The sequence below is a fragment of the Quercus lobata genome, chromosome 4, assembly GCF_001633185.2.
Source record: "Quercus lobata isolate SW786 chromosome 4, ValleyOak3.0 Primary Assembly, whole genome shotgun sequence".
Lineage (NCBI taxonomy): Eukaryota > Viridiplantae > Streptophyta > Magnoliopsida > Fagales > Fagaceae > Quercus > Quercus lobata.
Window position 1 is genome coordinate 88,356,772 of NC_044907.1, and position 72,089 is coordinate 88,428,860.

The 72,089-nt window shown below is 35.2% G+C and overlaps 2 protein-coding genes and 1 long non-coding RNA gene across 4 annotated transcripts in view; all 3 read left to right on the forward strand.

Moving 5' to 3' along the window:
* The window catches only part of LOC115983981, an 8,019-nt gene extending 7,540 nt beyond the window's left edge, over window positions 1–479 (forward strand). For both annotated transcript variants that reach the window (XR_004090326.1, XR_004090327.1), the window contains one exon: window positions 1–479. This exon is cut by the window's left edge and continues 1,729 nt beyond it. This is a non-coding gene — a long non-coding RNA (uncharacterized LOC115983981).
* Window positions 480–27,410: 26,931 nt separating this feature from the next.
* LOC115987874 (beta-amyrin 28-monooxygenase-like) lies at window positions 27,411–29,246 on the forward strand. Its single transcript, XM_031111481.1, has 3 exons — window positions 27,411–28,405; window positions 28,559–28,746; window positions 28,839–29,246. Exons 1-3 carry the CDS (start codon window positions 27,418–27,420, stop codon window positions 29,142–29,144), a joined length of 1,482 nt encoding a protein of 493 aa, XP_030967341.1. The 5' UTR covers window positions 27,411–27,417; the 3' UTR covers window positions 29,145–29,246.
* A 21,809-nt stretch (window positions 29,247–51,055) lies between these two features.
* On the forward strand, window positions 51,056–55,020 carry LOC115986083 (beta-amyrin 28-monooxygenase-like). The gene is made up of 4 exons (XM_031108946.1): window positions 51,056–51,347; window positions 52,377–53,449; window positions 54,407–54,594; window positions 54,700–55,020. Exons 2-4 carry the CDS (start codon window positions 52,504–52,506, stop codon window positions 55,018–55,020), a joined length of 1,455 nt encoding a protein of 484 aa, XP_030964806.1. The 5' UTR covers window positions 51,056–51,347; window positions 52,377–52,503.
* Window positions 55,021–72,089: the final 17,069 nt, after the last annotated feature.

Consider the following 72,089-nt stretch of genomic DNA (forward strand, 5'->3'; position numbering starts at 1 on the left):
AAATAGGTTTTCATTATGCTATTGCCTCTGGTTGGACAACAATCATCCATTTAGCACAACAAAGAATCCATTTTGTTCTTATTGTGTATACCTTTGTAGTTGGCATGTTCAAGATAGACAAAATAAAAATAATGCATGTGAGAAGATATGTATTTGTCATCATTTTTTTTCCAAGTGCTATTGTGCTATAGTTTTTGCAGGTGAATGATGATGGCCCAATTCATCCATGTGAAACAAAGCTGGCACTTACAGTTCATCAGGGCTAGAATATGGCTTAGCTCACTACGGGGAATTTTGGACTTTTGACAATGCTATTGAACCTAACTCTATATCCCACAATTGTCATTTTTGTTTTTGGCATTATTAAAACAAAGGTTTTAATAAACATATTAACTGTTGTATTTATTATACTGTTATGTCAAATTATGGTATTTTAAATGTGCAAAATGTTCCCCGCGCATTGCACGGGTTAAAAGCTAGTATATATAAAAGCAGAGATCTCATGTGATAGTGCATGAGTTTCTGCCATGTGGCACTCTATATGAGTTCTTTGCAATCCTCTTTATTATGAGACGATGTTTTCCAACCTCAAAAATTAAAACAATGCAGCTGTTATGTTTAGCACTTATTGCTTCATCAAAAATCAATTCACTTCTTTCTCTCTCCTAACTCTTCACTTCTTTCCATAAAAAAATTAAAAAAAAAAAAAAAAAAAGGACTCTTCATTTCTTCGTGACAAAAAAAAAAAAAAAAAAAACTTTCACTTCCCCTTTCAAATTTAAATGCACACTTTGGATAAACCCATGGCAAAGTGAGACCAAGCTTTGCACTATTACACCTTTACAATAATATTATACTTTCCAAGTAATTTCCGTTAAGATCAAACCCATTTTTAAATTTTTAAATTTCATTCATTCTCTTTCTTAACTCTTCACTTTTTTTAGCAAAAACAAAAACAAAAAACTCTTTCACTTCCCCTTTCAATTAAATGCACACTATTGTACTTGTTTCTTTTAAAAATTATATATTGATGGATAAACGATTCCTCTTTGAGTTCATGGACAAAAGCTCATTTCTTAGTGTCTGTAAATAAATATTGCCAACTCTCTCGCTTTGTTTCTTTCTTTCAATTTTTTTTTTTTCTAAATTTTATTTGGGATACTAAGTTTGCAGTTTGCAATGTTTGAGGGAAGACAGACTCGGGTAGATTGAAGCTTCAACTTTACCTATTTTGACCGGGGACTAAAGTCACTAAACCCAAGGAGAAAAAGCCACCGGCCCCTAATTTATCAAACCCTTCTTCAGTATCTAAGAGGTACAAAATACTAATACTCAATTTGTTCATTCTTTACTATTTTTTGGTAATGGGTTTTTGATAACCGAACTAGATGGTGGTTTGTTTCTTTTCATTTGAACCGTTTACTGGTTGAGACTTTTACTGAGCCACATTGTTTTTGTAATTTATGATTTGGCTTTTGGTGAGTGATTTAAATATGTTATATGAGGATGTGATTAAGAAAATGAGTTGAATTGGGTAATATTTAGACCCTAAGGCAAAGACAGGTTGAATAAATAATCTGGTTTTGTTGGGCAGGTAGAAAGATCAATGTGGAAGAAGCTTAATCAATAAATCAAGCTCCTCCATGCCACATGTAGTCGGAGCACAAACTCATGTATCTCTATGGATTGGGTCACATTCAAAGCGCCAATGGATGCAAAAATTTTGTGGGATTCAAAGTGCAAAATGCCCAAGAGTAATTATATATTTTATTTTGAATCCATAGAGTTTGATAAAATGCTTGACAGAAAATTTATAATTTTTATTTGGTTGTATGATGTAGCAGCCTATATAATTGACATGAGTGACACAAATTAAATTAGCTACGGGTAGGAAAGTTGTTATTATTTTTAGGTGAATAATTTTCTTTTACCTATTGAGGGGTTAAGTATTATTTGGTAGAAAAGTTTAAAATAATCACCACAATCTACACATATTCTATGTCCTACTAAATGATAGAGACTCAATTGTTAAAAATAAGAACAAAGAAAGAAACAATAGAACTGTAAAGGTACAAATTAAGAACTAAGTGAGGCAGAAAAAATTATGTGGTGTCTCCATTATTTGAAGGTTAGCCTAGAATCTATATAAACTCAAAATGGTATTAGAAAATTGTTAAATATATTATACTGGTACACCTTTGTTAAAAATTGTTAAGCGTAAGTTTGGATAACAACATGTTTGCGTTTTTTTTGTGGGTCCCATGCACTGTTCACAGGACCCGCAAGTACAAAATTAAGCAAAAACAACTTTAAAACTAGGTCCTACGGTACTATTCACACATTTAAAAATTATTTTGCTATAATGTTTTTAGTTTTCAGTTTTCAGCAATAAGCGGCATCCAAACAGACCCTAAATATGTTGAATCATGTCTACCTCAACCATCATTGAAACTACTTGCTTTATTTATTTATTGGTCAAGTATCATGTACGGCTGTTCGCAAGAGCCTTGACAATATCAAAGTGTATTTGTTGCTTTGCCTAGACATGAATCACTATGCAACCTTAGCACTACTATAGTTAAAATATTATTGAAGATGCTTCATAGGATCAACGCCTTAGTTAGACATTTCATATGACAAGGGATAGGTTCAAGGAGTTTGAAATGCATAATGTATGCTTGCAATTAATTTGTTTACAATCAACTGATGGTAGGCAACAAAATATGCCTACATGCTTTGAAGTTTCTACTATAATTGTAGTTGATTTTAGAAATGAAAATATCCACCATTTATGCTATAATATATGTACAAAAATTTCAAAAACCATTTTACATAAAAGCTTACAGCATTATCCGCGCAAAGCGAGGGCAACCTTCTAGTATTTAGTAAATGCAGCATCTTTAGGCTCAAGAATTGAAAGGATAATGAAGGAGTATCAATTAGGGAAGTCAATAAGTACCGACTGGAAAAATATATCGTACCGGCTAATAAAAAAAAATTAAAATTTTAAATTTTTTCAAAAAAAAAAAAGCTTAAGCTTATATATTAGTTAATGTATTTTTTTTTTTTATGGGAATTAGTTAATGTATTTAAGCTAATCTTTAGGCTTATGAAATATGTAGATTTAAAATGTTATGTTGATAAACATAAAAATTAATAAATTCATACTTACATAAATAAATAAATATATATATATATATATATATATATAGAGAGAGAGAGAGAGAGAGAGAGAGAGAGAGAGGGGTAATCCCGTAACGATACACTAGTATTAACCAATATTGAAATATTTTGTTTCTCTGACCAAGTTGAAACGGCCTTTGGTATGAAATTGATTCATTTGGTATCAATATCAATATTGTCGTTTAATTTCAGAACCACTAAGGTCTAGATAGAGAAACAAAAAAAAAAAAAAAAAATTGATAAAGGTCATTAAAAAAATGAATTTTTACAAAGATTGGAAAAATATTAATTTGTTTTAAAAGAGTAAAAACTAAAAAAGTGGTGATTTGTACGGGGAAGAACCAGGTAGCATGCAAGGAAAGGTTGTATTGATTTCTAAGGAAATCTCAATCTATGTGAAACAATGTTAGATGGCTACCAAACCGTGGTGGTTGGCAGTGTCCTATAATCCAAGGGACAAGTGGCACCCTAATGATCTCTACAAAATGTGGACAAACCAACAATTAACCTCTTATTCCACCATAGCAATTAGGCTGTACATTCAACCACTTTAATTCCCTTAGTAGGTTACAAGCGTTTTTACCAAACTCGGCACCTTAAAAGTCTATTGCAACCCAATTTATAAATAAATAAATAAAGGGAAAAAAGCATATCTCCCATTCATATTTGGAGTAGTTCACAATTTTTCCCTTTATCTTTAAAACCAGCCAATTTCCTCCTCTATGTTTGGAAAATTAACAAATACCCCCAATTTGTTACTTTCTCAGTTAAATTTAATGAAATTTTATGAAGAAATTATTAGTTGTACACCATAAGGAAATGAAAAAGTTGAGGATTGCACTGGTGTTTTCTTAGATTGCATTTGTAATCATTGTACTTTAATTGGATTTAACAAAAAAAGTAACCAATTTGAGGTATTTGCTAATTTCTCAAACATAGGGGGGAAATTGGTTGGTTTTTCCGCATAAAAAAATTTACATTAATTTTGTCGGTGTGTGGGATAATGAGGGATATATTGTTATTTCAAGTTTTAAGAACTTTGATTTGAGCTTTGAAGTGGATCTTATGTCGGCATTAAATTAAATTGAAACCAATCCCTCTTAGAACCTAATGATAATCACTATATCCTGCCCATCAGACAACCAAAACTCTCACAACCCAAAACAGAGATTAATTGAATCTATAACTCTGTTTTTTTTCCAAGAAAATAAAAAGAGAAATAAAAAAAAGAAATTAAATCTTTTTTTTCCTCACTGCTCATCGTACCGCACTCCATCTTTATTATTATTATTATTATTATTCTTATTATTATTATTATTATTTTTAAGCAATCTTTGTTGTAGATGTATGCAAGGGAGCCAATACTGCTTTGATCTTCACATTAGCTTTTATATACTCCCCCTTTCTCTTTTTTCTTCATCTTATAATCTTGTTGCTATGCTTCCTTTAGTTGCAGAGTATAGACTCACTCTTTTGTTATTGTTGTTTCTCTCATTTTATTTAGTTTTTTTAAGGGTAAATTGCAAAATACACCCCTAACGTTTGGGGTTGCTTGGATTTTACACCCAGAAATTTACTTTCGTTAGCAAAATCAGACTCTCCATTAATGGTTTGTTGATGTGTCTATTAAGTGCCACATCATATTGTGACATTTGCTAATTGGACCAATTAAATAGTGACATCCAAATGAATCCAGCCATAAACAAACAGGAAAAAAAAAATCCCCGTATTTTCTTGGTAACCAAACAGAGAATTTTCCCAAGAAACCCAACACAATAATTAATGAGCAAAACCAACAACCAAAATACTTAAAATACAATATTTTGGGCATTTAAAAATTTTCTCAAGAAATCAAGATTTTCTATCCAAACAAATACTAAAAAAAATTAAAAACCCATTCTAAAACACACAAACAATTTCAACAGGGCACATATCAAAACCCACGGAACTATGAGCCCTCATTTCCCAAACCCAAATGAAATTCTCAAGCTTTCATAACCTAATCACCAAATCAACCAAAGGATAAAACAAAAAGAGAGAGAGAGATCAGCAGCCATCAGCGATGGAGACCCCGTTGACCCGAGCTGTCGTACTCGTGAGGTTCCGGCATGGCTGAGCTTGAGAGAGAACCGGGCTTAGGAGAGAGAGAGAACCATCCTTCTGTGGCTCGCAGTGGTCGTTGGCCGCGGCTGAGGTTTGTCTGCATGAAGCTTGGCCACCACCACTCGATCTACTCTGCCGCTAGCTTAATCTCCTCTTCATTCTCTCTCCCTCTGTCTTTGATGAACTGAACAATTTGTGGTTTATTGATATTTTGTTGGTTTAATTGTTGCTGTGTGAGAACTAAGAAGTACTTGATGTTCATAAAATTTGAATGAACATTTTCTAATATTTTCTCTAGCTACCAGCAAAGGATTAAGTTTAATGGAAGGGAAGAAGACATTAAGATCCAAGCAACCCTAAATGTTAGGGGTTTACTTTACAATTTACCCCTTTTTTTTTAGTTTATTAATTTTCTCTCAAAGACTCAAACTTATTTACACTACTGCACCTCTTTTTCTTTTTGGGTGAAAAGGATTCTTCAATTAACAACTAACCAGCCTCTAAAACAAAGGGGACAAAACGATCATACAGAGCTCTTGCTGAATCAAGGCTAAGGAGAAAAGCTACATCCGGAGGGGGGTCAATTAAAATAGAAAAATCTTGGCTAAGCAGTGAACCCCTTCTAGCGACGGCATCTACACATTTATTAGCCTCCCTATAACAATGTTGAATTCTAACACAAGGAATGGCTTTCAGACTTTCCCTACAATCAGTTACCAAGACATCTATTCCATTAGGATTATCCAACTCCTTATTCAACAAATCAACAACCAATTTTGAATCTAGCTCCACAATTACTGCTGGAAGTTTGAGGGCTAATTGCAAGCCATAAAATAGGTTGCATTGGAAAAGCAAGGAGAGGGAATTCCATAAGGATTGTGCCTTGGGGCAGTCCCTTAAAGCATGGAGAATTGTTTCTGGCTCATTATTACACACAGGGCAAAGGAAAGGAATATCCATACCTTTTTGAGCAAGTAAGGCTCGAACCGGGATGCTTTGGTGACAACACTACTGCACCCTACACATTATCCTTAATTTCTTCATTATATGCTTTGATCAACCCGTTTAGAGTTATACCTTATCACTAGATTTCCTTTGCCTTTTCTTATTCTCCACATTTCCAATGCTTCTCCTTCGTTAATAAAATCATATCTATGTAATAAGAAAGATTAAGTAGATTAACCATTTTATAAATGTTAGTTGAACTTACAGACCTAAACTTAATTAGTAATTTATGTATCTAAAAATGTAAGAAAAATATATTTTAAATAGATAAATATACCAATAATTAACTATAAATACTATTTAATTAATATTTAAATATATAAAAAGACTCCGTTTTAAAGTTTTCATCTTAGGCCCCAAATTTGGTTGAGCTACTGCTAACTTCCAAATCATGGTATTATTTTCATGTCTGTGGTGATATTGCAAGCTAGAAGGGAGGAAACTGGGATATGTTGAAAACCTCGGAATTGTTTGGTGAATTCAATAAAAATGCCGTCCCAATAGCAAGTCTTAATTCAGGAAAACCTTTAGGAATTCGGAATTGAAGGATGTATAGAACAAAAATTTCAAGAAATGTCGAAAAATTTGGGGATTCAAGAAAACCTTTAGGAATTCTAGTTTAGAGGAAGTATATATGGGCGAAAATTTTAACGCAAGTTGACTCATGGTTTGGTGTGTACGACTAAATTCTTCAATCTCAATATATATGGGCGTTGGTTGTATCATTAACTATGGGATCTGAGCTAATCTTGGTACCGTTGTCATTCACTCGAAAGATGGTGAATCAAAAGTTATCCAAACTATGCTACAAAAGTAGTATATGATAAGTGGTGAGATCAGTGTGAGGTGATGAAAATGTGTACATTTTTTTTTCTTTTGAGAATGTGAAAATGTGTACATGAATTGCCCAAGTTCACGCCAATGTCAATCTATTGGTATCATAAAACAAAGTTGGCATGGGTCAAAACCAATGGGTGGCAATTCGTGTTTTCGGGTTGGGTTCGTGTCATGTCAACCCATGAGTATTCATCTATATAGGTTGACCTAAACCTGACCTATTTAGTAAATGTGTCAAGAATCCTCAACCCTAACATGACCTGTTTATTAAACAAGTCGACCCAGCCTGACACGTTTAACCCGTTTAATTAATAAGTCATGTAAAGTTCAATACCAATAACCCGTTTAATAACATGCTTGATTAATAATAGGTTATATCTAACCTGAATAACACGTTATCAATTCTTATATATTTAAAATTGAAATATAGTTACAACCATAAATATAGTAATAAACATATAATTACAAAAAATATTAAGCAATAATAACAACCTTAATGCATGTAGATTGGAGCCATAACATTAGTTATGGTGCGATCAAGTGGGAGATGTTAGTGCATGTAATTGTGATAGCTGACCATACCATAATATAGAGCATGCTCACATATGTAATAGCCCCACTTGATCAATGTATTACTAGTGGCAGCTCTAGGATTATTTTTCAAGGTGGTTGTTAAGAAACATAATTTACATAAAATTTAATTAAAAGAGAACTTCATATATAGATCCCAAAAAAAAAAAAAAAAAAACCGCACACACACAAATAGATAAAGTCTTACAATTTTTATTTTGAATTTTTTGCTTCATAGTCTCATTACCAATGTTGCAAGTTACATCTTATCAAAATTTTAGTTAGATAAAAATTTTCTTGGGATTTTTATTTTTGTTTGTAAGGACCTAATATATTGTTAAGGGGACTAAAGTTTAAGGACAAAGTTTGGCTACAAATTTAATTGTACCCTAAGGCTACAACCCTCATTAAATAAGAAGAAAATGTAATCTATTTGTGGATTTGTCAAAATTCATGTATAATAATAAATAAAAAAACATTATTGAGTAGAGTTATAATCTTAATTTACAACCAAGTTTGTTACCATATTTTATCCAAAATTTAATTATGTTAGGCCTAAAAAAATTTAAGGTGGTCATAAATACTTTTTAAGAACTAAGAAATCATAATTTTTTAAAATTTATATATAATAATTTTTTTTTTTTCAGGTCAGGGTGGTCTAAACTGAACATGGAGCCGCCGAAGGGTATAAATAGGTGCAACATTGTCTTCGTTAGAGAGGAGGCGATTTTGGGTTAAGTTGTAACTTTTGGATTAATTATGTCTACTCCCATGGGTGCATGTTTGCCTATAAGTTCCAGGTCCTTATATTCATTCAAACACATTTTAATTCTCTAAAGATGCAAGGTTGTAAATTTGTTGTCACCACTTAAACAAGATTGTCATCAACGAAGGGAACAAAAATATTTTTTTATAGGAAAATGCTAATTAATGCCCTTAGAACATTGGTTAATAATCCATTTAAAGAAAGATTTTATGGGAAAAGGAAAAAAAAAAAAAAAAGCAATAATGTTTTGACAGTTTTTTTTTTTTTCATTTTCCATAAAAGTTGTGTTAAAACTTTTCTAAAATAGATTGTTAACCAATGCCCTAAAGACACTCGTTAGCATGACCTTTCTTTATATTCATTCAAACACATTTTGAAAATTTAATTATGTTGAATATGTAAAATTGTACAAGGGATAATATATATTATTGACCTTTGTGCCATCATTGAAGAGATAACATTGTCTTCGTTAGAGATGAGGCGATTTTGGGTTAAGTTGTAACTTTTGGATTAATTATGTCTACTCCCATGGGTGCATGTTTGCCTATAAGTTCCAGGTCCTTATATTCATTCAAACACATTTTAATTCTCTAAAGATGCAATGTTGTAGATTTGTTGTCACCACTTAAACAAGATTGTCATCAACGAAGGGAACAAAAATATTTCTTTATAGGAAAATGCTAATTAATATCCTTAGAGCATTGGTTAATAATCCATTTAAAGAAAGATTTTATGGAAAAAAAAAAAAAAAAAAGCAATAATGTTTTGACAGTTTTTTTTTCATTTTCAATAAAAATTGTGTTAAAACTTTTCTAAAATAGATTATTAACCAATACCCTAAAGACACTCGTTAGCATGACCTTTCTTTATATTCATTCAAACACATTTTGAAAATTTAATTATGTTGAATATGTAAAATTGTACAAGGGATAATAAATATTATTGACCTTTGTGCCATCATTGAAGAGATAACATTGTCTTCGTTAGAGATGAGGCGATTTTGGGTTAAGTTGTAACTTTTGGATTAATTATGTCTACTCCCATGGGTGCATGTTTGCCTATAAGTTCCAGGTCCTTATATTCATTCAAACACATTTTAATTCTCTAAAGATGCAATGTTGTAGATTTGTTGTCACCACTTAAACAAGATTGTCATCAACGAAGGGAACAAAAATATTTCTTTATAGGAAAATGCTAATTAATATCCTTAGAGCATTGGTTAATAATCCATTTAAAGAAAGATTTTATGGAAAAAAAAAAAAAAAAAAAGCAATAATGTTTTGACAGTTTTTTTTTCATTTTCAATAAAAATTGTGTTAAAACTTTTCTAAAATAGATTATTAACCAATACCCTAAAGACACTCGTTAGCATGACCTTTCTTTATATTCATTCAAACACATTTTGAAAATTTAATTATGTTGAATATGTAAAATTGTACAAGGGATAATAAATATTATTGACCTTTGTGCCATCATTGAAGAGATAACATTGTCTTCGTTAGAGATGAGGCGATTTTGGGTTAAGTTGTAACTTTTGGATTAATTATGTCTACTCCCATGGGTGCATGTTTGCCTATAAGTTCCAGGTCCTTATATTCATTCAAACACATTTTAATTCTCTAAAGATGCAAGGTTGTAAATTTGTTGTCACCACTTAAACAAGATTGTTATCAACGAAGGAACAAAAATATTTTTTTATAGGAAAATGTTAATTAATGCCCTTAGAGCATTAGTTAATAATCCATTTAAAGAAAGATTTTATGGGAAAAAAAAAAAAAAAAAGCAATAATGTTTTGACATTTTTTTTTTCATTTTCCATAAAAGTTATGTTAAAACTTTCCTAAAATAGATTGTTAACCAATGCCCTAAAGACACTCGTTAGCATGACCTTTCTTTATATTCATTCAAACACATTTTGAAAATTTAATTATGTTGAATATGTAAAATTGTACAAGGGATAATAAATATTATTGACCTTTGTGCCATCATTGAAGAGATCTGAAAGCTAGGTATGGCCCTGGCTAACAGAGGTTAAGTTGTTAGCTTTAATGTTGATGCAATGCTCAAGATACATTAATTTTTAAGTGTTCTGTTGTACAATTGATTGAAATTTTAGCATTTCAATATATTTATGAGACTTACGTCACGTTGTCACACAAAATGGATGTTAGCATATTTAACCATAAATGCTACAACATTTAGGCTGTGTTTGAATTGGCTGAAAACCATTTCCGGAAATCATTTTCCGTAAAACCCACGCGTTTGGCAGCTAAGGAAAATAGAATTTCCGGAAAATAATTTCCGTTTGACCAAAATTTGCCTCATTTGACCCGGAAATCATTTTACAGAATCATTTTACCTTCAAACATTTTCCTCACACGCGCAAAAGAGAGAGAGAGCCACAGAAAGAAAGAACTCAGCGAACAGAAGAGAGAGAGAGCGAGCCAGAGAAAGAACGATCAACGCCGATCACAAAGCGAACCAAACGCCGATCAGCGAACCAAACGGCTATCAGCGAGCGTCCCAAACGCTGATCAGCGCCGAACCAAACGCTGATTTCGTCACGAAGCAAATGCCGATCCACCACTGCGAAGCAAACGCCGATTTCGTCCCATTCCGGTCATGTCGAGCTCACCTCACCACCGATCCTTCACGGTAGTCCGATCACCGAGCTTTAGGAAGACCCACGATGACTTTTCCTTCCACCTTTGACCGATTCAAGCTCCGATCCACACATCACCTCACCGCCGATGCACTGTCACCGAACCCCCACCTCCGTAAAACACACAAGTCCGATCCACATGCACATCGGATCCGATGTGCATTTTATATATATATATATATATATTTTTTTTAATTATCCATTTTTTATTTAAACTGTGTTCATGGATGTTTAAGGGGATCAATGTGTAGAACTTGGTATTGTGATTTTGCTGTGATGGAACCACTGTTCTGTGTAGAATTTTGCTGTGATGTTGAAGAATAATGTTGGGAAATGTTGGTGCTGTGAACTTGATAATGTTGGTGCTGTAAAAGGAAGTCATTTTTCGTAAAATGTTTGTACGAACCAAACACCGGAATTGATTTTCCGTAAAACGAATTCCGACGCAGCCAAACACCTGAATACATTTTCCTTTCCGGAAAATAGCATTTCCGGAAAATGAAATATTTTCCGGAAATGCTTTTACGCGAACCAAACGCAGCCTTAGAATAAATAAATTTTGATTTATCATTTAAGTTTTGTACCTTGTTCGCACTCGCATTTATATTTTAAGCATGTTATCTCTAATACTAGTAATAAGGTTACATTAATAATAACTCTACAATATTAGGACTTCACTCTTGCCGACATAAATATACGTGCAGCAAATTCAACCCTTCAACCGTAGCCGACCTAGCATATTATAAATATGCTATTATGCGGCAATTTAATCAAGAGAGACATTCTTCTTTAAAAATCAAAAGAAACATAATAGTAGCAGTAATATATATATATATATATATATATATATATATATAATTTTTTTTTTTAGAGAAAGTTTTAACTTATAACATCTGTTCCTGATGATAGCTCTTTATCATCATACCAAAACACCAATCAATTTTTAATAATATGGTTACATTAATAATAGCTCTACAATATTAGGACTTCACTCTCATGAATTTAAATATATATGCAAAAAATTCAACCCTTTCCATAATTTTTTTTTTTTTTTTTTTAGAAAAATGCTATTATAACTAACACACACACACACATACATATATATATATATATATATATATATATATATATATATATATGCAGAAAATTCAACCCAAGCCACACAAAACATAGTGTTTTTCTCTCTGAAAGCCTTCTAATAGATGGCTTATAGTGTCCTTTAAATACTGGTTCAAATGGATCTCAATTTGAGTTTCAAATGAACAAGTTATAGGCTTTTTTGCATTGCTGATTTTTGCTGTAACGTGAAGTTTAATAGATCAAGAGGTATCGAGCCAGCTACCAAGGAAACAAAAGTGGCCTAAAGGGGCTTGATAGATCGAGGTAGTACCAAGAAGGGTCCCGATAGATCAAAAAGGTATCAAGGTTGCTATCAAGACACATGCTAAAAATGCACTTTTCTTGAGTTTTTCTTAAGCAAACTTTGTGTTTTTAACGTGATCCTCAATTACAACTTTAAGACACATTAAAACTCAATAAAAGACACATAATTTGGCATGGTTTGACAATACCAAAACACACAAACCTTTCAATGACGGTGCTTTCTTTCAAGACTCGAATGAAACAGGTGTTGGGGTAGTTATCAGAAACCACTTGGGACTTCTTCTCACCTTCATGTCTGACAAGTTTGCTCTCCCTTCTTCACTCAGTACGGTGGAATGCATGGTGGTTGTTTGAGCTCTTAGATTTGCTGGTGATTGTGGTTTCTCCTCTACCATACTAGAGGATGACCATGAGGTTATGACCAAGGCTCTTAGATGCGAGGGCAAATTGTTCTCTTTGCATGCAGATAGGTAGTGGCGGAGTCAAGAATTTATCTTTGGGGGGGTCATATATAAAATATTTTTGTGTATATGAAATCTAAAATAGTAATTTACAATACTTCATAACTCAATATGTGTTATAAACAACAACTAAATACATATTTATTTTCATTTAAGTGCTAAATACATGTTAATATAATAATCAATTTATTATATGCCATATGTTATATAATAAATTGATTATTATAATAAAAAAGAAAGCAAATGAAAAGTAAAGTAAAGAAATCAAAAAGAAAGCAAATGAAAAGTAAACTAATACAAGAGCACTATACAGGGTTGAGGGACCTACAGAAGCTTCAAGCTTGTCTTTCACTCTTTCTTGTCTAGTCTAGTAACAGAGAACTTTTACTTTTATATTGTAAACACAAAACTGCAGTAGCAGTGGGAAAAAAAATGCAAATGCCAACGGAGAGAGAGAGAGAGAGAGAGAGAGAGAGAGAGAGAGAAAGTATAGTGAGCAAAATTTTCTGCAATTGTGTGGGGGACTTAGTAGTACAGCGAATCAACAAAGCTGCTGATCTTACAATTTTTCTACTGATGTGGTACAAGTAAGCCCTAGATGTGTTGAGATAAAAATTAGAATTTTTTTCCCTTTTATTTGTTGAGGTTGTTAGGTTCTAAGACTTTAAGAACTAAATGTATTAAAACTTCAATGTGTAATGTGTTGGCAAACCATGATCAAAACTTAGAGTCTAGATTTAGGCTGCTCAAAGTGTGTTTATTTGTAAAGTTGGAATCGAGTAATTGCAGGATTTATTTGTCTAAATCTACAAGGCTCGATCAATCGAATATTAGACTCTATCGATTGAACCTCGTGCAGATTAATTTTCTGCAGATTTTTCCAACTCAACCCAATCCCGATATATCATGCGGAGTTTTATATTTTACTCCAAGTATAAAAGAAAAAACCTTAGCTACATTTTAGAGGTTGTTGATGTGCTGTGTGTTGAATCTCTTGTGAGATCTAGAGGTGTTTACCTTTATACACACTTAGGGTTATCAAGATTCGTATTAAGAACTTGGTGATCGTTTCAGTTGTTGCATAAAGAATTTAAAGGAGATCTGAAACCTTTGAGAGGAGTCTCAGAGTCACAAGTGGGAGTACTTGTGGTTGCAGTGGATCAAGGAAAGAAGTAATCCATGGACTCGGAGCTGTCACGTGATCATGGTAGTAAGTTTTCTACTCGAGGTAGTAATAAGATGTTAGTGGTCTAAGTCTTATTGTACAAACTTTAATTCTTTCATAGTGGATCTATTTTACTTTGAGGATAACTAGGTTAAATCCTCCCCAAGTTTTTTACTGATTTGGTTTTCCTAGGTTATCATATCGTGTGTTCTTTATATTTCCGCATTATTTACATGATATGATTTGAATGTGTTAACCTAGATTTGAATAATTTATCTAAGTAATCACTTGGCTAAATAACTAGGTTAAACAACTTGTGTTTTAAGAGGTAATTTTTTGACATATATATCTATGGATTGTATTCTATTTTACAATATTTTTACAAAATGTTAGTGTGGCCAACCTCTTATTGGTTTTCATCTAAACCCACCATTAATATCATTTTTTCATCTATCAATAATCATTCACCACATCAGCAATTTGTAATATTTTTTGTAAAATAGTTTGTATCTCTAACATTATTCCTTTATTTAAATGAAAACTATGTTTATTTTTAGACTTTCTTAAATATATTTGTATATTACCAAGTATGGGGGGCCAAAATGATAAGGTTCTTTTAAAAATTTTCAAATTATTTAGGATAATTCCAAAAAATAAATATCCTTAATTTTTTTGAAAAATTTGGGGGGGGGGGGTGGATGGCCACCCTTGGCCCTATTGATGGTCTGCCACTGCAAATAGGGGTGGCTCCACATTGGAGCTAGGGTGGTCACAGGACCACCCTAACCTAGGAAAAAAATTATTATTATATATAAATTTTAAAAATCTTATGATTCTTTTACCTTTAAAAGAACTTGTGACCACTCTAAATTTTTTAAATTGGCAACAAACTTGGTTGTAGACTAAAACTATAATTCCATCAAATACTTTTTTTATTGGATGTGAATTTTGATAAATCTAGCATTGGATTATATTTTTTTTTCTTATATTCTCCATCCTTGCAAAACTTGAAGAAGACCAAAGGTCAATAGTAATGACATCAATCAAATGTTTAAATTTCGAGTTTTTGTAATCTAAAATTATAAATAAAAAATAAGTTTATGGATAGAATGATAAATAACATCCGATTGTCATGAAATTTGAAATGTGTTTTTAGAACATAAAGAACATGCAATTCAACAATTAGATTTTTAAAATATGTAGCCAACAGTTAGACATGCTAGAAATATTAGCGGTTTTTTAGTGTGAATGGAAAATGTTTCTCCACACCTTTCTTTTTGTAACTTTAGCTAACTTTGGCTAAGTTTTATTAATAATATCTATAGTTTTCTTCTCCAAAAAAAAAAAAAAAAAAAAGGTACAAATCACATTTATTGACACATTTGTTTATAAGTGTTTTTTTTACAATTGATTGGAACTTTAGCATTTCAATATATTTACAAGTCTCCGAACTTTTTTCTTTTTTAAGAGATAATTACAACATGCTGTTGACCTCGTAGTTCTAACTCTTTTCCCCCCTAGACCCCCAAGCATTTTGTAAATAGGAATGTGACAATTTAGCTACAAGACCTTTAGCATGAGTCCCCATACCTTTTTTTTTTTTAGAGATAATTACAATATGTTTCTAACCCACAGCTTGAACCCTTTCCCATAGTCTCCCAAGTACTTTGTGCATGGGAGGTATGAGTCCTCATACCTTTTCTTTTTTCTTTTTTCTTTTTTTTTGAGAAAAAAATGGATGTAAACATATTTAGCCATAAATGCTACAACACTTAGAATAAATAAATTTTGATTTATCATTTAAGTTTTGTACCTTGTTCGTACTCACATTTATATTTTATGCATGTTATCTCTAATAGTAGTAATAACTAATAAGATTACATGATTATTAAAAATAAAATTAAATTAAATAAACTAATAAGGTTACATTAAAAGTAACTCTACAATATTAAGACTTCACTCTCGCGGACTTAAATATATGTGCAGCAATTTCAACCCTAGCAGACCTAGCATTTTATAAATAGGCTATTATGCGGCAATTTAATATCGATAGAGAGCCGAAATTTTGGAGCTACAGAATAGGGTTTTAATTAATCTTGATGACATTCTCAAATTTTTTTTTTTTTTTTTTTTTTTTAATCTTGATGATAGACTCTACTATTTCACAATTAGAAAAAGGTAGGAATATTGTTGTATGTTTGTTTCCTAATAAAATTAAAGAGAGAATGAAAAAATTATGGAAAAAAAACTGAAAATTAATTTTAAAAATTAAATAATGTATTAAAATTTTTTGTATTGATATGGAAGAAAAAAAAAAGTTAATTTAATTGCGAAAAAACTACATCATTTGGAGCTAATGTGACACGTAACGGCCACCTCAAAACGAGCATGAACCAATAAACTACCAATCAAAATAATATGTAATGTTAGGAAAGTGAATTAAAGTTTTAAATTTAAGGGAGAAAATCAAAATTGACCTAAAAATTAAGGGTATAATTTGTAATTTAGTAAAAAAAAATACGTAATGATGGAATGCGCTTCGATCGATGGCAATGCAATGATTCAATGGTTGAACACAATGTCTTATATATGCCAAATTGTCCTTTTTTAAAAAATAAAAATAAAATAAAAGATATTGCAATAATTAGGTAAAGAGATACATCCTTGCGCAAAGAGGTCATCAGTATAGAGGGTGCATCCTCAAGCTAGTAACGTTCACTTGTAGCTCATGTCAATTTGATCAGTTACACTACGACGGGTATCATTCCCCAAAAGCATTGGAGTACCATAAAAGGGCCATTAATTTTTAAAATCTTATGCATTATCTTGAAAATTTTATATATCATGTGTTTCGCTACGCTTTGCTTGCGCCTATCGGCGGACTCTGTTGCCTGCCGTGTGTGTATATATATATATATAGTATGTGTATGCATATAGCTAATCTCTACTTCCATGATCTCATTTGTGAACCTATTATTGTGTTTTAACTGAGCTTGCCTTGAGTATTGCTTGATTGATCCCCTCTTCTTGTTTGTTGTAGCTTGTAAGTAAAAGGGAGGGGGAACAAAAACAAAAGAATATATTACAAATAAATGCCCTTAAAATTTTGGGGTGATTTTGATTTTTCTCTCTAAAGTTTAAAATTTTTTATTTGGTCCCTTGATGTTACTTATCATTTTAATTGTGAACTCTTCAATTCATTCTTCTTTTTTTTTTTTTTTTTTTTTCATTTTTAATTTCTGTAATTTTAACATGTAAGAATGTAGGATTGTTGAAAAGTTGTACATAATATTGTTGGATTTCCGTTTGGATTCCACGAAAAAGGTGGAAATATTGTGGTATGTTTGTTTCTTAAGAAAGTCAAAGAGAAAATGAAATTTTGATAGAAAAGGAAACTGAAAAAAAAAAAAAAAAAATTAAAAGTAAATAAAGTATTAAATCATTTTTTGTTATTGACGTGGACAAAACAAGCCCTTTTAATCGCATTAAAACTACGCTGTTTTGAGCTAAGGTTACAATTAACGGCAACTTAAGCGTTGACATGGGCGTAAACAATAATAATTATTGCCATGTCCAAGACTAATTTATGCCAAACTTTTCCCACGAGTTTTGCAAGCTTAAATTAAATAATAATAATAATAAAAATCAGCGTTTAGACTTTTTAAGCATAATTTGGTGTGTCTCACACACTATATATTCTTTTTCTTCTTCTTTTTTTCTTATATTTAATTTTTTTAGCAAATACGAAATATGGAAAAAAAAAAAAAAAGTTTAGTTACAAAATTGGTTGTAGTCTTAGACTACAATCTTACCCAATTTTTTTTATTGGAGGTGAATTTTGACAAATCCATTATTGGATTACATCTTCTTCTTATATCCTTTGTGGGTCCGAGAGTTCTGCAGTCCGGCCCAAACTCTATCTGGGCCCAGGGCCCGTGCCGAGGAGGTACCTTGCCGAAGACAAATGCTCAGTGGCCGAGGTAGCAAGGGGAACGGCTGAGAACTTACCCTGTCCTCGGCATTCCATAGCTTCAACAGGAAGACCAACACCTTGGTGTAGGCAATCCCCAAACAGTCCCCTCAAAGGGATGTGAACGGAATGGGGCCCATAGGGAAGCAGGGTGTGAACTCGGACCAGGGAAAGTGCGTCCGACCCCCTTCAGTAAATGCACCTGCCAATACCCAGAGCTGGTTAATGAGAAAAGACGTTTGGGCGGTGCGAACGTCGATCCATGCAACTAATAGAAAGTTGGACAGGACAGCTGATGGGATGGATACAGAAACAAGCTCCTGCCTGACCTACAAGTGGAGGGTCAGGATCAGCCAAAACGGACTATATAATAAAAAGGAAGGTGCGCCAAAGAGGGGGTTGGGAAAAATGGCCAGAAACCAGAGCCTCCCAGCCCACCTCCAGGAGAAAGACTCCAGGGGTGTAGGGAAACTTAAGCTCGTACGAACACCGCGAAAACCCACCGCCTGTCAACCAGGGCCTAGCCTTTCAAACCCACGCTCTACAAATGATATTGTTAGGGGCCTTTTTACGTGCGAACCCGACACTGTTACGGTCCGTCACGAATCGCGTCCTTACAATTGGCGCCGTCTGTGGGAACAGGCTTGCGTGTTGGTATAGGAAGTGGGTCGATAGAGTTTCTTCGTTATATCTAACCGTTGGTTATAGAGTTCTAGTATAAAGTTCTGTTAGGGACTACGTTTCTCGACTAGGGGCTTGGTTGAGGAGCTAACTCCCTTAAAGCCAAGGTCCCCCGTAAAGAGCAAACTAGGCACTTGGTAGCGTTAACCGTGCGGATAAACTCTAGGGGCTTGGTTGAGGAGCTAACTCCCTTAAAGCCAAGGTTCCCCGTAAAGAGCAAACTAGGCACTTGGTAGCGTTAACCGTGCGGATAAACTCTAGGGGCTTGGCTGAGGAGCTAACTCCCCTAAAGCCAAGATCCCGCACAAAGGGAAAACTAGGTTTTGGACAGAACCAAGGCATTGCATGGTCCTCGGACCCAAGCCTCAGGGGAAACCAACTACCTGGATGTGGAAAACTAGGTTTTGGACAGAACCAAGGCATTGCATGGTCTCGGACCCAAGCCTCAGGGGAAACCAACTACTCTGGATGTAATGAAAACTAGGTTTTGGACAGAACCAAGGCATTGCATGGTCCACCGGACCCAAGCCTCAGGGGAAACCAAACTACCTGGATGTGGAAAACTAGGTTTTGGACAGAACCAAGGCATTGCATGGTCCACCGGACCCAAGCCTCAAGGGAAACCAACTACCTGGATGTGGAAAACTAGGTTTTGGACAGAACCAAGGCATTGCATGGTCCACCGGACTCAAGCCTCAGGGGAAACCAACTACCTGGATGTGGAAAACTAGGTTTTGGACAGAACCAAGGCATTGCATGGTCCACCGGACCCAAGCCTCTGGGGAAACCAACTAAAACTAGGTTTTGGACAGAACCAAGGCATTGCATAGTCCACCGGACTCAAGCCTCAGGGGAAACCAACTACCTGGATGTGAAAACTAGGTTTTGGACAGAACCAAGGCATTGCATGGTCCTCGGACCCAAGCCTCAGGGGAAACCAACTACCTGGATGTGGAAAACTAGGTTTTGGACAGAACCAAGGCATTGCATGGTCCTCGGACCCAAGCCTATGGGGAAACCAACTACCTGGATGATGAAAACTAGGTTTGGACAGAACCAAGGCATTGCATAGTCCTCGGACCCAAGCCTCAGGGGAAACCAACTACCCGGATGTAATGAAAACTAGGTTTTGGACAGAACCAAGGCATTGCATGGTCCTCGGACCCAAGCCTAGGGGGAAACCAACTACCTGGATGTAATGAAAACTAGGTTTGGACAGAACCAAGGCATTGCATGGTCCTCGGACTCAAGCCCAGGGGGAAACCAACTACCTGGATGTAATGAAAACTAGGTTTTGGACAGAACCAAGGCATTGCATAGTCCACCGGACTCAAGCCTCCTGGAGGGGGACAGAACCAACTACCTGCCTCAGGGGAAACCAACTACCTGGATGTAATGAAAACTAGGTTTTGGACAGAACCAAGGATTGCATGTCCTCGGACCCAAGCCTCAGGGGAAACCAACTACCTGGATGTAATGAAAACTAGGTTTTGGACAGAACCAAGGCATTGCATAGTCCACCGGACTCAAGCCTCAGGGGAAACCAACTACCTGGATGTAATGAAAACTAGGTTTTGGACAGAACCAAGGCATTGCATGGTCCACCGGACTCAAGCCTCAGGGGAAACCAACTACCTGGATGTAATGAAAACTAGGTTTTGGACAGAACCAAGGCATTACATGGTCCTCGGACTCAAGCCTATGGGGAAACCAACTACTTGGATAAAGAAAACCAGGCACTAAGCAGGTTTTAGCTATTATGCGTAACGTCAAAAATGGTGCTTATATCTTCGTGAGACGAAGGTTAGGAGTAAATCTAAGGCCTCTGTGGGCGCAAGTAAATTAGGGTTCGGGGAACATGATGATAAATGTATTACATACATAGCTATCTGTACATAGTAAAATAAATCAGCGCAGAGTTCGTAGGCAAATAGTGCGCATCAACGAGGGCGGTTAACGATGTAATCAGAGGGAACAAGGAAAAACAAAATTTCATATATACCTGTTCAAATGCTTGTAAACCGTCAATAAATTAGGAAGTTTGTGAAAGGAAAAGGAACAAGTTAATCGTTCAAATAGAAGTGAATACAAAAAGCCCAATGAAGGTTTCTACTTCTCTACTTTTTTGTCGGTAACATTTTTGGAGATAGGAGCAGATTCAGCTTCGGTGCCTGGAAGGATGGTCCCTTCTGGGGAAGGCTGAACAGGAGCAGCACTGGTACCCTGGGGAGCCACAGCAAGGGAAGTGGCCTGTGGCGACTCCGCAAGTGTGGTGGGTTCCTCTGTATGAGGCACCTGAATGCCAACCACGGGCTCAGCAACCTCTTTAGGTACCTCAGAATCTGTGTGCTGGGATATCACTGTCACATCCTGAAGTTCTCCTTCTTTGGGTGCCTTGCTAGAAGAACCGCTGGCCTGCAAGTCTTCCAGCGGAGGGATCTCTTCCTCGGGTTGATCACGCGTAGCCATGGGGCTGGTCGAAGTGGCCTCACGGATGGCCGCCGGGTAGAATATGCTCTCCGCCTTCCACAAATCAGACAAGGCATCCACTCCAGCTCGCTTCAATGCTTCCTCCCAAACCTGGGAGCAATAAAACCTACACACACCAGGGATCTGCGCCTTAAGGGTGGCCTGGGTTTCGGCTACTCCCATGTTGTAACCATCGTCCTCGGCCGTATTCTTGGCAGCCTCCGCCTCATTCCTGGCAAACTCGGCCTCCTGCTTTGCCCTTACGGCTTCATCACGGGCATATTCTGCCACTCCTTTCTCATGCAGAGCCGTGGTCAGCTGCTTATTTAAATCCTCGATCAGAGTTCTGGCTATTTGCAGCTGGTCCTCGGCTTCAATTGCGCGCTTGGTCTGGTCCTTGGCCTGTTTTTGGGCACTAGCAAGGCCCGCCGAGACGTTATTCCTCTCGCGAGTGGTCATTGTTAAGTCATCCTTGACTTGGGCAAGTTCCTTTTCAGTAGCTTCGAGAGTCTTTGAGGCCGTTATGCGCCTCTTGCGTTCGTTCTCGGCCACCTTACTCCTTGTCATGCACTTCTTCCTCCATCCTATAGGTTGCCTGGAGAGCCTGTCAAGAAAGATGAACGTGTAGTGAGTGACAAACTGGTGATAAGAATTAGTAAAGTGTTAGGTTTCAAGAAATCTTACCATGCCCAAGTATCTCTTAGTACTGAGAAAAACCTCCTGCATCCTCATTCTCTTCAGCTCTTCCATGTCATTAGGAAGTAGCATGGTTCTCCCTAATGCATCTGCCACGTATCCACCCTCGCCGTCTCCAAGGTCCCTCAGAGAGGCAGTTTCCAGTAATGGACCCCCGTGAAGCATTGGGGCAGGAAGCCAGGCGCTCGGAGAGGATTGGGAATCAATTCCTTTTCCTTTGCCTTGAGAGGTTTGAACTGCGGGTCCTTTGCCTCTGCCTTGGGGTCCGATCTTCAGTTGCTTTGTGGGCGGAGTCTCATCCTTCTCCTTAGAAGGGTGGGATTTTCTCTCATCCACGATGTCCTTGCCCTTGGGGCTCCTCTTTCTCTTGGAATCAGCACCTTCAGGTCGAGGAGACCGGGCTGGTTGGGAGGAGGTGGGAGATTCGTAACGGGTGGATTGTGGTTGGGACTTGGTGGAGGACGACCTGGTTTGGATTGTGAGGGGCCGAGCTGGAGGGGGAGGAGCATTGGATTGTGGTGCCTCCTGGGTATCCGTCCCTGGTTGGTCCTCGAGGAGTTGGAGAAGGGGGGTTAAAGGTATTCTTTTAACTCCCATCTCGGCTTGAGAAGAGGTGCCTATTAATGATAATTCCGCCTCGGACAAGGCTTGGTCACCTAGGTCACCCGGAGGGTCCTCGGATTGGTAGACTAAGTCGAATACCTCGAACCCTTCCTCCGGCTGATCTGGCTCACCCTCGTCCTCTGCTGCTTGATGGGACGAAGAAGGGCCCACCAGGGGGATGTTCTTGGGGACAGCTGGCTCTTGCGAGATCAAGAACCCCTTCTCTACCACTGTAATCTTTGGAAGCCAAGGACGGCGGGCACTGATCACGTGCTTCGCGTCCCCGAACGACTTCTGAACCGGAGGGTACCCTAGTATTTTGTGAGCTGCACGAACTTGGCCATCACTATCATTCACAAAAACTGCCGCTTGTAAAACGGTCTCCAAATCTGCCCGATTGACTAAATGAAAATGCCGTTTATAGGCGCGTTCATCTACAAAAACAACAAACATATATGCATAGTTAGTTATCGAAGGAAGTTAGTTTAGAATGGTTTAAAGGGTTATCCCTCTTCCATTCCTAATACCCCACCTGGTTCTCCTTCTACTACGGGGCATGGATCGCCATCATGCCACTCCTCAGAGACGATAAGAAAATCCTTGTTCAGTCCCTTGTTGGAATCAGGGAGGCACTGGATCAACCGAATCCTATCATCCCTCGACCTCATGTAGTAGGTCTTTCCTTTCAATTTTTGGAGGTTATAGCACCAGTTTACATCATGGTGGGTCAGTCTTAAACCCATCTTCTCGTTTAAAGCGTCCACACAACCCAAAATTCTAAGAACATTGCCGGCGCACTGGGTAGGGGCTAAACGGAAATGCCTGAGGTAACCCCTTGTCACTGGTCCCATGGGGATTCTCATACCCCCCTCTACAAAGGCGAGGACGGGAATTACAACCGCGCTCGTCCCCCTCTTAATGTGCCATTCCCCCATCTTACAGTGTTCCAGCCTTACGTTGGGGGGAATCCTATAATCAACGATGAACTTATTCATCGCCTCTTCAGTATCAACCAACTTCCTCAATCTCAATTTAGCCGCCTTCGCCATTTACTAAAACAAACCTAACCCGCGACGGAAAAGAAAGGGAGCTAACGAGAAATAAATCCAGAAAAGAAAAAACGTGAGTTAATAGAGGTAGGGAACTTACATAAAAAGAGAATTACGCTTCGGATGGGCTATATGTGCTTGAGATAGACTTGAATTTGGGCGGAAGTTCGGATGAACCCTGGATACACGCACTAAAACTCTTAAGTATAGAACTGGAGAGACGGATCCATCTCCAAAAAATCTTTTATACTTTCTAGGGTAAACAGCACGCCCTTTTTCCCGCCCAAAGAGGCCAGGAGATCACCACCGTTCGATTCCCATCACACCGTTGAACGTGGGAAGCACCAAGCCGCCCGTATTTAATGAGGCCACGTTTCGCCTTCCAACGGCTCTAGGAACGTGCCTTGGGCAGGTGAAAAACCTCGGGAATCGCTAGATGACAAGGATTGATGGGCATTGGCAGATCCATGATGTCATCAAAACCCTCCTATCTGTCCGAGGGGACGGATAGCAGGATTTTGAGGGGCTATTGTGGGTCCGAGAGTTCTGCAGTCCGGCCCAAACTCTATCTGGGCCCAGGGCCCGTGCCGAGGAGGTACCTTGCCGAAGACAAATGCTCAGTGGCCGAGGTAGCAAGGGGAACGGCTGAGAACTTACCCTGTCCTCGGCATTCCATAGCTTCAACAGGAAGACCAACACCTTGGTGTAGGCAATCCCCAAACAGTCCCCTCAAAGGGATGTGAACGGAATGGGGCCCATAGGGAAGCAGGGTGTGAACTCGGACCAGGGAAAGTGCGTCCGACCCCCTTCAGTAAATGCACCTGCCAATACCCAGAGCTGGTTAATGAGAAAAGACGTTTGGGCGGTGCGAACGTCGATCCATGCAACTAATAGAAAGTTGGACAGGACAGCTGATGGGATGGATACAGAAACAAGCTCCTGCCTGACCTACAAGTGGAGGGTCAGGATCAGCCAAAACGGACTATATAATAAAAAGGAAGGTGCGCCAAAGAGGGGGTTGGGAAAAATGGCCAGAAACCAGAGCCTCCCAGCCCACCTCCAGGAGAAAGACTCCAGGGGTGTAGGGAAACTTAAGCTCGTACGAACACCGCGAAAACCCACCGCCTGTCAACCAGGGCCTAGCCTTTCAAACCCACGCTCTACAAATGATATTGTTAGGGGCCTTTTTACGTGCGAACCCGACACTGTTACGGTCCGTCACGAATCGCGTCCTTACATCCTTCATTCTTGCAAATTTTTAAAAAATCAAAAATCAATAGCTATGTCATCAATAAATTGTTTAAATTGCAAGTTTTTGTAGTTTAAAATTACGCATAAAATATAAACTTATATATCATATAGTAAATAATATCCGATTGACACAAAATTTGACATGTGTATTAAGAGTGTAAATAACATTCAATTTAACTATTAGATTTTCAAAATATGTATTAATTTTTATTTTATTGAGTAAGGTTGTAATCTAAAGATACATCCAATTTTGTAACTAAACTTTGTCCAAAAAAAGAATACATAAAACCACACAATAAAAAAATGACTAAAAGAAATATATACCTTCACCACCTCCTCTTATTCCATTATCTACCTAAAAAAACAACCTCTGAAAGCATCCCAAGAAGACACAACGATATGGAGCCCAAGCTCCCTCCAGACCAATCTTTACATTCATTTTAAAATTTTAAAATAAATAAACAAAAGTAGTGTTCTTCTAACAAGACAACTCTCAATAATAACATTATTAGTTATTGTTTAAATGCACACGCATAGTTTCTTAATATGCTTAATGTTTTGTACAAATTGTTGTACAGTGAAGACTTAATATTTGTTCTTAGTCTATGATATTGTGATTCAAATTATACTATGCCATCTTTTATGGTTGTGTATCCACTTATTGTAAGACCAATAATGATATTTAAATGACACTTTTGAGGATCGTATATCTATAGGCTCACACGTGATTATGTATGTGTTTGGTAAACACTAATGTATAATTATTTTAAGAAACTATCATTGTGATCAATCCCTCAAAAAATTATGTATACATTTTTATTTTGCTTGAAAATATTAGCGAAAATTTTTACATTTTGTTAGATATAACTATATTAAAATCACATAATTATTATAAATTAGAGATATGTTTTATATAAAAATTAAATTTAAATTAAGCATTCATATGGCATCTATAATATATTTTTATCTTAGTCATTAATTATGAGTATGTTTTACTTTAATGAAACTTTTAAACTCTTAAACATTTGAATTTAAATTTCAAATAAAATAACTTCATTTACCACTCACAATACTATTAGAGCATTAGCATCCGAAGAAAAAAAAAATTCATTTCAAAACATAAAAAAGTTACTTTATCTATTTTAACATCTCATTTAACAATACAATGGACATCTCAACTTTTATTTTAACATACGACTCATTAAAATAATATAAATTACCCAATCAAATAATATAAACAACTCATTTCTCTCTCTTCTCTCCCATGTCTCTTTCCTCTCTTCGTCTTTGTCTCTCTCTTCCAACAAACCCACATAGCCCGCAAACCATGAAATCCTGCAAGCCCACCACCGCCAATAACCACCTATTACTAAAACCCAGCCGCCGCCACCACCACTGAAACACCAAACTGCTACCACCACTGAAGCCTAAACTAAAACTGAAAACCAAAATACCAACCACCACCACTGAAACCCAGATCAAGGCAACCACAACTGAAGCTCAAATCAACCCAAATCGCAACCGATCGATCCAAGTGCTGATACACAGTCCAACTGCTAATCGATAGCCACCCAAACTGCCATCCAAAATTTTGTGTGTGTGTGTGTGTGCGCGCACGCGCGCGCGTTTGCGTGAGATAGAGATGAGAGAGAGGAGAGATTTAGAGAGTGAGAAGGACTAAGGGAGAAGAGAGAGAAAAATAAAATAAGAGTTAATAAATTTAACAAGTAGCTACTATATAAGTTCTAAAAGTAAGAACCTATTGTAGCAAAGTTCTAAATTTTTTTATCTATAAGAAACCGGATGTTGTGGTATTTTGGTGTTTTGGGATTCTAAGATAACATTTTGGGACAATTAAAACTCCCAATGCTAATGCTCTAACAAGCTTATGCAATACACTAAATCCCAACATATATAACCATTATTTGACCCACAAATATTAAAGTAATAGCCAATACACCAATCAAGAATCATTTTAAGAAACTATTGTACCAATCAATCTCTTAAAAAACTCGATTCTTTTTTATAATATCTCATTTGACTCTGCACTCTTTCTTGTCTTACAGATCAACAAACTAAATTCTTGAACAATAAATTGAAGGGATAAAAAATATTTTAGTAGTTAAGGAAATTATTAAAACTAAGCATATTGAACACATAATCCAAAAAGTGCATTGTTGAAATTAAATTGATAAAGCTTAAAACTCCTTCAACAATATTTATAGCTCATACTAAATAGATATTATACTTTCGATTTCTGTGAGGGGGGGGGGTGGGGGGAGCAATTTTTTTTGGACGCCAAATTCTTAAAGCTTTTAATTTTGATTAAAAAAATGCATACAATTTATTAAATATTATTGAGGTTAGGGGGGGTGGCATGGCCCCCCTTGGCAAATATATAGCTAGGTCCCAAATTTAAGCGAACTATTCTCACATGGGAAATAATTTATAGCCATTTTGCGTCTTGGCTTGTAGTTATAAGGGAAAACTAATGGTGCAATCTCAGTATAAATACACTGCCAAGGTTTGCAATCTTGTAATAGAAAACATCACCTTTTCATAGATGGTCTCACTCATTGGTATAATTTTGGGAGTTATTATGGATTTCTCCCAAATCATGCTTCACCTTGTAGTCTTTAGTATTTCATTCTCTCTCATCTTCCTCATATATAAACGAAAATCGACTCCTGCCAAGTTGCCACCAGGTAAAAAAGGATGGCCTATCATTGGGGAAACATTGGAATTTGCCGGGATAGGGCAAAAGGGAACTCCAGAGATGTTCATTAAGGACAGAATGAGAAAATACTCTCTGGATCTCTTCAAAACCTCAATGTTTGGGGAGAACATGGTTGTGTGTTGTGGTGCTTCAGGACACAAGTTTCTATTCTCAAATGAGAAAAAATGTGTCGTCACTTGGTGGCCACATTCCGTGGATCATGTTGCGCTTTCCCCTGAATCCATTGAAAACTTTGTCCCCGAAGATTCTATTAAAGTAAGGAGAGCCATAGTTCAATATCTCAAGCCAGAAGCGCTTCAATACTTCATACCTATCATGGACTCCATGACAAAGGAACACTTGGAGGCAGATTGGTCTCCTAACAAACAAGTGAAGGTTTTTCCACTCACCATGAAGTATACATTTTCTTTGGCTTGTAGGTTGTTTTTGAGTGTCACAGATCCCAACCATGTGGCAAGGCTTTCTGATATCTTTGCCCCTATCATAAATGGTTTTCTGTGTGTGCCTGTAAATATCCCAGGCACAGCATACAACCGTGCCATAAAAGCAGGCCATGTTATTCGCCAGGAGTTTTTGCAAGTCATCAAACAGAGGAAGAAGGAGCTATCAGAGAATACAGAGAAAGTTTCTCGTGACTTTTTAACTAACACGCTCCTCGCATTAAATGAGAACGGTAGATTTATCGATGATATGTTGATTGCTACCAACATTATGGCCTTAATTATTGGCGGCCATGAAACCACTACTACTACTATCACATTCGTGATGAAGTATCTGGCAGAGTATCCTCATGTTTATAGTGAGGTCTTCAAAGGTATTTCTTCTCAGCATGCTATGGGATTATGGCTTCTTTCCATTAAATGAATATTATGTAATGCTTCTTTCATTTTAAACTTAGTATGCTATATGTAGCTCTTCACACATATGACATATTTTATAAATGTGATTTTGAAATATTATTTAACAGAGCAAATGGAGATTGCAAGATCCAAAGGTCCGAATGATTTGTTGAATTGGGATGACATTAAGAAGATGAAGTACTCTTGGAATGTGGCTTGTGAGACCCTGAGACTAACACCGCCTATAGCAGGAACATTTAGAAAGGCTATAGATGACTGCACTTACGCAGGCTTTACTATTCCTAAAGGGTGGAAGGTATGTGACACTTATCATCACATTAGCCAAAATGTACATCTTCACTATGTTTTAATGGTGATTCTTAGAATTCTAAATCCATATTTTAACAGATATTATGGTCTCCATATTCCACACACAAAAACCCCGAATACTTTCCAGATCCTGGGAAATTTGATCCTTTAAGATTTGAAGGGAATGGCCCAGCACCTTATACTTTTGTGCCATTTGGAGGAGGACCACGGATCTGCCCTGGGAGGGAGTACGCTCGATTAAAAATTCTAGTGTTTATACATAATGTGGTGACAAGATTCAAGTGGGAGAAAGTAATTCCAGATGAAAAGATTAATTACAAGCCAGCACCTAATCCAGCTGAGGGTCTACCGGTTTACCTTAAGCCGCATAATCATAAATATTAAATTGCTTCAAACCTTTGGTGACACAAATTTTATATGAGAAAATGGTAAAAATCTACTACCAATTTTATAATAAAACTTTTAAAAATATGACAATAAATGTAAATTGTGTCACTTCAACAACATAATAAATAAATGTTTATATATATATATATATATATATATGAGTTTGTAAGTCTCACTACTCATGTAATAAATTTGAAATATCCTTCGTATGGTTAAGCTTACCATTTTTTTCCCTTTCTGAAGGGCATATTTATGTTTATTGATGTTTCTATAAAAATCAGAACATGGATGGACACATTTTTAGCAATACCGGAGTTTCTTGGAATAAATAAAAGTTTGATTTATCATCCAAGTCTTGTACCTTGTTGTTCATTGCATAACCAAGTGTATATTATCCACTTAAACCATTCATCCTGCTTCAGCTTAACTTCTCTCCATGTAGCAATTAACTTATATAGACAAAGACAACTAGTGAATTAATTCCCTAGGCCACCAGCCAGATATCCCATCAAATACAAAAAAACAATAGAAATCATTTTTGATAACGTTCAGGCATCATGAACATCACTAATCACTCTCCGGTGAGTAAATTTATAATGTCAGCTTAATTTTCAAATGACAAAGTTTAGCTACAAAATTGATTGTAGCCTAAAATTATAACCTTACTCAATATCTTTTTATTGGATATGAATTTTGACAAATCAACAATTGAATTACATATTCTTCTTATATCCTCCATATTTGCAAAATTTCTAGAAAATTAAAGATCAATAACTATGTCATCAATAAATCGCTTAAATTGCATGTTTTTGTAGTTTAAAATTATGCATAAAATATAAGCTTATAAATCATATAGTAAATAAAATCTGATTAACACAAAATTTGACATATGTATTAAGAGCATAAAAAACATGCAATTCAACGGTTGGATTTTCAAAATATGTGGTAATATTTATTTTATTGAGTATGACACAAAATTTGACATGTGTATTAAAATTGTAAAGAACATGCAAATTCAACGATTGGATTTTCAAAATATGAATTAATATTTATTTTATTGAGTAAGGTTAAGATACGACCAATTTTGTAACTAAATTTTGTCCATTTTGAAATTCAAACTTTAGTACCCAAAGGCTTTTGAGCCTCAAGATTCTCCTATACGAACCCCATATTGGATACAAAGGTGCCTATTCGAGAGTAAAAAATACTCTCTCTTTCTCTCACAACCACTATGTTGTAGTTTTTATAAAACTCACTCAGATGGGTTTCAATCTGTTCCTCCAACTTCATAGTTCTCTAACGAGTTCACTTGATTTGTGGTTGGTTTCATAAAAATACTCTCTCTTTCTCTCACAACCACTATGTTGTAGTTTTTATAAAACTCACTCAGATGGGTTTCAATCTGTTCCTCCAACTTCGTAGTTCTCTAACGAGTTCACTTGATTTGTGGTTGGTTTCATAGGGTTACAACTGTTAATACCATATTTTTCTACCCTTTCTTAGCACAAGTCGTAATGAGGAAATTTTATGGAAGTGAAAATATGTAGTAAATGTCTCTGATCCTAAAATTCATATTCTAAGCGGTCATAGAAAAATAAAGAATAAATTGGTCTTTTTCAATATTGAAACATTGCCGTAATAATTGTTTTATGAATGCTTAAATGTGATTGGTTGATCCATGATCATATATATTATACAAATGCGTACATAGGATTATCCTATGTTTATTTTTATTGGTCCACAAAATGATTAATAGATATTTTAATTGAAAGATATAATTAAGATCCTATTGTTTCAAAATTTTAATTATGGTAGACCTGCAAGCAATAAAAAACTCCATATCAATAATATTATATTTTTATTAATTTTAAAATTTTTGCATTTATATTATCAAATGACGCAGTTATTTAAATTAATGAATTAGGGTTTGAATGATGGAAAATTAAAACACAATCATGAGAGAGTCTGAATTTGCTAGAAAGAGTGAATTTTCTCATAAAAAATAAGTAAAATTAAGAAAAAATCAAAAAAAAAAATACAATAAGTGAGTCTCACCTAGCCAATCAACACTCTAGTAATTCCACCCAATTCTTGACCTCATAGCCTTAAAAATAAGCAAAATAAATATCTCTATAAATGCAAAAAGTATCTCAACTGAAAAGAGGTCCAAATTTTTGTTTACAGTATATTAGTGAGCCTTTAGAGCACTAGTTTACTCAGCCACATCCCTAGCCATGATTTTTATAATTTTTTCCTCTACATATATATTTTCGTCACACGCATCTTTTCACGGTACACAATCCAATGTACATTATCAGAGAAATCATCCACAGGCACAAATCCAAGTAGTTTAGGTTATTGCATCAACCATCTATCATTTATTTGAAGCAAATCAAAACATGTACAATGTACACCCTTTGTGCAATGCTATCATCAAGACCCTTCATTCTTTGATCCTGGAAAAACTTCTACCAATGATTAGGACCTTGTAAAGCTTTACCAAATTATGATCCTCTAGAGTTTTAAAGAACTTGACTGTGAAGTTTCTAAAATTCTACTCATTCTTTTGAAATGAGTTATTGTATTTTATCATGTTATCAATATTTAAATTAAATAATAAAATTATGGTACTCAACATTTTTTTAAATGTTGATGATAGGGTAAAATTCAATTTACTCATTTCACGATGGATGGAAAGAATTCTATAGTAGAGTTATCCTAAAGCCTTGAATTTCAGATACCAGATGGTTTTTAAGTGTAGGCAGAGTTTAAATTTCAGATCTCTTATTCAATAACAAAAACTTTATCAGTCGAGCTAACAAAAACCTACATAAATTTGATTAATATGAGGTTACAACAACACTATTACATTTAGTTTCACATCAATTCATAATATTTTTTGAACAAAATAGGTAAAATCTTTGGCATTTGCTTATATTTTGAGTCTCCAACTTCATATTTATGCTTATTGTTGATTAAATAAAAATAACTACTAGTCCCAAAACATGGATGTACACATATTTAGCAATACTAGAGTTTCTTGAAGTAAATAGATTTAGATTTATCGCCTAAGTCTTTTACCTTGTTGTTCATCGCATTATCAATACCAAGTGCATATTTTGGCCAAATTTGTGAAGAACAAACACACATTGATTTTGACTCAAACACTACCGATGTGGTACTTCGTATCCACATCTATCACTACAAGAGTTAGGCACTTCTGTAGTGCTTTTTGAGGTTATATAATTGCTTTAAAGGCTTTACAGTTTACATAGTTTTCCCCTTCCCCTGTAGTGTTAGAATCATAGTTTCTCAACCAAAAAAAAACATTGATTTATGGAAAATTTACTACACAATTTTGCTTTTAGTATGGAAAATTTACTACACAATTCATAATAGTAGCTTTTTTTTCCTTTTTTTCCTTTTTTTTTAATCTCAATGAATGATAGTAACTTTGTCACTCAGTGGCAAAGACATAAATTTTTTTCAAAGGTCCAATATAATTATATCAATAAATTTTTATAATTCACAAAATAGCACACACAAATATGAATTCTATTTCTTAAACACATCTTTAATAGGATTTATTATATATATTATTTTTGCATATACAAAAATTAATTTATCAAGAAAATTTATATACTTCAAGACAAGTATTTCATTCATTAAGTCATTTGTAATTATCCTTTAAATTGTATTAATTACAATTAATATTATTCAAATATTTTAAATCAAGGTTTTTCATTAAATACATTAAAGATTACACAGTACTTGATCAATAATGGTACCGAGCTTGTTGTTCATCAAAATTTGGAAAAAAAAAAAAAAAAAAAGATTTGTTGAAATTGACTCGAGTACCACACTTACGTTAGAATATACTTCTTACAGCATGTAGGAAGCTATAGTAAAAGAGGCCATTGGACTCAACCCAGTAAAAGATTCAACTGGAACATTCAACTTGTGCTATTATTTATGCTATATATTGTCTAGCTAAAAAAATAAAACTTGTGTTATGGTACACAGCCTGAAATTATTGTCCCGCAATAACAATCCATGTTACTTTCATAGTCAAAAAGATTTTGTGTTCTCATAAATAAAGAAAAACCTATAGAATTTGTATTGCCACAGTAATGATAATTGCCTTAGCGATTTGTCATCGTTGAAAACTTGGCTCAGATGAATTTCCAAGTTCCAAGTAGTCTGTGCCAAACAATAAGAGTGCCTGTATGATACCAAGTATTATGATTTTGTTTTCAATACAGAAATAAAATTTAATTAGTAAACTTTTTTAGATGCCCTCTACCTTATGAGTTCTTTAAATTTTTTTATCCAATGGGCCAAGCGAGGAAAGGTATAAGATTGATAAAGGTAATTGAAAAAAAAAAATTTACGAAGATTGACAATTTTTTTTTTTTTAAAAGGGAGCAAAAAGTGGTTGTTTGTATGGAGAAGAGCTAGATAGCATGCTGGGAGGGGTTGTTGTGTGTTGATTTGTGGGGATGCCCCCCATGCTTAACCATTCAATTTGAGATGTATGGGCTACCCATCCATTGTGGGTGGGGGTGCCCTTTAACCCAAGGGCAAGGGGCATACTGAATATTGAATCCACATATAGTGGACAAATCAACATATTAATACCACATCTCATCTAGGCAATCCAAACATACATTCAACCACTTTAATGCCCCAACTTGGTTACAAGCTTACGTTACTAAGCTCGGCACTAAGTTAGGTTATTGTAACACTTTATAAATAAAATAATTTATTTGTATTTTATCAATGTGGGATATTGACAATTGTGGTGTTATTTATTTCGAGTGTTATGGATTTACAATGCCTTTTTTCCCCCCTCTATTTTCTCTAACAGGTTGTTGCTTAGGTTTTTTTTTTTTGTTCACATTTGTTTGTAATTTTGTGAAGCCCAATGATCCAAATGGACTTCACTACTTCTGAAAATCATATCCCATGAGATTCTCCTCTTTCTAGTACCCCTTTTCCCTCTTTCACTTCCTATATATTTGTGTGCGTGTAGTATAAGATTTTTTTTTTTTTTTTTTTTTTTTTGAGAATTGTTATGTATAAGATAATTTAATGGTAGTGAAGAAGAATTTCAAATAGGCAATGAAGTTTTTGGAGTCCAATTAAGTGGAAGCTTTAAATTTTGAAGTGTCCCATATGATAAAAATTATTTTCTTTTTCTTTGTCCTACATAACAAAACAGAGTACTAGTAGAGGTTGGCCATTTGGGTTTTATGCTAAAATTCAATATTTGCTTCTATGCTGATGGATTTCTTTGTGAAACTATACTTAAAAAAATCTGGGTTTTGTTGTAAATTTGATACCTTTTCATTAAACTGAAGCTTAATTGCTTTAAACTTGTAGGTTAATTTCTATAAACTTAATTTGTTATTTGCAGGTATGTATGTGATTAGATTAGATTCGATTTAATTTAATCCAAATGTAATTGTGTAAGTATGAAGTAACTATTCTAATTTTTGCTTCTTCCCCATCTACAGTACATGTGCTAAGTCTAGGCGAAGAATTTGATGAATCAGTTCACTCTAGTTCTTCTGATTTCTTCGAATGTATGTATATAGGTATATATGTATGTTTTGAATATTTGTAATGTCAATGCTGTGATGTAGGAATGGAGGATGTTCTGATGAGATATGTCTTTGGGAAGAAGAAGACAACATAATTTGCTTACTTGTAAGCACTTAAATACCGGATTCCGTGAAATATTGATTTTTTATATCGTTCTTTATTTGGTTTGCTATTTTGATTCTTTACAAATATTTTAATCTTTGCTAGTTTGGATTAGAAGGCAACAGTAAAATTCGCCTCACAACGTCTTTTGGCATTATATAGTGGGAACAATAGAAGAAAACAAAGTAAAATATGAAAACGCACTCTAAAGCAGAGAATAAGTTCCTAGATCAATATATAAGAATTTTTCTGTGAGTGAAATTGAAGCACCTGATGCAAGTTTTAGTTTTTGGGGTTTTGTGTACTTGCATGTGCACGTGTGGATAAAGTTTTTACAAATCTTTGTTTGATATGAGCACAAATTGGAACACTAGGCATGTTGGATTACTCACTATAATTTTCTTATCTTTTTGATCAATCCGCAATTGATTTAAGGTCCCAAGAAGTCTTTTATTGACACTTCAATGGCATACGCAATGATAACATGCTTGCCATACATATTTCATGCTTACTGCACTTCCTATCTTGCAAGTGATCTGTTCATCCTTAAACAGAATGAATTGCACCAGATCATGCTGCCATTTATGATTAACTGCTCCTTTCTAGGAAATTGTATCACAATCTAAGATTTGGTGGTGATCTTTAAAAGACCTTTTTATACATTGGTGCAGATGATTGCCAAACTCTTTCATAATTAACCATAAACACACACACACACTCATCTTGGTACTTAAGTTCATGAGCTGAATGCTACTTTTGCTTGGTGGGTCAACGAAATGAGTTTGTTTTATGGACCTTGTTTAATGCTATATTGGAATGACCTTCTACAGTCTCCTGTTAAGGCATTTTTTTGTCCAATTCCATCAATAGATTGAGACATTTACGTTCCTGCCTATTATTTCAGGCATCAAATAGTTGTATTGACTATTTTTACCAGGGTTAGGAAACATGTTGTCCAGAAAGGGATACAGTGATTGATGCCACTTGTGGCACTGGTTATGACACTTTAGTAATGGTCAATATGCTTGCTGATGAATTAGCCAGGGTTGTTTTTATGCAATGGATATTCAGAATGATGCTTTAGAGAATACTTCTTTGCTAGAAGAGTTGCTTGATCCAAACGAGGTGCCCTTTTCTCAAAGTTCCATTTATTTTTTTAACTATATCTGCTAAGGAAAGCAGAAAACTATGCAGTTGTTACTTTTGGGATGTCACCTACTAATTTTGATTAATGAAGCTTCCAAAGTAATCCATTTTCACTTTTAACATATATGTATCCTTAGTTCTGAATTGAATTCCTTTTAGTTTTCTTTTTCTTTTTTTTTTTAATTCCAGGTCCGGAAGGTACAAAACACAGGAAGTCTTTGGCTAATACGGCTATTGCAAAAGATTTGGTCCAACCAGAGACAATGTATGGGAGACTTGATGCACATCTTGATCTTGAGGTAATTCCCTGCGAAATGAGGCCAGGAACAGCTTGGACTATGAGCTTGATTCCTTGCAGGCTTAAGTGTTGGATGTCTGCAAACGGTGCCCTGCTATACCAATGGAATTCCTTGTTTTGCTTCCACCTCTGTTCTCTTCCTTCACTGATTAGTGAGGATGATAATGCTTGTGAACCCCCAACTGTGTAGCTTTCATGACTGCATTTTGTATGTCAATCTGCTTGGCTATAAATGTGGACCAGGTTTTAGTGGTGTCATAGGCCTGCACCCTTATGTGTTGGTGGGCCTATTTGGTTTTTCCCCTTGTCCTGTTACATATGCTATTTGGTTCCTGCATATCAAATTTTTTGAGGTTAGTTAGGCTTCAATTGGGCTTGGCTATTTCCCTTCATGGATTAGTTGGAATTGGTGGAGCCAGAGGGTCCACAGAGTTGTAAAGACCAGTTGCATGAAGTGCATCTTGTCCTCAATCATTATCTGCTTGGACAGAATGCAATTTTGCAGCCATTGTTTTAGAGGTTGTTGCTGAAACTCAGAAGCATTTATGGATAATTCTGATCTTAGCCATACTGCCTTAGCAAAGTTGCAGTACAGAAAGAAATGTGATATAATTTCCTCCCCCTCATGGCAAAAAGGACTAAGGCTTGGGATCTGTAGTCCTCTTTGACAGAGAATTGTTCTAATTGGGAAAGCATCATGGAAAATGTTCCACATAAAGGTTTGGATTTTCTAGGGAAATTTAACCTTCCAAATTTGGTTCCATGTCTCCTTGGAGACGATTTGGGCTGCAATGCCTTCATTGTATCACTCAGTGGCAAAGGAATAAATTTTTTTCAGAGATCCAATATAATTATATCAATAAATTTTTTAGTTCACAAAATAGCACACACATATATGAATTCTATGTCTAAAACATATCTTAAATATGATTTATTATATATATTATTTTTGCGTATACAAAAATTAATTCATCAAGGAAATTTATATACTTCAAGACAAGTATTTCATTCATAATTAAGTCATTTGTAATTATCCTTTAAATTGTATTGATCATAATTAATATTATTTAAATACATTAAAGATTACACAGTACTAGATCAATAATGTTGCTCACCAAAACTTGGAAAAAAAAAAAAAAAAAAAAAGGATTTGTTGAAATTGACTCGAGTACCAACTTACGTCAGAATATACGTCTTACAGCATGTAGGAAGCTATAGTAAAATAGGCCATCGGACTTTTTTTTTTTTTTTTTTTTTTGAGAAAGAGTTCAGGGACTTTTATTAAGGTAGGCTCCTTAAATCAGCCTGAAATACCGGTTCAACATCTGGTGAAACATCCTCCATCCAAACTAAAAAATGGGGCGAAAGAATTGCTCTTCTTGCTAATGAATGAGCAACTGAATTACAATTCCTACGTACATGCGAGAAACTTATATCTTGAAACATTGAACTTGTGCTATTGTTTAGCTAAAAAAGGATTTGTTATGATACACAGCCTGAATTTACTGTCCCGCAATAATATTCCATGTTACTTTCATTGTCAACAAGATTTTGTGTTCCCATAAATAAACAAAAACCTCTGGAATCTGTATTACCAGAGAAATGATAATTGCCAATCGTTGGAAACTTGGCTTAGATGAACTTCCAAGTAAACATGTAGTCTATGCCAAAATATATAAGAGTGCCTGTATGGTACCAACTACCAAGTATTATGATTTTTTTTTATCAATACAGAAATAAAACTTAATTAGTTAAGTTTTATAGATGCCCTACCTTATGAGTTCTTTAAGGAAAGGTATAAGATTGATAAAGGTAATTGAAAAATAAATATTACCATGATTGACAATATTTATTTTAAAATAAAGGAGTAAAAAGTGGTTGTTTGTATGGAGAAGAACTAGATAGCATGCTGGGAGGGGTTGTTGTGTGTTGATTTGTGGGGATACCCCAATCCTTAACCATTCAATTTGAGATGTGTTAGCTACCCATCCATTGTGGGTGGGGGTGCCCTTTAACCCAAGGGCAAGGGGCATGCTAAATATTGACTCCACATAATGGACAAATCAACATATTAACACCACATCCCACCTAAGCAATCCTAACATATATCCAACCACTTTAATGCCCCAACTTGGTTATAAGCTTACATTACTAAGCTCGGCACTAAGTTAGGTTATCGCAAAAATTTATAAATAAAATAATTTATTTGTATTTTATCGATGTGGGATATTGGGGATTGTGGTGTTATTTATTTCAAGTGTTATGGATTTACAACGCTTTTTTTTCCCTTATATTTTCTCAAATAGATTGTCGCTTAGATTTTTTTTTTTTTTGGTTCACAATTGTTTGTAATTTCATGAAGCCGTCAAATGGAGTTCACTACTTCTGAAAATCATATCCCACGAGATTCTCCTCTTTCTGGTACCCATTTTCCCTCTTTCACTTCCTATGTATTTGTGTGCATGTTTATGTTTAAGTTTTTTATTTTTTTATTTTTTGAGAATTGTTATATATAAGATAATTTAATGGTAGTGAAGAAGAATTTCAAATAGGCAATGAAGTTTTTGGAGTCTAATTAAGTGGAATCGTTAATTTTTGAAGTTTCCCATATGATAAAAATTACTCTATATTCATATTCTTTGTCCTACCTAACAAAACAGAGTATCAGTAGTGGTTGGCCATTTGGGTTTTATACTAAAAATTCAATTTTTGCTTCATGAAAACTAAACATAGAAAAATCTGGGTTTTTGTTGTAAATTTGATAACTCTTCGTAAAATGAAGCTTAATTGCTTTAAACTTGAAGGTTAATTTCTTTAATCTTAATTTGGTATTTGACACTACATCTCATGGGTCTGTTTTTAGAGTAGTCATTAGGAGCGGAATTGTGGTTTCTCTCAACAATCCCCCATGATGATGGTCCCACAACTCAAATTTATGATGTTGGCTCTAATATCGTTTATTGGACCGTGAACCATGTCACTCTGCCTCAAAACCAATTAGTGATAAAAAAAGACACTCTTAGGTCTTTTATGGCATTTAACATCTCACCTTGCAAACCCATTTTTAAAGTGGTCATAGGGAGTTAAATTGTAGTGGCCCCTACAATTATGAATATTTGTAATGTGAATGCTGTGATGGAGGAATGGAGGATGTTCTGGCGAGCTATGTGTTTGGGAAGAAGAAGACAACAGAAGTTGCTCACTTGTAAGTACTTAAAGACTGGAATCCTTGAAATATTGATTTTATATAGTTGCATATTTGATTCTTTACAAAGATTTTAAACCTTGTTAATTCAAATTAAGATAGATTAGAAGGAAACAGAAAAATTCACTTCACCACCTCTTTTGGCTGAGTGCAAAACTATTAAATTGATAAATATATTATTAGCATTATAGTGGGAACTACAGGATTAAACAAAGTGAAATATATAAGTGCACTCTAAATACAGCAAAGAATAAGTTCTTACAAAAATAGATTGCAATTTTGCATAAGAATCTCTTTTCTGTATGAACTTGAAGCACCTAATGTGAGTTTTAGTTTTTGGGGTTGTGTGTGCTTACATGTGCATGTGTGGATAATTTTTTTATGAATCTTTGTTTGATATAAGCATAAGTTGGAACATTATGCAAGTTGGATCACTCTCTACAATTTTCTTATCTTTTTTATCAATCTAACAATTGACAGATCCACTTTTAAGGTCCCAGGATATCTTTTATTGACACTTCAATGGCATTCTCAATGATGAGGTGTTTGCCATACATATTCCTTGCTTACTTTACTTCTTATCTTGCAAGTGATCTGCTTATCCTTAAAATGAGAATGAATTGCACCAGATCATGCTGTTGTTTATTATTAATTGCTCCTTCCTAAGAAATAGTACTGCATTCTAAATTTGGTGGTGAACTATAAAATGCCATTTTATACACTGGTGTAGACGATTGTCGATCTCTTTTGCAATTAACCATAAACACACACACCTTTTTTGTTGGGAAATTTAGATCCCGATTGATAGAATTAACAAGTTTTAAACCCAAGTTGTTAATTAGATTTATTATGAATAAAAATTTAAAAAAAAAAACAAACATCAATATCATGTCAAAATAATGCAGCGGAAAAAATAAATAAGACAAGATATGATGACCCAAGAAAACCAATAAAACAAACTAGTTTCACAGTAAAAAAAACCTGGAGGGAAACCTTCCCGAAAAGCAATTCACTATAGTAAAGAGAAGTTTCAGATCTAGTACAAAACTTTTGTTCCTAGACTCTACAATCTGCGTAGATGAACTTACAACAGAAACCTTCTACCGCTTCAGAACCTTTGAACTCTTTAATATATGAATGCCACCCTTTTTGCACAGATCCCAGTACGTGACTAACCAAAGATGCACGGCTCCCAATACATGACTAACACACCAACTTGAAGAAGATTGTTGGTTGCAAAGTTATTCATTTTATCAACAATGAAGATCAAGAAGCACTTGGTTACAAAACCCTAAGGCGTAAAGACGCAATAACTTCTTTTAGAGCGAATAAGGCTTTGGTCACCTTTTGCATGTGTTCTCTTTGTATTCTCTTATGTAACGACCTTTAAAATAAGCTTTATATATTTCTAGGGTTGTGAGAAAAGAAACCCTACACATACATGTTAGTATGGGCCGAAAATCAAATCTAAAAAATTTTGATTTCGTAATTCTCGATAGATAATATCTATCAAGCAGCTGTCGAGACTTCGATAGATAGTATCTGTCGAGTAGCTATGTAGATTCATTAGACCTCGATAGACATGGATGGAGCCATTCATGGACTAGGGGGGGCAATGTCCCCCCCCCCCCCCCAAATTTTTTTTTAAATAATATAATTATATAACTATATATTTAGGTACTAATTTTAACAATTTCGTTCAATAAAATTACACTTTGTCCCCTTTATTGATCATTATAAGAGAAATGTTACAACTACAAACTTTTTTACAATATTTTTACAGACCATTGAGATAGCAAATTCTTACTGGTTTACATCTGGGTCCAACACTTACATCACTTTTTTACTTACTAATAACCACTAATCACAACAACAATTTGTAAAAAAAAAAAAAAAAAAAAAAAAAAAAAAAAAAAAAAAAAAAAAAAATTGTAGATCTAGTATTTTCCTCCTTTTAAAGTCCATAAAAAAATTTATAGATCTAAATTTTTTATTAAAAAAATATAAAAGCCCAAAATATTAGGCCAACAACAAAAATTACTGATAGGCAATAGCAAAGCTAAAAAAATTTGAGACTAATCAACTAATTTTACCAAAAATGAACAACTTAGCCTTTTAAAAAACTTTAAACAAAATAATTTTGTCCTTACCAACAAAAGACATGCTCTACACACACATAAATATAATAATAATAAAAGAAAACCTTCGTCAGCTAAGCAGTAGAGCTGAAAACCGAAACCACCACATGCAGCTAACAATAAAACCGTCCCCTCTATTCCAAGTTTTGGCTCCGTCCCTGTCGATAGATACTATCTGTCGAGCAGTTGTCGAGACCTTGATAGATAGCTATCTGTCAGGAATCTATCCAGTTTTAATGAACAGTCCTTCTTCACTTGTGTCTTGGATAGATTTGCTTGACTTCAATACTAGACTTGAACCCTTGTTCTTTGAAGTATTAAACACATCCTAGATCTACCCAATTACAAGTAAAGTACGTTTTATCAAAGGATTAGCCAATTCTATCTTTGATATATGTTCCTAACATAATTTACATATGTCCTAACACTTTTTGATACTTAAGTTTATGAGCTGTTTGCTACTTGTACTTGGTGGGTCAACGAAATGAGCTTGTTATGGACCTTGTATGATGCTTTATAGTAATGCACTTCTAGAGGTTCCTGATGAGCCATTTTCAAATTGGGATGGAACAATTAAAAAACCCAATTGATATTCTGACTTCAAGCAATATTTTGTCTATACCAATAGCAGTATTAGATATTGTCCATTTTGTCCTATGCCCTCTCTAGATTGAGACAATTACATTCATACCTTTTCATATTATTTCTGACAATTGTAACCAAGCATCAAATATTTGCTATTGCCAATTTTTATCCAAAAAAGGGATGCAACTATTGATGCCACTTGTGGCAATGTTTATGATACTTTAGCAATGGTTAAAATTGTAGCTGGTGAATCAACCAGGGTTTGTGTTTATGCTAGAGAATACTTCTTTGCTCTAAGAGAAGCTCAATCTAAACAAGTTTCCCTTATCTCACTTTTCCATTTTTTTTTTTTTTTTCACTTTGTCTTCTAAGGAAAGCAGAAAAATTAATCCATTTTTAGTTTTAGCATATATGGATCTTCAGTTATAATTTGAATTCCTTTTTCTTTTTTTTATTCTAGGTCAGGATGGTACAATTCCAAGGAACTCTTTAGCTATTATGGCTACTAGCCGCGAACACACGCGTTGCGCGTGATAATTATTTTTATGGTTGTTTTATTAAAAAAAAATTACAAATTAAACTAATTTAATAATGAGTAATGTATTTTGTAATTATATTTTTATTTGTTATAGGAACAATCATAAATGTAATATAGGAACAATCCAAAACACCAAAAAAACGAAAACTAAAAAAAATTAATAAAACTTAATAATGATTAATTGAACCAATGTTAGGATAATTTTTTTTTTTATAATCTATTAAGGTTATTTTCTTTGTAGAAATTATAATTTCGGCCGCCCAAAACATATTATCAAATAAAAAATTATTAGCAAAATCTAAGAATTAAATTTCTATACATGCATTATTATAAAATAATAATAATAAAAATAAAATTGTAAAAGTTAAAATTTGTCACTTATCCGATTATTTTCATTTGGCTAACATTTGTTTTTCTTTAAATAAATTGCATTATAGAGTACTTCTAATGCAACTATTAAGAGTACTTTGTCCACCACAAAGGATTAGAAAATAAACAAAAATTAGTAAAGTCTCATAGTTTAACATCTAAATTGAGCACTATAAAAAATCATGCTATATAACAGAATAAATACCAAACTATCCAAATCATGCTATGTAATAAAATAATATTATATTTTTATATGCTATATTTAATTCTTTAGAACAAAGAGAATAAAAAATAAAAAATAAAACAACAACAACAATTTAAAAAACAAAACTAAATCACAATTTAAAAAACTAAACTAAACTGCATTAACCCAAAATAGAGTTTTAAAGAATACAAAAAATTATCAGCCTAAAGTAGAGATGCAAGAAAAATAAAATAAAATAAATCCACCAAAAAATTTAGAGAGAGAGAGAGAGGGAACCTTTTTTTTGTGAGGGAAAACTATGTATATAATAGAAGAGATAGTGACAAATTTATAGTAAGAGAGTGTGAATAAGAAGATGCAAAAATAAAGGAAGATGAAGGGAAAGAGAATGAATGATATTAATATAGAGGGTAGTGGGGAGATGAAAAGGTAAAAGAGGGAAAAAGATTAAAGAAGTAGTGGGAAGATGAAATGGTAAGGGAGAGAGAAAGGTTGGAGAAGTGTAAATATTAAAAAAATAAATGTTAAAAACAATCATAAGAAAATTGGAAAAAAAAAAAAAAAAAAAAAAACCCTAAAGCTTGAAAGGCTTCAACGTTTTTTATTTATTTATTATTATTTTTTTTTTTCCTTTAAGCTGAAAGGGCTCACACACTACAAGAAAAATGGGTTATTGCGGCAGGCCGGAAGCGCCGCTAAAGCCCAAAAAAGTGCTACTAAAGGTACATTTGACCTATAGTGGCGGGTGCTATTGCGGCGGGTTGTCCTGTCAGTGTTGCAGTGCTGCAATAGGTCAATTGCGGCGGTCACGAAAAGCACCACAATAGATCTACCATTTAGCAGCGCTTTTGGTCTATTGCAGCGGGCTAAAAACCGCCGCCATATGAGGTTTGCCATTCGAGTCAAGTGGCCTTTTAGAGGCGGGATAGGCCCGCCGCTATAGGACTTCATGTACAAATACCCTATGTACCTTTTAGCGGCGGTTTTGCCCGCCGCTATATGTTTGAAGCTTTAGCGGCGGGTGATAAACACCACTATAGGTCTTCAATTATTTCATAATTTTAGTCCTTCAACGACGGTTTTTGCCTATTGCTATAGGTTTTTTTTTTTTTTTTTCCTCCTGGGTTCTGAAACCACATTTCTATTACAAATAACCTGTAATAAATTTAGCTCCACTAAGACATTACCACAAATGTAACTAGATAATACCACAAATGTCTCCAAACTAACATTATATTAACATACAAATATATTATCAAATACATAACATTGTCTATAACCATCATCATAAGATTAACAAAAAAAAAATGTGGTCCTTTGAATAAAAAAACTGCTTAAATTAAGCTAATACTATAATCAAAGTTTCAAAGTGTTTAAAAATATCCTCCAACAGCTAATGATTTTTGGAGAGCTAGAGATTGTTGGACCAGAGGAACATCCTACATACAAGCCAAGATTACTCAATAAGTGCATATAAATGGATCGAATAGAATGACAAGAAAATCTTAGAGATTTACGACTTTTCATCTTGCTCATTCAATAAGTGCATACAAACCAAGATTACTCAACAAGTGCATATAAATATTAGCTCATCAAGCCTGTTAGGACTTTTCCATGATTTTGTTTGGGACTTGACATGGTTCTATGTATTTAGTTGGGCTTCTTCATTTAATTTTATCAGCTACTTCTCCACTGCAACACCACTAGCATGTAGCATGACATAGGCTCTTCATGTCCCAAACAAGTGTCTTGGTTCTAAAGACACAATTATTAATGAAAAGTAAAAAGTTCAAGTCTTCATAAAATGCCATTCATCCTATATTAGAGATTAGAAAACTTTTTATGAGAATCTTGTTTGCTTCTTTAAAAAATGTGAGAATAGTTAGAGAAAATGGCAAAGTAGAAGATACAATGGATACGTGCTACCCTAGGCAAACCAAATACTAAAAAGAATAACTTGGAAACTCAAGGTGTTAAAACACCTCCTAACCCAGAAAAATCTAATCCAATCACTGCTCCTAGAAGCTGCAAGCTCTCCAGAGTCTTGGCTTATTTGCATAATATCCCAATTGGGAATGGTAGAAGGATTTTAAAGGACAAGTAAATATCCCAAACTTTTTCCAAGTTACAAGATCCTAAAACTTATTCCTAAATAAAATTTCCAAATTTGTTTTCCTAACTAAGGGTGCGTTTGTTTCGACTTCAAATGAATTCCGGAAATCAATTTCCGGAAAATGGAGCGTTTGGCTGTGACGGAAAATATTATTTTCCGGAAATGAATTTCCTGTTGACCGAAATTTTCAGCCTTGACCACGGAAATGAAAATCTGCCTTCATTTTCACTTCAATTGATTTCCGGAAAAAGAGAGAGAGAGAGAGAGAGAGAAGAGAGAGCCCAGATCAGAGAGAGAGAGGGACGATCGCGCCGACGAGCGGCGCGATCGACGATCGCGCCGCTCGTCCGACGATCGCACCGCGCCGACGAGCGGCGCGGTGCACGATCGCGATCGTCGATCGAGCGACGCGATCGACGATCGTGATCGACGAGCACAGACGAGCGCGCTCGTCTCTCGTCGATCGACGATCGCGATCGACGAGCGCGCTCGTCTCTCGTCGATCGACGAGCGCGATCGACGAGCGCGTTCGTCGATCGCGATCGTCGATCGACGATCGCGATCGTTCGTCGATCGCGATCGTCGATCGACGAGCGCGCTCGTCCATCGCGATCGTCGATCGACGAGCGCGCTCGTCCATCGCGATCGTCGATCGACGAGCGCCGCTCGTCGGACGCTCGTCGGACGAGCGTTTCGCCGGATTTGATGTATTTTCTGGTAAACTGATTAAACGAACCAAACACCAAAATTAATTTTCCGTAAAATGAATTTTGTGACAACCAAACACATGAAAACGTTTTCCTTTCCGGAAAATAGCATTTCCGGAAAATAGCATATTTTCCGGAAATGATTTTACGCGAACCAAACACAGCCTAAGCTCAGCTCCAAGCAAAAATAAGTTGTGAACAACTCAAGTTAGGTGATGAAATGAACCTAGGAGCACAACAATGAACAAAATGCAACATAATATAGCAAAAAGTAAATAAATAAATTTGATACATATGGTCCTACATGTATGGTTAATTGGTTATCTATAATGATTTATTTACAATAATATGCAAATTGCATTTCACATTATCTATTCAAAATGTTTTTATTTCTTATTTTAATAAGTGGAACTCACAAAATTTTGAGAGTTTTGCACATTATTTCTAAGTTATTATATGATCATAATTTTTATCTTATTCCTTTTGGAAATTATATACAGATTGTTGTAACTTCCAAATTGATATACTTTTTTTTCCACTACTCACAAACCAATTAGATTCAAACACACGAAAAAAAAAAAAAAAAAAAAAAAAGTGCATGCAATTATTCTTTTCACTTTTTCTCACTAAAACTAAAAAAAAAAAGTACACAAAACCCTAAAACTGAACTGAAAAGGCTTTGGGTTGAGCTTGATAGTGGAACTAAATAAATAAGAGATGGGCTGGATTAATTATACAGATTTATTATAGGGTGATAGTAGAAGTAAATAAATAAGTAGTAGGCTGGATTTATTATAGGGTGATAGTGGAAGTAAATAAATAAGTAGTGGGCTGGATTTATAGGGCTGAAAATTGTAAAAACCATTTTAAAATTGTAAGACAAATTATATTTTAAAAAAAAAAGAAAAAAAAGAATGACGTGGCAGCTGATGTGACGCAACGTGAGAGCAGCAACATTAAACGCTACACTTCAGCTTTTAGTAATATATAGATTTGGTACAACTAAAAATAATGTGTGGAGGTTGGAGGAGTTTGATTCACATCTTGCTTGTGGTAATTCCCAGCCAAATGAGGCCAGGAACAAACTTGGACAACAAGCTCCATTCCTTGCTGGCTTAAATTGTTAGATATTTTGCTTCCACCTCCGTTCTATTCCTTTAGTGTTAGTGAGGATGACAATGCTCGTGAACTCTAGCTGTGTACTTTTATGACTGCACTTTGTATGGCTATCTGCTTGGCTATAAATATGGACTGGGGTTTAGTTGTGTCACAAGCTTCCAATGGCTTCAAAGGCATTCCACTTCTTGCTTGTACTCCGTTTGTGTCTAACTCCATCTGCCTTGATATGGAGTTGCCAGGGCTGCATAGATATGTGTTGGTGGGCCTATTTGGTCCTTTAATTGGATTTTCCCTTTGTTTTGTAACTTTTGTTACATATGCTGTTTGGTACCCGCATATATATATATATATATATAACTAATTAGCAACTATTATCATGGAGTAGTAGTCTATGGTTTTATGTATCTAAATAAGTTAAATATATAAAGTTTACTTAAAGGGATATGTAAAGATTCACATTTTATATATATAAAGGTTTTTAAACGTTATATGTAAGGTTTCCCATTAGTAGATGAAATCCAAGACCCTAACGGCCTAACCACTTACAAACTCTCTTTCTCCGCCTCCAAAATTAGATGAAACTTGAAAGGCAAGACACTAACTTACGTAGAAGCTCTCCTCCTCTGTACAAGTTTCCCTTCATACTACACACTCTTCAACTTTTTTGCAAACAACAATTTGCATTCCGGATTTTGTGATCCCATTTGACCAAACCGACATTCCTACTCATTTTTAAGTCTTAATTCAACCATTCTGTGTAAATTAATGGAGATGTATAGTTAAAGAAGATATACAATCACTCTAAAAAATTTATACAATATATATATATATATATATATATATATATATATTATATATATATATTGTAGGGGCTATGGCCCAAATTGACGAGTTGGGCCTTGGGCTTGTCCGAGGACACTAGCAAGTCCGAGGAGACAACGTGACTTAGACGATCTACGTTACAAGCCTTATCATGGGAAACAAGAGAAAGAAAGTCCGAGGAGGGACCTCTCCTCAGACACTGAAAATCCAGAGCAAATGTATGTTCAAACCGCTGAAACACAACCCTTAAACACGTGAAAAGGAAGAAAACTCAAAATATCTAAGCAAAAGCTGCCACCACTACATTAAATGCACTGCAGCTACTTTTCTGGCCGCATTAACGTGAAGAAGACCCCTGAACAGTGTTACCTTGGCTGCCACAACTCACAAAGGACTGAAAAGGGTGTCTGATGGGATGGGTGCTCAAGTGGGGGTTCAGATTATCAACAAATGTAAAGCCCGGATGATCAGGAAGTTTATATAATGTAGAGAAGCCCCCATGAGGTGGGCACGAGAAAAAGGGGGAGAGAATACTGTAGCATGCAAAAGAACCCTAATGTAGTGATCTGTATTCATAAATAAAATTCTAAGTCTCCTCAGACAGGAGGTCCTTTCATCATAATAGCTTTTGTTCTTGTCTGTGTGTTCCTTAATCCCATGCAAGCCACCGCTCAACTCATCTAAACCTAGTTTTTCGACCCATACTCTACAAAATTCATTGTATTGGGCTTTTTGGACCAGGATTACATACGGTGCGGGCTTGGGCTCCAAACTTTGTCCTTACATATATATATATATATATATGTTAGAACCTCAACAGTCCCACCACTCTCTTTTCTCTTCCTCGTCCAAAACCTCTCTCTCTCTCTCTCTCTCTCTCTCTCTCTCTCTCTCTCTCTCTCTCTCTCTCTCTCTCTCAATTTTAGTGGTATATTTGGATTCCTCAAATTGAAGATAATATTCACTCTTACTAATAGGCTACACATTAGAAGGATTGTCTTCTAAGATAACGAATGTTTTTCTTGCTGTGTTACAGAAAATGTCAAGCGCCATGCGATATAGCATAGTCTCCAATAGTCATATTACTTTCAACTATGTTCATATTAAATTTTGAGTTGTCCATGATGCTATGGTACTAGGTATAAAGACCAATTTGTTAATATGACTTTTGATATGCTCCTACCGCTGATTAAGAAATTCACAGCAACTTTGACCAAATTGTTTATGATGCCTTCAAATTGCAAATGGCTTTTTTTTTTTCTTTTTTTTAACACAAATGCATGAAAGTTGTGGGTTCATCATAAGCATAAAGATGATCATAAGTTTGGATATTGACAAACAATTGAGATATTGCAATTTAATTTGTTACTTTTAAGACTATTAGGTTTAATTCGTTAAAAGATTTTAAGTTTAATTTGTTACTTTTGAAATGATATTATTAACTTGTACCTTTAAAATCATAGGGTTTAAAATATAATTTTTCCAAAAATTGATTAGTTTTTTAAGTGAAAAATAGCAGAGGACATGAGGGACTCCAGAGCAATTATAGTAACTCTTTCATCTATTACATATAAATATTTGATGGGCCTTAGGCTAGGAAGCATCTACACGGATATAGGCATAGATGCAATACGATGACACGTCAATTTTTAAAAAATTAGGACACAAGTGCGGTAAAATAAGTTTATTAATTAATTATTAAATATATTTTTATTTTTATTTTTTATATATTGCTAAACATTTTTTATATAATGAAAAATATATCAATTAATAATTATTATATATATCACTCTTAAAATATATATTAAAAAATAAATAAATTTTGGAAGCGGAGGAAAGTGGATCACACATCCTTAAGTTAGTGGATATCATTTAATAAATAAATAAATAAAAAGAAAAAAAATGTAAAGTTGGCATCCACTGCAAAGTTAAAAAAATTATATTTAAAAAAAATAAATAAATGCATTTCACCACATGACATAGGCTACACTTTTTCTCCAAAATAATTATGCTACACGTGACTCGTGAGCCAACTAGCCCCACCCTATATTCATTTCGCATCACAGATATGCTACACGTTTCTCGTCCACCACACCAATACATCACATCACCAGATAATGAAGGAAGATATTGACGAGGCATTCACTATTCTTGATAATGAAGGAGAATATCTATATCTGTTTTTTTACATTTTCAGCATCGGTTCACATGTAGGCAGACTGCATGTTCTTCCAAGGCTCTTTGTTTTGAGCAATACTTGAATCACACAATTTCATACAATTTTGGCCATAACTTTTCACGTGATAAGTTGTGAACAGTAAATGTGTGGTGATAGGTCCATATGAGACCATATCTTTACCACTTACAACTCATCATATGGCAAATTATGGCCAAAATTATGTGAAATAGTGTGATCCTAACATTTCTCTTCTGTTTTTAAGCATTTTGTTTGGATTTCGGTTTATTTGTAATTTTAGTTTATTTTTACTATTATTTATGCATTTTATTGAATTTTTAAATATTATTTATGAGTCTTATTAAGCTATTCAGATCAATTTGAGATCGACTTATTTTTACTGAAATTAAAACTTTTTTACTAAAAGTAATATAAATAAATTTACTTTTTTTGTGAGTTCTAGTTAACTCAACTGGTAAAATCTCTAATAGTTGTATAAGAGATTTAGGGTTTAACCTCCGCCTACACCAAAAACTGATTAGTATCTTGATCTGATGATAAAGAACAATCATAAAAAACGGACGTCATAGATTAAAACTCTCTAAATAAAAAAAAAAAAACTTACTTTTTAAACTAGAACCAAACAAACGCTCAACTTATTTTTCAACATTTTCTTTCGTCTTCTGGAAAAAGTTTCTACTCAAAAAAAATCTATTTACATACATTTCCATGCCCACCCACATCTCATGTCATATCATCACTTTTAACACTACCAACTCATCCCAAATCTCTCTCTCTCTCTCTCTCTCTCTCTCTCTCTCTCTATTTTCTTTTATTTTGCTTATCCAACGATTTCATTATTTGAATTACATTGAAAAATCCCAGCTCTTTTTTTTTTTTTTTTTCCTTCTTATCATCAACACCAGTAATGATTTTCTTTGGTTCTTTTCCTTCAAATAAAATTTAAAAACAGTAAAACTTCAAGAACCGTTGTGCAGAATGAAAAAAATTTCAGGGTCCCACTGCCGTCTGCTCGGCCTACCACCACCATTATGCCACCGGAACCATAACTGGTAAACTCTTTAATAATTTATTTATTTTTTTGTTAAGTTTTTGGAATGGTTTGTGTTTAGGTTGGTTCTATTTTTTTGGTCTGTGTGTTAGATTTGAAAAAAAAAAAAAGGACTGTAATTCTGTAAATATGTTTAATGTTTGACTACTTTGTTTTCTACCGTCCACTTGTTTGGTAAATAGTATTGGTCTTGCTTTAAGAAATCAAAAAAATCTTTTTACCAAAATGTGTGTTAAGTTTCAAATTTAAGTAGATGTTAACTTTTAGGTATGCCCCTTCATTGGACAAAAAAAAAAAAGGTATGCCCCTTCATTTAAAAAAAATATATAAAATTTTTTAATTTTTTTTTTATGTTGACTTTTTTGTCATATAAAAGACATTCATTTTAGGGGTATTTAAAGCATAAGTTTATAAAATACATAAATACATCTCTTTAGAAATTTTTTTTTTCCTAAAAAATTAAAGTGATACGCATTTATATTTAAAAATTTAAAGATATTGAGAGTTAATGATACTGAAATTTAACAATACATTTAGCTCGAATCCTCTAGAGAAAATACATTTAGCTCGTCTCCTCCGCCACTGACTAGATTAGTTGACCGAGTTTGATTTTCCTTAATGTATCAAATAAGTTTTTAAACTTATGATGACCACATTAAATGTTTTGATCATGTGAAATTTCTGTTACAATTATGGTTAAGTGATTAAATTCACAATTTTCTAATAGTTTTAAACTTTTAGGACAATCGATAATTTAACATGGTATCAGAGCAGGAGATTCTAAGTTCAATCGCTGACTTTACTCTACCTCCCATTTAAAATGTTAAATTTCCCCTTGTGGGCCTAAACTTCATTATGGTTAATTCACAATTTCCTAATAGCTTAAGTTCATCAAAGTACTGCACAAATTATAGTAGTTCACAAAGCATGTTCATGTGCACATTCACTCTATAGAAGCAAATAGACCTTTGAAAATGTATGCAAGCAACTAATTCGTGTTATTCTCACAAAAATTTGAAAATATGTGCAGGTTTGGCCTCGTTGACAAAATTTTAGGCTTTGCCACTCCCTCTATATATGCATCCTAACCACACTTTCTAGTGCTTTGTTCACCTTATTTTCTAGACTTGCTCATTGGTGTAATTGTTAAAGTTGCAATGGATATCCTTCCAAACCTGCTTCACATTGTGGTCCTTTCTATTTCGTTCTGCCTTGTCTTCCTCATATTTAGACAAAAGTCCACTCATTCCAAGTTACCACCTGGTAAAAAGGGTTGGCCAATCATTGGGGAAACATTGGAATTTGGTACGGCTGGACAAAGGGGAACCCCAGAGATGTTCATTAAGGAAAGAATGAGAAAATACTCTCAGGATCTCTTTCAAACCTCACTGTTTGGGGAGAACTTGGCTGTGTTGTGTGGTGCTTCAGGAAACAAGTTTTTGTTCTCCAACGAGAAAAAAAATGTCACTGCTTGGTGGCCACGAAGCATACAGAAAGTAGTGTTTGAATCTGAAGAAAGCTATGACAACAATGATTCTACTAAATTGCGTAGCCTCGTGGTTGAATTTCTAAAGCCAGAAGCCCTTCAACATTTCATACCTATCATGGACTCCATGGCAAAGGAACACTTGGAGACAGATTGGTGTCCTCACAAACAAGTCAAGATTTTGTCACTGTCATTGAAGTATACCTTTGCATTGGCCTGTAGATTGTTTATGAGTATCACAGATCCTAACCATGTGACAACATTTTCTGATCCCTTTTACCTTGTCAAAGCTGGTACAGTGTCTGTGCCTATAAATATTCCAGGTACAGCCTACAATTGTGCCTTAAAAGGAGGCAAAGTTATTCGCCAAGAGATTTTAGCACTCATCAAAGAGAGGAAGCAAGAGCTAGCAGAGAATAAAGGGACAGTTGCTCATGACTTATTGACTCATACACTCCTTGCATCAGATGAGAACGGTAGAGCTTTGGACGAGATGGCGATTGCTGGAAACATTTTGGGCTTACTTATTGCTAGCCATGATACCACTAGTTCTGCTATCACATCCGTGTTGAAGTATCTAGCAGAGTTCCCTCATGTTTACAATCTGGTCTTGCAAGGTACTTCTTCTAAACATGCTATCTACAATTGCTATGGCTAGCTATCTCTACAACTTAACCATTAATTGCAGAAATATATATGAAGTAACACTGGTGTAGCTCTTTGTTAATTTTACTTTACTCAATAATTTTTTTATTAGATTAATATTTTAATATTTTCACATTTAGATTAAACATTCTGGATCTTCTAAAAACATAAGTGCTAAATTTTGTACTAATTATATTTTATTTACTATTCGATTCGTAACACATATTTTATGGATAATTATTAATCTTGATAATCTTGAAATTTTGCAAACGCGGAGGGTATATCGGAAAAATGATAAGAGTTTACCTTCAAACTGGATTGGAGGTACCTCAAACCCACAACATGACAATTCAAACGATCATTTATATGTATTTTGTCATATGACCAATTTTTGTCATATGACCAATCTTTTTTAGAGGAAGTCACATGACCAATTTAATGCATCACATTCATTGTTTAAATAATTTAATAACTCATATGATTTAATATTTATGTGAATAGTCAAATGCTAGATTTCACAATTTACTTAAGTGGGGTTTATATAGGGAGAGATAGTTTGGGTTAGGTATACATGGGCTTACAATAGAATTGAGCTTCTTGGGCCTACACAAATAAACCTAATACCTCTAACAAGCAAAAAGTATGTGTTTCAAAGTGTCTGTGTTTGTGTTTTAAGTTTGTGATTAAGGATTTTTTAATTCATAGTTTGCCTCCAAACAAAAATCTTGACTTCATCACAGATGCCTTATAATTGCTGGGTGAGGTTAATCTACTATAATGCCCCAATCTTTTAGTGGCTATACACTAGCTAATAATAAGAAATTCAAAAACTTTATTTAGTATGCTGCATGTAGCTCTTCGCACAAGCGACACATGGTGCTATTTGGAAAGATTAATCTAATGAAAAAGTGGAGTATATTGTTAAGCAGAGCAAATGGAGATTGCAAGATCCAAAGGTCCAAAGGATTTGTTGAATTGGGATGACATTAAAAAGATGAAGTACTCTTGGAATGTAGCATGTGAGTCAATGAGGCTATTATCGCCTGCTCAAGGAGCATTCAGAGAGGTTATACATGACTTTACTTACAAAGGTTTTACTATCCCTAAAGGGTGGAAGGTATGTTTCATTAACAATACATAAGCCAAATTATACTTAGTGTAATGAGATCTGAATCCATAATTTAATGGTAATGCTTAGAGTTCTGAATCCATATTTTTGCAGACATTTTGGACTGTACATTCGACACACAAAAATCCTAAATACTTTCCAGATCCTGAGAAATTTGATCCATCAAGATTTGAAGGGAATGGCCCAGCACCTTACACTTTCGTACCATTTGGAGGAGGACCTCGAATGTGCGCCGGAAGGGAGTATGCTCGTTTACAAATACTAGTGTATATGCATAATGTGGTGACAAGATTCAAGTGGGAGAAAGCAATTCCAGATGAAAAAATTACTTACCAACTATCCTCCATTCCAGTTCATGGTCTTCCCGTTATCCTTAAACCTCATACCTCTAGTGATAACTATCTCTATAACTAAAGTATAGGAAAATACTAAATTTATTATTAATTTTACTACAAAGGTTTAAAGGCTCATGTAATAAAATTTGTAGTATCTCTAATATCACTTTTTTGTATAAGCTTACAAACAATTTGTCATAAATCACAAAAACTAATTCAGGCATTTAATTATGTGCAATGCTAACAATGCTACAACTGTACAAGTCTTACAAATTGATATGACATCAATTAAATAAAAGTTATTGTGTCATTCATTTATTTTTCTCTTGAAGTCTATCAATCATATTGTAAGAAATATGTAGTAAAATTTATAGTAATTCTAGCATTTTATTTTATTAATGTGGCTAATTTCATTCATTATTACATCAATTTGTGAGTTCTTATTGTTATAAAGTAGATGGTAACTAAGCATTTCCTTTATATTTTCTCTAATTAGTTTACAAGGCCTATAGGGGACAAGGACCCCAGCAGCGTAGGAGCCATTTTTTTTTTTTTTTAATAAATTTGTTTTTTAATTGTTGGGTGCCAAATGCTTTATGTTTTTACCACATCCGTGCAAAATGAATCCCATTCCATGATAGGAATTTTTCCCTATAACTACCAAAACTTTCTTACCTACAGTTCGCCTCATACCTTACAGAACAAAAAAGATCTTTTGTGATATTACAAATAAAGACAGTATTTAAGCTTGCCTCTTTCTTTCTTTTTCCTTTTGGCTGAATAGTATTTAAGCTTGCCTAAGCATAGAATATAAATCCTGCTAATCTTTCTTTAAAAATAGGCAAAAAAAAAAAGGTGCAGCAAGTGAAAAGGAAAGGGCAGTGCTTCAAGGGCTACAATATTCTGCAGGAAAATCAAAATATTCCGCCAACAAATTCCTCAAAACCTGCGGGTGATTCATGGTTATGGTGATTTAACAACATAAGACTGCATAAGCAATAAACTATATCCTTTTCATTTCTTTGGAAGTTTTACCTACTTTTGGTTTGAAATCTGAACATTCTATTGACAAATAGAAAGCACCCCAATAAAACTTCCATCAACAGATTCAGAACCAAACAGTAATCATTCATGTTGACTTCTAAAAGTTCTACAACATGATGACATTACAATAGTATCTAGTCAAGCTTATTAGAGATCATCATACAAACAGAGAAGCAATGTCAATCACCATGGTTCCTGAAAACATTGATATAAGAAATGCTAAGTACACTTCCAAAGAATAATCAAATATAAAGGTGACAAAAATACCTTGCAAAGAATCTATTTGGCTCTTTAAATTTTCTTCTTCTAATGTCATATCTCTATGCTCAGTAGAAGTTAGCAGTGTGTGATTTAAATCAAAAACCAAGTAAAACTTATTATGTTGTAATCATTTTTTAATGTCTTCATTTCTCAATCTGACAATTCTATTATTCTGAAGCTCGACTCCCTGTAAATAATGTCCAAGCTTAAACTAATTACCATTTGAAACAAAAAAATAAAAAATAAAAAAATAAAAAAGATCATCACTGTACTTATGCTACTATTATTCTTGAATAGGAATGGATAAATCTATAAGTTCAAAGTTGGTTTACATCTCTCCAGTTCTAATTTTAAAATTTATTTCTTATTAGGAGATCATTATTACTTCATGAATGACAAGTCACAGTTCATTGGAAGTGGATGATATCTTGAAAATTGAAAATTTTAGAAGTATTGATATTGTCTTCCATTATATATAAAGCTAAAATAGTAATCTCAAAGAAGATTACCTTGTGAATGTGCCCAAATGTCACACCAGATTTCGCTTGCAACCTTTGCCTACAAAGTATACATGTGTACATTCATCCTTCATTATGGATGCATCTGCAAAAAGATAACATGTTACCTAGAATTCAATTCAGCCGCAATAATGCACATCCAACTGGTAAAATATTTTGAAGGTTCTAGCTAACTCAACTGATAAAATATTTTGTTGTTGAATAAAAGATATATGGTTCTAAAATCCAATTGATGTCTTGGCTTAAAGATAAAGAACAATTATTATAGAATGGATGCAATAGATTTGAAATACTATCCTATCTTAAAAATTAGTTTACGAAATTTTGAAATGTTTATAACCTTAATTTTGTTTTCATTTACCCTTTGAAACTGTACAAATTAAAATTTTGAAACTTCAGATTTTTCGAATTGAAAAACGTATAAACACTATGCCACAAAATTCTTCACAATCGAATCAAACGGTAGGTTGAAAGTTGAAACATTTTGATTTCAAAAGTTTTTATTATTATTATAGAAATCACTCATACCTCTAAAAGAATGTGAGCAATGTCTCTAATATTAGGCACAAAATATTGGCTTACAACAATTGAGTTGGTAAATTATTATTGAATCTTATGTGAGCTCATTGACACTAGTTTATAGTTTGCTGGACAAAATTGGCTCCTGCCCTTTTCGGGCAAAATAAGTAGCATTCTACTCCCTTTTTCAAACTAATTAGGGAAATGCCTCTCTTTTGAAACTCGACTTTCTCAAAATCAAGTTAAAACACTATAGTGACGTTTTTAAGGACCTATAGTGGCGTTTTGTAACTTGAGCTTCATGAACTTGAGTTATAGGTAAAAAAACTTGCATAGAACTTGAGTTCATGGAGCTCGAGTTACAAAACGCTACTATAGGTCCTTAAAACATCACTATGAGTTCCTTAAAACGCCACTATAAGCTCCTTAAAACGCCACTATAGGGCTCCAATTTTTTTTTTTTTTTTTTTAACTCGATTTTGAGAAAATTGAGTTTTAAAATAGGGACATTTCCCTAATTAATTTAGAAAAAAAAAAAGGTAGAATGCTACTTATTTTTCCCGAAAAGGGTAGAGACCAATTTTGTCCATTGTTTGCTATTGAAAAATTTATCACCTCGACAACTATGAAACATACTATGAGCAATGTGTTCACTCAAATATTTGTGCATGTGTTAGAACCTCATTTCATCTTCATTGTGTGTGAGTGTGTTTTTCGTTTTTAAAAAAACAAAAAAACTAATAAAAAAGTTTTTTTTTAGAGATAGTTTCAATTTATTAGGAATGTTTGATGAATTGGTCGAATATGAGTAGTAGACAATCATTTTCATATAAACTTGTAAGGACACAATTCTCTGGCGGCCCAATAAGGATGTTGGGCTCGCGTACGAAAGATCCCTCACAATATGATTTGTAGAGAGTGGGCTTGAAAAGCTAGCCGCTGATCACGGGGCGATGTCCGATCCTGGCTTTATAGGAATTCAGGTAGAAAAAGGAGTTGGGCCTGAACATTTAAGCCCTAGGACGTCGTACCCTATGGAATGGGACTCCTCGGAGTTGATCCGAGGACCATTGAGGTCTTACCCCGGTTATCCAACGACGGACTTTCTCCAGTGAAGTCCGGTGTTGTTGAGATGTTCTTCCCCATGTGATCTTTCTTTTTCACAAGGCGGGCTGGGGTCCCCTTTAGATTTACTTGCTTTCTTCTTTTATACTCGTCTGTGTTAATTGTCCTTCGTCCACGTGTAGGGTCAATCTTTGCAAGACTGATACTTGTCCCATCCGTCTAATCCCAGAATTGTTGGGGGTGGTTGATAAGGCTGCAGAATACGGCTCTGTCAGGCGTCGGGCCTTATCTAGAAGGGTAGTATGGATAACTTCCCCAAGATATTCTGGATTTCCTTACTAATTTGTCCCTATACCAGTTTTTCCCCTTTATTCTAGTGGGATTATGGATCTGCCGAGGACTAAACTGTCCTCGGCTGCTTCCCAGAAATTGTTTTGTGCTCTGCGTTGTAGAGCTTGGGCCACAGCTCTCCTCGGATTGGGCCTTCGGACGCTCTAAGGATAAATGGGCCTGGTCCACGAATTGTTGGGCCCCACAATAGCCCCTCAAAACCCTTCTGTCCGACTTCCAGGTTGGAAAGGAGGGTTTTGGCAAACCCGGGCCCTCAATATGGCCCATTTAATTTGACCCCGCATTTATGTGAGCGGTTTTCCGCCTGTCCACGAAGTTAGCCGTTTTTCAAGGGAGCCCGTTTAATCTGCTCGTGATCTGCTCCTGCCGATTGACTATCCCAGACACGCCTTTAGTAAATCCCCTTTACGAGGCTCATTTATGTCCGGCGGCTCATCTGATAAGGTGGGGAAGCGGAATGGACGCCTCTTTTTCTCCATATTCTTTTGGAAACTTTGAATGCGTTTAATTCCCTCTGTTTGGTTCTTCCTATAAGAAGGCAGGCAGGAGGCAATCACTTTCGTACAGACTCCTCCCCTTCCTTCTGAGATTTGAAACCCGTAGCCACTTTTAGCGTCTGCTTAGCCTGTCTGTTATACATCATATCCGTACACGTCCTCCATAACGAATGATGAAGGGAACACACTCCTCCTTAAAACACCATATCCTGACAAAACTTGAAATGGCTCGATCAGGGCAAGGGTGGCGCAGACTTAAGATCTGTCCCGCCTCTCTTTTAGCCAAAATCCGAAGCAGGGGCTCGTCATGTCGAATTCTCGGCGTGACTGAGTCGAGAACAACCAAGACCAGCACCACCCGGCTCCTCACGAGCGTACCTAATATGGCACCAGCGTGTTAGGAGTCAGGGCTGAGGCAGGGGCTAAGTGCTTCTGCTTCTCCCTCTTTTGCTCCCTGGTGCCCTCCCCCGCCCTCTTCTTATAGTCTTCCCAGCACCAGTTCCGTTCTGGTGCTTTCTCTTTTCCCTCTTTTGCTCCTTTTCTTTCTTTTTATCTCTTCTCTCTTCTTCTCCTCCTTCCTTACTCATGTCCTCCATCTTCTTCATCCGTCTCCTCCATCTTCTTCATTGATTTCTTCCTTACTATTTCCTTCTCCTTCAATTCTTCTTCCTTCTCCTTCAATTCTTCTTCCTTGTTCTTCATCCTTTTCCGAAGAAGGTTCTTGTCATGATATGAGCAATGTTGAGGCAGAGACTGAAGAGACCTTGAAGATGAGTTTAGAAGAAGCCTGACTGTTTACTTCTCTGTACTGCGAGTGTTATCGTTGCTTCAGCAGTTCTCCTTTTGTATAGGCTTGTTTGAGCCCTTTTTCGTACATTGTAATAATCTTCTTATATTAATAAAAGTGTTTATTATTCCATTTTGCATATCCCGTTTATGTTTTTGTATATTGGTAAATGCTGCTCGGCTCAATGAGAGTATCTAAACCGATGACAACTAAGACCAAAATACTTGATAATAAAAAGATGTTGCCATAACTCTAATATAAGTGTTTGGCCCAATAAGGCCGACCAGTGACAAGTAATGATTACCCATGCTGGCCGAGGAGAGAACGGGAGGCTTGATGCCGTGTTTGGGTCCGAGGACCATACAAGGCCTTGATTCTATCCAAAACTCGTAATAATAATAATTTTTATACTTGGTTTCCCCATAGGCTTGAGTCCGAGGACCATGCAAGGCCTTGGTTCAGTCCATAACTCGTAATAATAATAATTTTTTTATACTTGGTTTCCCCATAGGCTTGAGTCCGAGGACCATGCAAGGCCTTGGTTCAGTCCATAACTCGTAATAATAATAATTTTTTTTTGTACTTGGTTTCCCCATAGGCTTGAGTCCGAGGACCATACAAAGCCTTGGTTCTGTCCAAAACTTTAATAATAATAACGTTTTGTACTTGGTTTCCCCACAGGCTTGAGTCCGAGGACCATACAAAGCCTTGGTTCTGTCCAAAACTTTAATAATAATAACGTTTTGTACTTGGTTTCCCCACAGGCTTGAGTCCGAGGACCATGCAAGGCCTTGGTTCTGTCCAAAACTTTAATAATAATAACGTTTTGTACTTGGTTTCCCCATAGGCTTGAGTCCGAGGACCATGCAAGGCCTTGGTTCTGTCCAAAACTTTAATAATAATAATGTTTTGTACTTGGTTTCCCCATAGGCTTGAGTCCGAGGACCATACAAGGCCTTGGTTCTGTCCAAAACTTTAATAATAATAATAATTTTTTTTTTTGTACTTGGTTTCCCCATAGGCTTGAGTCCGAGGACCATACAAGGCCTTGGTTCTGTCCAAAACTTTATGCCCTCCCTTTTTTCTCTTTGCACCGGTCTTTCCTTAGGTGTCTCATAAGTTGCCGAGCAGAAAGTTGTCCTCGGTAACGTTTATTCCTTGGTGTGGGCCATAGTCCGTGGACTTCCATGTAGAACGGGCCTGGGCCGCGAATTTATTAGGCCCACAGGTTTAGAGGCATTTCCGTAGTCTTTGGTCACGCGGTACTTTTTGGGCGTCCCAGTATTCGAGGTGCGCCTTCACGAGGCTCCTTTAATCTCAGGGTTGCAGACGGCATTGGAAATCGAGCCGGAGACATTTTGTCTGTAGCGTTCCTTGGGACGCTGCGTGAATTAAATGCCATCACCTCTTCTTTTAAATAAATAGGAGAGAAGGTTGCTTTACTTTCACACGAATTCTTTAGTCTCCTCTCTTAGTTCATCATGTTTGAGGCGAGGATTGGGGCAAAGGAGCTCTCTCCGCCACAAAAGCGCTGTGTCTTCCTGAGACTCCAGATAGTGAGGTACAGGCCAAGGAGGCGTAGACTCAAGAGAATATTTCAATTCGAGAGAGGGGAAAGGATGTTTCTCCTTCTTTTAGTCAAAATCCGAAGCAGGTTCTGGTCATGCCAGATTTTTGGCATGCCCGAAGAAGGAATTTCCGCCATCAGCGCCGTCTGCCTTGTAGCAGGCAAATTTCTGCGGGAGCTTCCCAACTGCCGGCTCCCTGCATCTTTTCTGTAGATGGTGTTAGCCTGAGGTCAGGTTCTTTGGCTGCCTGAGTTATGGGCATGTAGAAGCGTCGAGGAATAGTTTCCTTAGACGACATCTTGGAACAGTAGCCAACCTCTCCTCTGAGATATCTCCTCGGCATCATCTTTACTCTTTTGTACTTTTCTTTTGCTTACGCAGTTAACTCTAATGTAAGCTGGTTTCAGCTTTTATTGCACACTGTACTGTTCTTTTGTCTTAATAAAAGATGTGTTTATTTCTTTATACATATATTTTTTTGCAACAACCACTTTGGGTCTGAATATTAAGTCTAAACATGCCTTTAACAATATTCTGGACGGAAGAACACTTTAATATGAACCCTTATTAGTTTAAACTCGCAAATATTATCAAGTATAACAATGGTAATCCTCAATAGATTGAATTCATGGAACTAACCGAGATAGCTGCCGAGCGCTGCGTGATGCACGCTAGATGAATATCCGAGAGAGCAGCCGAGCAGCGATAGACTTGGATCGTGCCCTTGGGACAACATACTGTGCCGTATCGTATTAGCCCCTTTGGCACTGGGGATCTGCGGGTAGACCGGGGAACCCGTGCAATTAAAGACTGACCCAACTGTTAACGAGAAGTTCTCTTCGGATGGATTTTGAGGTTTATATGCCATAGTAGTTTTTTATGGTTGGTTTCCCCATAGGCTTGAGTCCGTGGACCATGCAAGGCCTTGGTTCTGTCCAAAACTTATGATCTTGGTTTCCCCATAGGCTTGAGTCCGAGGACCATGCAAGGCCTTGGTTCTGTCCAAAACTTATGATTTTTTTTTTATGTACTTGGTTTCCCCATAGGCTTGAGTCCGAGGACCATGCAAGGCCTTGGTTCTGTCCAAAACTTATGATCTTTTTATGTACTTGGTTTCCCCATAGGCTTGAGTCCGAGGACCATGCAAGGCCTTGGTTCTGTCCAAAACTTATGATTTTTTTTTTTATGTACTTGGTTTTCCCATAGGCTTGAGTCCGAGGACCATGCAAGGCCTTGGTTCTGTCCAAAACTTATGATCTTTTTTTCATGTACTTGGTTTCCCCATAGGCTTGAGTCCGTGGACCATGCAAGGCCTTCGTTCTGTCCAAAACTTATGATCTTTTTTTTATGTACTTGGTTTCCCCATAGGCTTGAGTTCGAGGACCATGCAAGGCTTTGGTTCTGTCCAAAACTTATGATCTCTTTTTTTTTATGTACTTGGTTTCCCCATAGGCTTGAGTCCGAGGACCATGCAAGGCCTTGGTTCTGTCCAAAACTTATGATCTCTTTTTTTATGTACTTGGTTTCCCCATAGGCTTGAGTCCGAGGACCATGCAAGGCCTTGGTTCTGTCCAAAACTTATGATCTTTTTTTATGTACTTGGTTTCCCCATAGGCTTGAGTCCGTGGACCATGCAAGGCCTTGGTTCTGTCCAAAACTTATGATCTTTTTTTTTATGTACATGGTTTCCCCATAGGCTTGAGTCCGAGGACCATGCAAGGCCTTGGTTCTGTCCAAAACTTATGATCTTTTTTTATGTACTTATTTTTCAACCACCAGCCCCTACGCCAAGGCGGGAACAGTTGGCCTGGGGCTGGAAGCCCCTAGAGACGCCCGCGCCCTTAGCACTGCGAGGCGTAGACTCAGCAGAAGTTTACGTCGGAGCAACAACTATATGTCGCCGGAGGCAGAGGAGATCCCAGAAATTTCCGCTTGCCAATGAGTTGATTCCACCGCCACCTGCGCCAACGCGCAAGCTTCCCCACAGACGGCGCCAATTGTAAGGACACACTTCTCTGGCGGCCCAATAAGGATGTTGGGCTCGCGTACGAAAGATCCCTCACAATATGATTTGTAGAGAGTGGGCTTGAAAAGCTAGCCGCTGATCACGGGGCGATGTCCGATCCTGGCTTTATAGGAATTCAGGTAGAAAAAGGAGTTGGGCCTGAACATTTAAGCCCTAGGACGTCGTACCCTATGGAACGGGACTCCTCGGAGTTGATCCGAGGACCATTGAGGTCTTACCCCGGTTATCCAACGACGGACTTTCTCCAGTGAAGTCCGGTGTTGTTGAGATGTTCTTCCCCATGTGATCTTTCTTTTTTACCAGGCGGGCTGGGCCTCCTCTTTAGATTTACTTGCTTTCTTCTTTTATACTCGTCTGTGTTAATTGTCCTTCGTCCACGTGTAGGGTCAATCTTTGCAAGACTGATACTTGTCCCATCCGTCTAATCCCAGAATTGTAGGGGGTGGTTGATAAGGCTGCAGAGTACGGCTCTGTCAGGCGTCGGGCCTTATCTAGAAGGGTAGTATGGATAACTTCCCCAAGATATTCTGGATTTCCTTACTAATTTGTCCCTATACCAGTTTTCCCCTTTATTCTAGTGGGATTATGGATCTGCCGAGGACTAAACTGTCCTCGGCTGCTTCCCAGAAATTGTTTTTGTGCTCTGCGTTGTAGAGCTTGGGCCACAGCTCTCCTCGGATTGGGCCTTCGGACGCTCTAAGGATAAATGGGCCTAGTCCACGAATTGTTGGGCCCCACACCGTTCTTGCCCAAAAAATTGTAGGTGGCATATATCGAGGTCCAAGAAACAATTAGAAGTTTATTTAATAAAAAAAGAGAAAAAAACCTTGAGTAAATTTTATACGAAAATGCCCCTAGGTTCGTCTGGTCAAGAATTTCGACCATGCAATGTCGTTGTTTTTGCACAAAAACTTGTAGGTAGCATATATATATATATATATGTCCAAGAAACAAATAGAAAATTCTTAAAAAAAAAAAAAAAAAAACCACAAGTAAATTTTGTACGATAATGCCTTTATGTTAGTCTGGTCAAGAATTTAGACCAGAATGCAATGTCGGCGTTTTAGCACGAGATCTTATAGGTGGTATATATAGTGGTCGAAGAAACAAATCGAAAATCCTTTAGGAAAAAAAAAATAGCTCGAGTAAATTTTGTACGAAAATGCCCATAGGTCCGTCTTGTCCAGAATTTTGATTGGAATGCAATGTTGCTGTTTTTGCACGAAAACTTGTAGGTAGCGTATATAGCTGTCCAAGAAACAAATAGAAAATTTTTTTGTAATAAAAAATAAATAAATAAAAAAACCTTGACTATATTTTGTACGAAAATATCCCTAGGTCTGTCTGGTCAAGAATTTGGACAAAAATGCAATATCAGCGTTTTTGCTAGAAAAATTGTAGGTAGCATATATAGAGGTCCAAGAAACAAATTGAAAATTTCTAGGGAAAAAAAAAAAAAACCTAGAGTAAATTTTTTACAAAAATTCCCTTATGTCCGTCTGGTCCAAGAAACAAATAGAAAATTATTTATGAACAAAAAAAAAAAAAAAAAAAAAACCCACGAGTAAATTTTGTACGAAAATGCCCTCAGGTCCGTTTGCTCAAGAATTTGGACCGGAATGCAATGTCACCGTTTTTGACCGAAAATTTTTTGGCAGCATATATAGAGGTCCCATAAACAAATAGAAAGTTATTTACGAAAAAAAAAAAAAAAGGGGCCATGATTATGTTTTGTACGAAAATGCCCCTAGGTCCGTCTAGTCAAGAATTTGGAGCGGAATGCAATGTCGCCGTTTTTGCACAAAAAATTTTCGATAGCATATATAAAGGTCCAAGGAAGAAACAGAAAATTATTTACGAAAAAAAAAAAAAAAAAAACCTCGAGTAAATTTTGTATGATATGCCTTTATGTCAGTCTGGTCAAGAATTTGAACCAGAATGCATTGTCACCGTTTCAGCATGAGAACATGTAGGTGGCATATATAGTGGTCCAAGAAACAAATAGAAAATCCTTTAGGAAAAAGAAAAAAAAAAAAAAAAAAAAAAAGAAAATTTTTTTACGAAAATGCCCCTATGTCCGTCTGGTCAAGAATTTGGACCGAAATATAATGTCGCCGTTTTGCCTGAAAACTTGTAGGTGGCATATATAGAGGTCCAAGAAACAAATAGAAAATTATTTATGAAAAAAAAAAAAAAAACCCTCGCGTAAATTTTGTACAAAAATGCCCCTAGGTCCGTCTGGTCAAGAATTTGGACTGGAATGCATTGTCACCGTTTTTGCCTGAAAACTTGTAGGTGGTATATATAGAGGTCCAAGAAACAAATAGAAATATTTATGAAAAAAAAAAGAAAAAGAAACCTCGAGTAAATTTTGTACGAAAATGCCCCTAGGTCCGTCTGTTCAAGAATTTGGACCAGAATGCAATGTCACCTTTTTTGCACGAAAACTTGTAGGTAGCATATATAGAGGGACAAGAGACAAATTGAAAATTCTTTAGAAAAAAAAAAATCCTCGAGCAATGTTTTTACAAAAATGCCCCTATGTTCGTTTGGTTAAGAGTTTGGACCGGAATGCAATGTCGCCATTTTTTCCCGAAAAGTTGTGGGTGGCATATATAGTGGTCCAAGAAACAATTAGAAAATTATTTATGAAAAAAAAAAAAAAAACATCAAGTAAAATTTTTAAGAAAATGCCCCTCTCTCCATCTAGTCAAGATTTTGGACCGGAATGCAATGTCGCCGTTTTTGCTAGAAAATTTGTAGGTGGCATATATAGAGGTCCAAGAAACAAATAGAAAATTATTTACCAAAAAAAAAAAATTGAGTGAATTTTGTATGAAAATGCCCCAATGTTCGTCCGGGCAAGAATTTGGACCGGAATGCAATATCACTATTATTTCCCAAAATCTTGTAGGTGGCATATATAGAGGTCCGAGAAACAATTAGAAAATTCTTTAGAAAAAAAAAATTCGTGTGAATTTTGTACGAAAATGCCCTAATGTTCGTCTAGTCAAGAATTTGGACCGGAATGCAATATTGTCGTTTTTGCCTGAAGACTTGTTGGTGGCATATATAGATTTCCAAGAAACAAATATAAAATTATTTACAAAAAAAAAAGAAAAAAAAAAACCTTGACTAAATTTTGTACGAAAATGCCCCAAAGTCTATTTGGTCAAGAATTTGGACTAGAATGCAATGTCGCCTTTTTTGCACGTATCCTGATCTTGAGATGATGAGATTTGAACTTGGTGCTAATCTTTATCTGTCTCAAAACTAGCATCAATAGGATCAACTTGATCCTATTGATCTGTTATCCTAACAGCCCCCCGCAAGGTGATGGGGGTTGAACAACCATCAGGTTGGATTTGAGATAAAGAAAATGTGATGAAGATAATCCTATGGTATAAATTGCAGCAACTTGATCAAGGGTAAAGATGAACTTGACTATGATGTCGCGATTGACTACCTTCTTGCGAACAAAATGATAGTCAACTTCAATATGTTTAGTACGAGCATGAAACACCGGGTTAGTGGCCAAGGCAAGGGCACTGACATTGTCACACCATAGCACAGGAGCTACCTTAAGTGGAATTTGAATTTCCTAAAACAACATTCTTAACCAGTGGTGATGGCTAAGGAACGATACTCAGCTTCAGTAATAGATCAGGAAACCATAGCTTGTTTCTTAGCACTCTAAGAAGTAAGACAATCTCTAAGGAAAACCGAAAATCTGGAAGTAGAGCGTCGATCATTAAGGCTACCAGCCTAATCTAAATCACAAAAGGCATTAAGTTGGAGAGAACCTTTAGAGTAGAATAACCCATGATCAGGTGTACCCTTAAGATAGCATAATACATGCTTTGTAGCTGATAAGTGAGTTGAAGTGGGAGCATGTAGGTGCTGACATAGTTGATTAACATAGAAAGCAATCTCTAGACGTGAGAGTACAATATTGTAAGGAGCCAACAATATGTCGATAGATAGTAGGATCATTTAGTAAGTCACCATCATATTAGAGGCTTAAAGGTCGAAGAACAAGGTGACTTGGAAGGTTTTGCATCAGCCATGTGAGTGCGAGTAATTAAATCTGAAATATACCATGTTTGACAGATATGTAGGCCTTTTGGAGTGCGAGAAACCTGAATGCCAAGGAAGAAGCTTAAAAACCCAAATCTTTTAAAGGAAACTCCTGCTCCATGCTGCAAATGAGGGAACTTATTATGGGAACATGTAGGTAGCATATATAAGTCCAAGAAACAAATAGAAAATTCTTTAGAAAAAAAAAAAAAAAACACGAGTAAATTTTGTACGATAATGCCCCCTATTTTAGTCTGGTCAAGAATTTAGACTAGAATGCAATGTCGCCGTTTTATCACGAGAACTTATAGGTGGCAAAGATAGTGGTCAAAGAAAAAAATAGAAAATTCTTTTGGAACAAAAAAAAAAAAAAGTCTGGTCAAGAATTTTAATCGGAATACAATATTGTTGTTTTTGCACGAAAACTTGTAGGTAGTGTATATAGAGGTCCAAGAAACAAATAGAAAATTCTTTAGAAAAAAAAAATAATAATTAAGAAAAACCTCATACGTTTGAGATTCGTACACTAGCAATTAATATTGATGAAAAGAAACTTGACACTCTCGTATGTCTTATATACAACTATCGTATGTTCGAGATTCTACGAGCTTTAGTTTTTTCAATTGTTTGCCACATTTTTTGTCACCCCCTCAGCGCTAAAGAGGAAATAACACTTTTCACATTATCAAAAATTGGGACTAAAAATCTCATTTTTGGTATTTAAAATATAATTTAAAAATATAGTGATTCAATAATCAAACAAAACACCAGATAATTTGGAGCTCCAATGAAATACTTTCCTTAGACAATGTATGCACCCACACAGCATTTACTAAAAGGTTACTAGAAATTTATCCCCAGAATACGACCACGTTTATTAGGTTCTAAAAATATAAATTTTGGTGGAGTCCCAGAGGATTTTTTGTGTTTCTAAGAAAGTTTTCAAAGGAGAAGACATTCAAAGTGTGAGTTTGAATCATTTATATATCATGGGCAAGGAGTTATAACTGTCCATAAATTGTTTTAAACATTCACAATCGTTTTCATTTCAATTGGAACAAATTTTGTTCAACAAATTGCAAAATTCATAAATTCTATAGAATCCCCTACAACACTCGTACGTTCGTGTTTCATACAAATTCTCACAAAATATTGATGTAAAAGAAACCTGATAATCATACGGTTTACATACATCTCTTGTATGTACAAGATTCTATAAACTTTTTTTGTTTTCTTAATTTCACCACCACAGTTTCTTTTAGATTACCTCTACCAAAGAGGAGGTTACACCTATCACATTAAAAAAAAAAAAAAAAAGGAACTACTCATCAAATTTCCACCACCAAAAATTATTAAAAATTATAGTGATTTAATAATTAAACAAAACATTTGACAATTTGGAACCACAACCAAATGTTATCCTTAGACACTATATGCACCCGCACAGGAGTTGCTAAAATATTATTGTAGATTTATCCCTAGGACACAACCATGTTTAATTACGTTCTAAATATAGCTATTTTAAAGAAGTCCCCTACGATTTTTAGTGCTTCTTAGAAAGTTTTCAAAGAAGTACAGAATGTGAGAATTAGAATCATTTTTATATCAGAGGTAAAGAGTTATAACCGTCCAAAATTTGTTTCAAATATTCATAAATGTTTTCATTTCACGTGGAACAAACTTTGTTCAAAAAATTGTCAAATTCATAAATTCTGCTGAATCCCTTACAATACTCATACAGTCGAGTTTCGTACATATGCTCAGGAAATATTGATGCAAAAGAAACCTGAAAATCTCATACGTACTAGATTCTTTAAACATATTTTTTCTAATTTCATTGCCACTGTTTTTTTCAGTTTATTTCTTCTGAAGAGGAAGTAACACTTCTCACGTTAAAAAAAAGGGACTACACATCAAATTTTCACTACTAAAAAGTATTATAAAATATATTGTGATTTAATAATCATACAAAACATTTGACAATTTGGAGCCATAAAGACATGTTATCCTTAGACAATATATGCACCCACAGAAGAGTTGCTAAAATGTTACTACGAACATATCCCTAGGATACAACCAAGTTTATTACGTTCTAAATACATAAATTTTGGAGAAGTCCTAGAGAATTTTTAGTTTTCCTCTGAAAGTTTTGAAAGAAGAATATATTTAAAGTGAGAGTTATAATCATTTATATATCATGGGTAAAGTCTTAAAACCATCCAGAAATTGTTTCCAATATTCACAATAGTTTTCACTTCAAGTTGTACGACTTTTGGCCCAAAAATTTTCAAATTCGTAAATTTTGTGTAATCTTGTACAAATCTCGTACACTTGAGATTCGTACAACCAACAATTATTTTTGATGAAAACAAACCTGACACTCTTGTACATCCGAGATTCTACAAACTTTATTTTTTCAATTGTTTGCAACTTTTTTTGTCACTCTTTCAACGCTAAAGAGGAAATAACACTTTTCACATTATAAAAAATTGGGACTAAAAATATCATTTTTGGTATTAAAAGATATAATTAAAAAAATATAGTGATTCAATAATCAAACAAAACACCAGATAATTTGGAGCTCCAATGTAATAGTTTCCTTAGACAATGTATGCACCCACACAACATTTACTAAAACGTTACCATAAATTTATCTCCAGAATACAACCAAGTTTATTAGATTCTAAAAATAGAAATTTTGGTGGAGTCCTAGAGGATTTTTAGTGTTTCTAAGGAAGTTTTCAAAGAAGAAGACATTCAAAGTGAGAGTTAGAATCATTTATGTATCATGGGCAAGGAAAGATAATTGTCCATAAATTGTTTTAAATATTCACGAACGTTTTCATTTCAATTGGAACAAATTGTCAAATTTGTAAATTCTATGTACTCCCCGACAACACTCGTACGTTCGTGTTTCATATAGATTCTCACGAAATATTGATGCAAAAGAAACTTGGAAATTGTACGGTTTACATACATCTCTTGTACGTACGAGATTCTCTAAACTTTTTTTTTTTTCATAATTTCATCGCCACAGTTTCTTTCAGATTACCTCTACCTAAGAGGAGGTAACACCTATCACATTAAAAAAAAAAGAAGGATCTACTCATCTAATTTCTACTACCAAAAATCATTGAAAAGTATAGTGATTTAATAATTAAACAAAACATTTGACAATTTGGAACCACAACCAAAACCTTACCCTTAGACACTATATGCACCCGCACAGGAGTTACTAAACTGTTACTACAGATTTATCCCTAGGACACAACCATGTTTAATTATGTTCTAAATATAGCAATTTCAAAGAAGTCACCTACAATTTTTAGTATTTCTTTGAATGTTTTGAAAGAAGTATAGAATGTGAGAGTTAGAATCAATTATATATCAGGGGTAAAGAGTTATAACCGTCCAAAAGCTATTTCAAATTGTTAAGGACATATTTTATGTAATTGGCTGGGTAGATCTAGGATGTGTTTAATACTTCAAGAAACCTTATTTCAAGTTCAAGTGTTAAAGCCATGCAAGTCTGTCCAAGAATCAAGTGAGAAAGTGCTGATTTTTAAAGCTTGATAGCTTCTCGACACCTCTCGACAGCTAGGCTATTTGTCGAGCTCTTAAGCTGTTTCTTATCGCAATCTCGACAACTCCTTGACAGCTGGTGGATCGATCGAGAAAGCTCTTGTCTCCTCGACAGCTCCTCGATAGCTTCTCATTAGCTGTATCTGTCGAAGTTTGAAGCTCGACACCTCCTCGACACCACTCAACCAATAAGAAAATGAGATATAGCTTTACCTGGTTATCTACATAAGTAACAATTCAGTTATTAGTCCCTACATAATCAGCAATAGGATAGACTAGACCTTCCAAGTTTATAACCTCAATAAAATGTACTATTTACTGCAAAAACATGCCTTAAGCTTAATTAACTTTAGAGGATCCTGCATATCACTGGACTTTTTCATTGATCTCAAAGAATGGTGGAGTATCTATCATCCACGGCTCCACATAACTTTCCCCTTAGTAGTAGATTCGGAGAATTGTAAATGATAGTTAGCTTATGAACTGATTGTGGACATACTTGCAAATGCTTTAAATGATGCTCAAGCGTTCCCCTTCTCTCAAATTACCTCAATGGGGATTTTGATTATACACCATAGCTTGGATAGTTACTAACCTTTCCAAGGCATATGATTCTCATAGCCACAGAGATACTAGTTTACCCAAGTCAGGTGGTCTGAGGAGCCAGACATAATCAAAGTTCTGTTTAACACCTAGTTAAATGTTTGGTAGTGCTAATTTACCCAAGGTAGGTGGTACGAGGAACCAAACATAACCAAGGTTCTATTTAACACTTGAACAAATAATAAAAAGTATTAATTTATCCAAGGTATGTGGTCCGAGGAGCCAGACATGGCCAAGGTTCTGTTTAACA

Bases quoted from the DNA above. Each gene is read 5' to 3' on its own strand.
- LOC115987874 (XM_031111481.1), top strand. From the start codon at position 27,418: ATGGTCTCACTCATTGGTATAATTTTGGGAGTTATTATGGATTTCTCC. The intron at 28,406-28,558 runs GTATTTCTTCTC...ATTATTTAACAG, and splicing joins TTATAGTGAGGTCTTCAAAG to AGCAAATGGAGATTGCAAGA. The intron at 28,747-28,838 runs GTATGTGACACT...ATATTTTAACAG, and splicing joins CTATTCCTAAAGGGTGGAAG to ATATTATGGTCTCCATATTC.
- LOC115986083 (XM_031108946.1), top strand. From the start codon at position 52,504: ATGGATATCCTTCCAAACCTGCTTCACATTGTGGTCCTTTCTATTTCG. The intron at 53,450-54,406 runs GTACTTCTTCTA...ATTGTTAAGCAG, and splicing joins TTACAATCTGGTCTTGCAAG to AGCAAATGGAGATTGCAAGA. The intron at 54,595-54,699 runs GTATGTTTCATT...ATATTTTTGCAG, and splicing joins CTATCCCTAAAGGGTGGAAG to ACATTTTGGACTGTACATTC.